At 46.4% G+C, this 52,951-nt stretch overlaps 1 long non-coding RNA gene across 1 annotated transcript; it reads left to right on the forward strand.

Moving 5' to 3' along the window:
• The first annotated feature begins 23,335 nt into the window (after positions 1-23,335).
• Positions 23,336-31,602, forward strand: LOC147717701 (uncharacterized). Its single transcript, XR_015295816.1, has 4 exons — positions 23,336-23,363; positions 28,369-28,389; positions 28,486-28,512; positions 31,261-31,602. It is a non-coding gene; the product is annotated as an uncharacterized LOC147717701 (long non-coding RNA).
• The last annotated feature ends 21,349 nt before the right edge of the window (positions 31,603-52,951 follow it).

Genomic DNA, 52,951 nt, shown 5'->3' on the forward strand with positions numbered 1-52,951 from the left:
GGCTTCTTCTTTTATACAGATTTTTAAGCTTCAGGCAAGCATTCTTAGATTTACAGTGCAAACATCTTAGTTTGGGCTGGTCAGGCGACCTAGCTCGGCGCCACACCCCCCGTGCTGACTCCCACAAGCCTGACTTACTGTTCTTAACCGAAACCTGGTTCTGTGAGTCCTCTCTGCCTTCCCTCCTAGCTGCTCTCCCCCCTTCTTACGTGGCCCTCCGTGCAGACCGCCCGCTGGGCAAGACAGGGGGTGGCGTGGCCCTTATTGCCCGGTCTGAGTACAATTTCCAACTCCTTCCTTCTCCTCCTATTATTCCCACTGAGCATCTTGTGGTGCGCTCTCTTACTTTTTCTCCCCCGCTCACTTGTCTATTAATGTATCGCCCGCCCCAGACTTCCCACTTGCTTATGCCAGCCTCTCAGGACTTATTGGCCACTTTGGCGGTTAATTACGCCTCAGTCCTAGTGTTAGGCGACTTCAATTATTGGCCTACGGACCCCCTTGAGTGTTCTTCCTCCAAACAATTCACAGAATCACTACAATCCCTGAACTTTGTTTCCCACATACAAGTCCCGACTCACATACACGGACAAGTGTTAGAACAGGTTTGGTCTCTTAACCTCTTCGCCGCTAATGACAAGGGTAACTCGTCATGGAGTTTCCATTGATTTCAATGGAAATTACATGGAAGAGCCAGAGGAGCCATAGCATCCAAGTGGTTAATACTTCCGTCTCGTCCATGTCTGTGTCTCCATGCCCCTGGTCAGACCATGCCCTAATTTCTTTTTCCCTCCATCTCAGCCCTGTAGCTAAGGTTCCACTTGCCAAAAACACCTGGGCACGGAACTGGAACCGTGTCGACCTCCCTTCGCTATCTTCTTCTCTCCTAAACTCCTCACCTAACCTGGCGGGCTTATCCTCATCATCTCAAGCCACCGTCATTAACACCTGGCTCGCTGGAGGCTGCGATTCAGTAGCCCCCCTACGTCGGATTTCAACAAGACGACCGAAGGAGTCAAATCAGTGGTTTAGTGAAGATGTGAAGGAAAAAAAGCTGACCCTCCGGCGGGCCGAGAGGCAATGGAGAAGGGACTATTGTCCTTTATTGAAAACCCATTATTCCACACTATTAAGCGACTACAAAAAAGCTATACTAGGAGCCAAAACTGCCTATTTTTCAGCAAAAATTTTGGTGGCAGAGAATAAATCTAGGGAGATCTTCACAATTGTCCACGATCTAGCTTTCTCTGATAGGGCTACACTTAAACCTCCTCCTACCCAGTCCTTATGTGATTCATTGAACTCTTATTTTTTGGAAAAAATTACTAATATTAAAACCAATATCCCTCCCCCCTCTCTTACTTTTGTTGAACCCTTTTCTCCTATTGTCCAGTGCGTTCTCTCTTCGATTCCCCCTCTTACCGAAGAAGTATTCCTGGAAATACTACCCAAGGTCAAGTCAGGTTCCCCGGCAGACATCTGCCCGGCTCGTATTCTTCAACAGATTTATTCTGTTTGCACCCAGCCCCCGATCACTTTTCTTAACTGTTCCCTTGCACAGGGGGTTGTAATTCCAGCCCTCAAATCTGCTACAATAGTGCCTATCTTGAAGAAGCCTGGTGCAGATCCGTCCGCCCCAGTCAACTATCGCCCTATCTCGCTGTTGCCCTACTTGGGCAAGGTGCTTGAGCGCCGTGTAACATCGGTACTCAGCGCCCATGTAGAAGCAACTGGGGGCCTGGCGCCTCGTCAGGCGGGTTTCCGGCCCAGGCACTCTACTGAGTCTGTCGTGGTGTCGGTCCTGGACAACCTCAGGGAGGGCATGGACCGAAACAAACACCAGGCCCTGGTGCTCCTCGATCTCTCCGCCGCTTTTGATACGGTGGATCATTCCATCTTGCTTTCACATATCAGAGCGGCAGGAATCGGGGGCTCAGCCCTGGTTTGGCTATCGTCCTTCCTGAGGGACCGCACCCAGGCGGTCCGGCTGGGGGATTTCTCGGCTAATTCACTTAAGGTCACTTGTGGTGTTTCCCAGGGTTCCGCTCTCTCCCCTCTTTTGTTCAATCTTTATATCTATCCCTTAATCTTTGCACTCCAGCAGCTGGAGGTCACCGTATATAACTATGCGGACGACCTCCAGCTCATCTTTAACCTCTCTTCTTCTTCCTATTCTATTTCCAATTTCCAGACTATTATGATTTTTATCAGGGACTGGATGAGCCACAACCATCTGAAGTTGAACCCGGATAAAACCGAGTTGGTTCTCACCGGTGGCTCTTCCAGTCCCTGGAACTCTTTATTTTGGCCCTCTTCCTTAGGTCCCCCTGCCACTCCCTCTCCCACAGTCAAGACCTTAGGCATCAAAATGAATAATCATCTTACCCTACACTCACAAATTAGCTCCGTTGTCTCTTCTTTCTTTCTTACTCTTCGCACTCTTAGCACTGTTTCTCGTTTCTTTTCTCCCCTGGCACTAAAACTGATTATGTCCGCCCTAGTGATCTCCCGGCTGGACTACGCCAATGCCCTGTACAACAGCATTCCAGCTTACAGCTTACGAAAGCTCGAACTGGTTCAAAACCAGGCGGCCCGACTAGTGTACGGCCTTTCCCGCTCCCACCACTCTACCCCGCTATTGAAGGCGCTTCACTGGCTACCTGTCAAGGAGCGATCCCATTTTAAAACTGGCTGCATGGTTTTCCAGGCTCGCCAGGGCTCAGCCCCCGCCTTCATCACCTCCTTGATAAGGGAGTATGTCCCTACCAGAGAGCTTCGTTCATCCACGCAATCTCTTTTGCAGATACCCCGCTACAAGCGCAAAAAGTGGGGAGGGGCCAACTTCGCATTTTGGCACCCACTTTTTGGAACTCCCTTCCCGACCACCTTCGGTCGGCCAAGCACTATTCTCTCTTCCGTAAAGGCCTTAAAACCTTCTTATTCAAGCAGTCCTTCCCGCTGTAAATCGTCCTTATTGGTTCCCGCTCACTGTACCAGTTTCTCTTGCATCTCCTCTGCTAATTTTGCCTCCACAGCGCCAACAAACCGTATGGTAAACGCAGCGCTCTATAAATATTTTAAATTCAAATTCAAACATTCTTGGATTTACAGTGAGCCATTCACATATTTTCATTACAAAAGAAAAAGCAGAGTCATGATGACAAGTATACATTTAGTGTGTCCAGTTTGTGATCAATTACCCGGCAAGGCCCAACATTTTCATCAGATATCGGTGTACCCTCAATAAAACCGGGCTCCTCCTCACCATAAAGCAAAAGAAGAGAAAAGAGCAGGGACAGGTGTGAGCAAGATTTGGGCGGGGGTGTGTGCGATGGGAACAGTTTATGGCCTCTTGTGCTTTGATGCTATCTCGTTCGGCCACTGGGAGAGGAACTGACCAAACAGGTTTGGCTTGGGGCAATGGTTCCAGCTTGCCCAGGTCACAGAAAAGTCAATTAAGGTGTATGTGTCCTTTGATATTGAATTCAGCTGTAGTTACAAGCCTATGTGAAGGGCAACTCACAAAATGGCTGCCAAGCGTAAAATTGAAGTCAAGGGTTCAGGACGAGAATGACGATTTAGTGTCCCCTCGTCCCCGCTACATGGGACAATGGGAGGAGCTCCTGGGACGGGATATCTCGGACAAGGAATGGTCGGCACTGTGGGGCGATATTGCTACATATAATCACTTGTTAGACCTGAGGGAGGCCCACTTTAAGACGCTCATGGACTGGTACTTGTACCCGGCCAGACTCCATCGCATACTCCCGGCCGCCTCTGACAGGTACTGGAGGGGCTGTGGTCTGCTTGGGGATTTCCGCCATATTTGGTGGGATTGCCCGATTATCCTACCGTACTAGGAGGAGATGCTCCCACACATCAAGGATATACTTGGTTATCCGGTGGCGGACTCTATGGCCTATGTTTTGTTGGGTCTTCGAAACCCAGCCCTCGAGTATCAGACACGCGCGGACAAACAGATTTTGTGGCTCTGTCTTGAAGCTGCCAAACTTATTCTGGCCGCCGCCTGGAAGAAACCGGAGGCACCGGCGATCTCCTTATGGCACGCAAAGCTATGGAAACTGCTTAGCATGGAAAGAGTGGTGCACATCTTCCTGGGTAACTTCAAAAACTTCCAATTCCGCTGGGGTCTCTTGGTTCGCTTTCTTTCCAAAGGCCTGCCTTCTGCGGTCCGCCCATCCTCCATTCGATCACTCCACCTCTTTCAGGTTTAATAAAGGACCCTCATGTATGATTGGAATTGCTGAGGTCACCATCACTGGGGGGGGGGTGGTAGTGTTTTTTTATTTATTTGTTTGCGGCACCCACATGGAGGGCCGAAGCCTCTCAATCTGGACAAGGTAACTTCTTGGGCACCAACAGCTACCCACCTATGGCTGCACTCCGCGCAGATGGACTTTTAGCACTATGCTCCTGCCGCATCTGCTCTATTGCCCTATGGCATCGACCTGTTGCCTGACCGTTTGCAATTTTGCTATTACAGGTCGACGTTCCTAATTGCTTTTGATTATGCCCCCAGCTGAATAGCTGTCAAGAGGGACTGCCACTTTGCGGTGTTGCTTTGCTGTGTTGGCCTGCTGCTTCTGTTTTGTACAGTGAAAGGGTGGGGCGTTGGCTGAACTCCTGCTTTTCAGGTTTCTCCAAGGGCTTGTGTGTGCTTGCTCTCTGTTGGAAGTACAGTACCTGGACTCCATTGCTGTAAGTCCTGATCTGCCGAATGGTGCCAATTCCAGTTCTGGGCCATATGATGTGTTTGCTGGGCTGTAAACTCAAGAAAAGCATTCCCGGCAGAGTTGCCGCTGCCTGCACTGCCTCCTTGGTCACCATTCGACACATTGACCTCAACGACACCGCAGACCTGGTCTCACCGACAATGACTCATGCTGTCATCGACGCTGCTACCTACACCGAAGCTACGGTCACTGCCTCGTGAGGAACTGAAAGCACTTACCGCGACAACACTGGAGCCCATAGTTTGCAGAGGACAGCGCCATTGGCTCCGACATCGTCAACCGGTGCCGCTGCCTGCACTGAAACCAGTCATCCCCTCGTGAAGAGCACGACCCACCACCCGCAACGACACCGTAGTCCTGGGTCTACCGACGACAATGACGTCATTAACGCCACGTCGCTGCCTGCACCGAAGCAATGGACATCGCATTGAGTTGTGGCGAGCGCGACGCACCGCCTGCAACAACACCACAACCCCGCTGACGCCAGCATTTCAGACTTGGTCCAACGAAGTTCAACTTGTAACTCGTGTGACTTCAATGACTCACTGACTTCTGGACCGACTTCGCCATGGACACCTCGCGACACCTCACTACTGTACTTCACAACAAGGTCCTCAAGGCCTCTTCAGTTTCCAGGGTAGTGTTTGCAGGTCTTCTCTGACTCTGTAGCCAACCCTCGACTACATAGAGGTCGGACTGAACTGTGGATTTGGTCGGTTACAGAGCCACGTTGGACCCTGTTGGCGCTATCGACTTCAAGGAACCGTATTTTTAAGATATTCTAGCAAAATTCATATCTTTGCTTGTGTATGTTGGATTTTTATTGTTTGGGTCTTGTTTTTATCAGATTAATATTCAATATTTTTTCTATACTGGTGTGGAGTCCTTTTGTGGTGTTTTCACTATGTGACTGAATGTTTACACAAATGCTATACACATTGCCTCTGTAGTTTAGCCTGACTGCTCTGTGCCCAGCTACCAGAGGGTGAGCACAGGTAAACTTAGACATGTACTTTACTCATCCTGACTAGAGTGAGGGCTTCTGCTTGTACACAGTGCATACTGACTGACAACCAGAGACTCCATTTCTAACAGACGGGCACTTTGCACGTTTGATCCTGCAGGACATTTTGTTATTCAATTGTTTTGCAGACCCACCTCCGGGAGATATTGCTTGGGTATGTATCCTAGGTTAAGTCATCTGCGGCTAGACGTCTCTATATGAACAAGTTACTTTCCTTCTGGACTGCCTTATCTGGGAGAGACTTTATCTAGCCACAGATCCTTACCAACTCATCCTTCTTGAGATGCAAAGAAGGGGGGTTGCTGCACTGTTCCTATTGAGAGATAAGGTAGGAGGGAAAGTTTTATCTGGCGTGACCAAGGGTGTTCCAATGATACCCTGGGGCATCCATTATGTTGGATGTAATTGCCTCACACACCCAGAAGGGTGTCATGCTTCATCATTGGCGGTTGCTCCTCGTCGGGGAGGCGGTGCAACCCCCGACGGGCTCACCTCAAAGAGGGGCTCTTTAGCGGAGATCTTTTTTCCAACAGCCTTATGGTGAGGTGGGGGTATCTACTCGAGCTCGGCGGTAATGGGTAGGTCACAACACACGGACACAGAGGACTGGAGCCATTAACCTATGGGCTCAGCTCTGATGTACTGTCCCGCCGAACCCTCATGTGGCCATTAGTTTATGACCATTAGGCATAGGAGAATCCACTGAGGTAACAAACACAACACATATGATACTAGCATGTCGTTGTTTTCCTTTCTTTTCACTTTTTGTAAATAGGTCCTGATGAATCGCGGGTAATCAACCCTCAGCGAGAAACATGTCGACCACATTCACTTCTAGCCTCCTCTAGGGTCACATAACCTTAACTAGTTGACACCTAGCGAGCTAGCCCCACCTTTTAATTGCAGCCAAGGGACCCCCAGAATAAAGTCAATTCCGGTACCCTTTGCTACATTTTAATTATCCCATCACAGGAGAATACCATCTTGCCCACATACCCCCACCTCACCATAAGGCTGTTGGAAAAAAGATCTCCGCTAAAGAGCCCCTCTTTGAGGTGAGCCCGTCGGGGGTTGCACCGCCTCCCCGACGAGGAGCAACCGCCAATGATGAAGCATGAAATCCCTTCTGGGTGTGTGAGGCAATTACATCCAACATAATGGATGCCCCAATAGGAACAGTGCAGCAACCCCCCTTCTTTGCATCTCCAGTACTTTGTACGGACACTCAGCTGCTACTGGACCTTCCACCATCCTGAGTGGTAAATAGTGTCCGCTTGCCTCCCTTCTTTTGAAATCAACTCATCCTTCTTCCCTGCTCTGCGAATAGAATTTCTAGGGACAGGGCAGTTCCCTTTTGAAAGCCTGAGTTTTCCACACCAGTGGCCCGTGTTCTCCGCGCATCCGTCATGGAAAGTCGCAAATAAACTGAAATCAGTGCACTGGGGTGGAGCTTATATATGCACCGCACACATCTGATGACACCATGAGGAGCTGATCAGCGCCACTTACTGGTGTGCAGTGGTCCTGCTCATAAAAACATTTCCAGATCCTGATGATGCCTAGGGATAATTCTAAGGTAAGGAACCTGCCAGATAAGGAATTACTGAAAGTACATAATTTGTTCTTTAAAGTTCTTTTTTTGGTGGAAACATGAGTAGAATTAAAATGTATTGTGAAATTGTAGAACTTAATCAGGGGACTACATTAACTGTAGACCGATGTGGAAATGTATTTGCCTGATCACTCAAGATGAGAGTGAATGTAGATATCTGCTAAACTGAGTCAAATTATATAATACATACTACTACCAGAATAGATAGCTGCACAGTGAGGTCTTGTTCTGGTCAATATCACAATTAAAAAAATAAAATCATACTTTTGTGGATCTGGGAAGGTGTTAATGTGTGATCAGTCTAGTTTCAATGAGCCATCCTGTTTCATTGAACATTTTATTTTCCTCTAAGAAGGGATAGGGACTTGGTAAAGAGGACAAGTAGAGATTGGTTCTAGTAATAATAATAATAATAATAATAATAATAATAAAGACATTTATAGAGCGCATGGAAGGTACGCCATCTCGGCGTGTCTCCGCGCTAAGAGAGAGGATAAACTCATTAGGGGAGAGGACAGTGCGAGGCAAAGGGCATTAAAGTAAGCTATAAGGAGAACAGATGAGTTTTAAGTTGGCATCGGAAAATGGTTTCTGAAGGCTCCAGGCGGAGATTGATGGGAAGTTTGTTCCATGCAATGGCAGCCGCCACTCTGAAGGACCGACCTCCCATTATTTCTCTCCTATAGCGGTGGGTCACAAGCGTGCCCATACCGCCCGATCTAAGCGATCTGCGTGGTTCATACCAGGTAACCAGACCTGTCAGATAGCCGGGAGCTTTATGCCAGAGGATCCGATGACATATAAGGAGGGCTTTGTACATTATTCTTTTTTAGGTCTCGCCTGTCGATGCGCATGCGCATCGAGCTTGCGAGACTATGGGGGCTTATCCACTCTTGAACGAACTTGCAAGGAATCGTGGCGATTCCTTGCAGTGCCCGTGACTTTTATGCTCAATGCGCATGCGCATTGAGCTTAAAAGCGCGTGCACATCAGTTCCCTCCCTCCCCTTATCTCTCTTCACTCCGTCTTGTTGTACCCGCTCCGCCCCCTCCCCTGCCCGCCGTGTCGCATTTCTCCTCCCCCCTCCCCTTCTCTCTCTTCCCTCCGTCTTGTTTGTTTATTTTTTTACCCGCTCCGCCCCCTCCCCTGCCCGCCGTGTTGCATTTCTCCTCCCCCCTCCCCTTATCTGCCTTCCCTCCGTCTTTTTTTTTTTTTACCCGCTCCGCCCCATCCCCCAGCTCACATCTCCACACAGTGATTCCTCTCAGCGGGAACTCTCTTGCCAGAGCGTTCGGCGGCCTCCCGCCTAGTGTGCGCTCAGCTGTTGGGCCTCAGCGAACGTTCTACCCGCTGTCTTCCTTCTGGGACTGAGTTTTTACCCGTGCAGAGCGGTGTTCTGCACACAGCGGGAGCTCTGTTTTTCAGATTTCTTCAAAGGCAGTCACGAGTTCTTAGGCCACATAATCTTATCTATTTCTCCTCGCAGCTGGAGCATATTTCTTCAAGTGGCAGTCACGAGTCCCTGAGCCACAGAATCATTATCGATTTCTTCGACCTGCAGCACGGTCAAGTTACATTACTCATGTAATTGCCTGCCAGTTCTACATCGCTGACAGGCACAGCTCATTCTAGAGTGGATAGTTCTTACTTGGCTGGCTATTCTGACACTTGTTTTCATTCTTAGAGGCTCTCTTTAGGTCTCGTGACCTATCAATGCGCACCGCTCTTCCGCAGTACTGCAACCTACACCCTCCCTCACCCTCACTCACCCTCAACCCCTCACCCTCACTCACCCTCAACCCCTCACCCTCACTCACCCTCACCCTCACTCACCCTCACTCACCCTCACCCTCAACCCCTGACCCTCACTCACTCACCCTCAACCCCTCACCCTCACTCAACCCCTCACCCTCACTCACCCTCAACCCCTCACCCTCAACCCCTCACTCACCCTCACTCTCACTCATCCTCACTCACCCTCAACCCCTCACCCTCACCCTCACTCACCCTCACCCACCCTCAACCCCTCACCCTAACTCACCCTCACTCACCCTCAACCCCTCACCCTCACTCACCCTCAACCCCTCACCCTCAACCCCTCACCCTCACTCACCCTCAACCCCTCACCCTCACCCACCTTCACTCACACTCACCCTCACTCACCCTCACCCTCACTCACCCTCACCCTCACTCACCCTCACCCTCACTCACCCTCACCCACCTCAACCCCTCACCCTAACTCACCCTCAACCCCTCACCCTCACTCACCCTCAACCCCTCACCCACCCTCAACCCCTCACCCTCACTCACCCTCAACCCCTCACCCTCACCCACCTTCACTCACACTCACCCTCACTCACCCTCACTCACCCTCACTCACCCTCACCCTCACTCACCCTCACCCACCCTCAACCCCTCCCCTAACTCACCCTCACTCACCCTCAACCCCTCACTCACCCTCAACCCCTCACCCTCACTCACCCTCAACCTCACCCACCTTCACTCACACTCACCCTCACTCACCCTCACTCACCCTCACTCACCCTCACCCACCCTCAACCCCTCATCCTCACTCACCCTCACTCACCCTCAACCCCTCACCCTCACTCACCCTCAACCCCTCACCCTCACTCACCCCCACTCACCCTCAACCCCTCACCCTCACCCTCACTCACCCTCAAGCCCTCACCCTCACTCACCCTCAACCCCTCACTCACCCTCACCCACCCTCACTCGCCCACACTCGCCCTCACTCGCCCTCACTCGCCCTCACCCTCAACCTCACTCACCCTCCCTCACCCTCAACCCCTCACCCTCACTCACCCTCAACCCCTCACCCTCACCCTCACTCACCCTCAACCCCTCACCCTCACTCACCCTCAACCCCTCACCCTCAACCCCTCACTCACCCTCACCCTCACTCACCCTCACCCTCACTCAACCCCTCACCCTCACTCACCCTCAACCCCTCACCCTCACTCACCCTCACTCACCCTCAACCCCTCAGCCTCACCCTCAACCCCTCAGCCTCACCCTCACTCACCCTCAACCCCTCACCCTCACTCACCCTCACCCTCACTCATCCTCAACCCCTCACCCTCGACCCCTCACCCTCAACCCCTCACCCTCACTCACCCTCAACCCCTCATCCTCACTCACCCTCAACCCCTCACCCTCACTCACCCTCAACCCCTCACCCCCTCACCCTCACCCTCACAACACATATTGTGTTACAATAGGTGTCACATTTGCGAAAGATAAAACTATTGGCATTGTAAATAACAAAGCTATTAATTCGCTATTTTCAAAACAAGCACATAAATAAAAAATGTGTCCTTTACAATACCAATAGCTCAAACTTTCCTAATGCGAGACCTATTGCATTGCTGTGCTTCTCTCCCCTGCTGCACTCTCCTGCTCTCTAGAGATGTGGCCTAACGACCAGAGCTGCCGTCTAAGTCACGTAAATACAAAACATGTTGCATTCCAAATGCTATAGGTGTCACATTCGCGAAAGTTATAACTATTGGCATTGTAAATGACAAAGCCATCAATTTAGCAATTTTAAAAACCAACAAATAAATACAATATGTCATTTACAAGACCAATAACTCCAACTTTTCTAATGCGAGACCTATTGCATTTCCAATGCTTGTTTCACTGGGAGCCAGTGGAGGGCGTCCAGGGTGGTTCTAGAGTTGGCTCTTCGTGGGAGTCTAAGCACTAGGTGGGCTGCAGCATTTTGCAATATCTGGAGTCGTCCTATGCTTTTACTAGAAGCTCCCAGGAAAAGGACATTCCCATAGTCGAGGCGTGACGTAATCAGTGCCTGGGTCATAGTGCGCCGAGCCTCCAAAGGAAGGAGATCCAGGGTTTTATTGAGAGTCTTTAGGACTCCAAAGCACTTGCCTACTAAACGGTTGATGTGTGTCTCATAAGAGTGTGGGATCCATCCATGTCCCTAAGTTTTTAGCTTCAGGACATGGTGTAGGCATATCGCCTAAACAGCTTGGCCACCAGTCACATGTCCAAAGCCGTTGATCACCACCAACCACCAAGACTTCTGTCTTGGATCCGTTCAATTTTAGGCAGTGCGTATCCATCCAAGTGGCCAATGCTTGCATACAAGCTCTGAAGTTATTGGCACCAGCAGCCGGTGTTTGGGTGAGGGTGAGTAAGAGCTGTGTATCGTCGGCGTAGGAGACAATCTCTACACCGAACGATTGAACTAACTCAGCCAGGGGGGCCATATATAAGCTAAAAAGGGTAGGACTTAAAGCAGAGCCCTGTGGCACCCCCTGGGTCAATACCCTCTCCTCAGACTGAAATGAGCCCCGTTGAACCTGAAAGCTTCTGCCTGTCAGAAACGATTTAAGCCAACCAAGTGCTTTTTCAGTCACACCTCCTCTGTTCAGACACTGTAGTCTCTTCTGTTCTAGAGATTTCATGTAGTGTTTGTACCAGTTATGCAAATTTCTTATTTAAACTTATTGAAGACTCTGCTCCATCATCGTTCTTTAGCTTTAAGGTTTTGTTGTTTTCCCAGAGTCGTTTAGCTGGAGGTCAACAATGTCCCCTTGTTGCCAACAGTACTGTTTTAGTAGTCTTTGAACACAACACTTTCCCTCTTAGTGAAATCTAAATTTGGATATTGTTTGTGTTGCCAGTCACTTTTTATTACTTTTTCAATAACCCCAATAGTGTTAACAATGTTATCTGGCAGAGAAGTTTTACTCAAACCCACAATTTTTGTCAAATGAACCAGTTTGTTTATTGAATCAACATGCTTGAGGTGGCCATTATACCGGGGGTTAATAAGGTAGTCAGAACACAGAAATAGCTATAAATAGTAGCTTGATGTAAGAGAAAAAAAAACAGAAATGCGCAGTAATAATGTGCTTTTGTGTGGTACAGCTAGCCAAACTGGTGCGGCCTGCACTTTAAAGTGGACAGCAGCCCACAAACAATAGACGAAGTAAACACCTTGTTCACCTCCTGCACCGCCACATGTTAATGACTCCGCAGTAGCATGGGGCTAATAAAAGAAATGGTGGTTTCCTTTTTTAAAACCAATTTGGTGGGCTTTGAAAATATCAAATGATTTTGACAGAAGTACCATCTGGAGATTTTTTACAAAATAGCTGTACCGAGAGGGGCATCCTTGATTGACTTAATGGGATCACCTACTGCCTAAACAATTAACAGTTCTCACTTTAGTGAGACTGGTAGATTGAACATTTAAAAGACTAAATTATAACAACTTTACCTCGAAAGGTATAAGATATATTGAAAAAGCTATACGATAATTTGGGATCTAATCTACCATTTTGTTTTATTCAAACAGAAACATTTCCAGCAGAGCTGGGTAAGTTTGATAAAGGATATGAAGTATTTTCATGTATTCTGTTTTCTTCATCTAATTTCATATACCTGAGGTTCCGTGACGATTTGAACCTGTGTTTTCAACATTGTCGTAAATACATAATTTTGGTATCAGTGAACCGCAAATGATCCATTTAGCATATCCTGGTGTTTTCGCTATGCTACGAGCAAGAGTACTCCTGTTACAAACACACTTCTGATCTACCCATGGCATCCATCTTAGATCATGGCAGCCATTTTGCGTTTCTTGCCCTCACATAGACAATGGACACGCAATGACCTCTGATTACTTCATTTCGATTAAGGACACGTAGGCTTAGCCGTAGATCCACCTCTCTAGTGACACGTGCACCTTAGAACAGAACACGCTGTGGCTGCATGACTCGACAAAGGCTGCCTCCTCTGCCTGAGGCCAGTCCTGCTATACTGGTTCTCGTGTTCGTCGGCCTGATCATGATTAGGCGGCCAAAGCTGGTAGCCTTGCCCATTTACGACCCACAAACATCTCTTATCCTGCTTTTCGATCATCTGCACCTGGCTCTGCTCCTTTCCTTCTGGGCCTTTATTAGGGGGAGGTAACGAAATTTACGATGAGGCGGTCCGGCTCTTGAATGAAATGTTGACATGGGATTGTGATGGAATAGTGGGAACCCCTCTTCGTAATGTTTGACATCAGATATTATCGACGATTCCTGTGCAACGCCAAATATTTATTGTTTAGGACACAAAGGTTTTGGGAATGTACTAACATGTGAAGAATTTGCCTGAAGGCCAATATTTAGTATATAAGGAGCAACCCTTCTTGTACAAATCGAACAGGCTCCTAGATACTGCCCGTGTGTAGTTTCTGTGACTTCTGTGTCCCTGCAGTAATAAACCTTTGGTCTTTGACGCCACCATCGAGAAGCCCGTGTTTCTGTTTATTTGTGCACCGAGACAGGTAGAACTCCGGGGTCTTCGGGTGTTATCCCTGACACCTCTGGACGGAACCAAAAAGTCCAGAACTCCAATTGGCGCCCAACGTGGGGCGACGTCATTCGGTACCGGTCCAAAAGCCTGAAGATTTCAAGAAGCTTCGTGTGAAGATTCCTCAGGGAGGCGCCCCACTTCATCGATCCCGGCATATCGCAAAAGTGGCCCGAAGTTCTCTTCCACGAGGGTTCCCGTTCAAGACGGCTGCAGTGGTCCGTTGCCTTGACCGTCGCCCTGTCTTGGACCCGAGGTGCAGTCCTTAGTACGGCGAGACGAGACGGGTTTCTCCTTGGTGACGTCTTCAGTGCCTCAGTTAAGTATTTAGTGGTTGCTAGTTGGTTGCATCGTAAGGGTTGTTAAAATCCTTTTAGTTCTTGGTTTGGTTTGGTTTCGTAAGATTATCGCTGGTTGTTCTGGTTACGATAATCTATTGGTTTAGTTTGGGTATCGATACATTGGTTCGCTTTGGTAGGCCTAAGTTCTTGGTTCGAGTGCACATTTCTGTTTGTGTTTTGTTCGTTCTGTGTTCCGGATTGCAAAATGGTAAGTCGGAAAAATTGTATGTTGTCGTGTTTTGGTTGCAACAGTGATTCCCGGTTGGAGGACTCATGTCTGGTTCCTCCGATTGGGACTCCTCTATATGATCTTTATTGTAAGTTTGGTGTGGGTCCTATATCTTATAATGAGGTGTGGGTCCGATATACGGAAAAAGACGGTGTCCTTAGTTGGCCACTGCATGGTAGTTTTGAACCCGAAATCCTTGACAATTTAGAAGCAAAATTGTTTAAGAAGAAAGCCCGGCCGGCAATGTTTGATTCTTTCCGTTACTGGCGAAAAGAATCTAAACAGAGAGAAATTAAAAGGTTAAAGAAAGAACAGAAAGAGCAAGAGTTGACTTTAGAACAGGCTGCTAAGCAGCTGCAAGTCAACGAGTCTGAGAAGGCAATAGAAGTGGCTACTAGAGAGCGTAATTTAGCGATCGACAAGTGCTATCCTGCTTTGCCATCGAGTACGGCTAAGATAGTAGAGGACCCCGAAAGTGATCCTCTCTTATCTTACTTGTTACAGTCACCTCCACCGTATGCACAGGGTGTTATGGTTCCTCCATTACCGAATGTTCAAATGCCGGTTGCTGGACTACCTGGTATTCCTGCTCCCCTGAATCAAGCTCCTGTACCTCCTGTGGTCAATGTGAATGTTCCTTCGGCACCCCCTCTTCCTGGGTTGCCGGCTTCTTTGCCTATACCTGTATCACTTATACCTACTGTTTCACAAGCTACCTTACCTGATACTCCTACTGTTCCTGGTCTATCTGTTCCTACTGCTACTGTGTTTTCTACATCTGCTAGTATTATGACTCCGCTTTCTGTTCGTCGAAGAATCACTGATTCTGTCTCTAATATTCTGTCTCCCTTCTATAAAACTTTGATTAAGACTCCTGCCTCTGAGTCTGTACAGAGACGAAGTCAGCTTCCAAGTACTGAGGAACGGGGAATATTAGATTCCACGGCTCTCAGATGGATTTCGAAGAGTAGGAGATATAGTACGAGAGATGTACTAGATACATTTATGCAGTGGAATGAACCAACGCAACGATATGCGTTCGACGAGATGTGCTCTCTTTTACGTGAGGTACTAGAAGAAGATGACTCTGAATCGAATTTAGAAGACTTAATTAAGGTTCAGAAAGAGTTTGCTGCAGGTATGATAGTAGGTCAAAATATAAAAGAAGCGATGGAACTGATTTTAAGTTATAGGAATGATCCATCTCTTCGTTCACCGAGAGATTTAGAAAGACAGAGTACGACGCAGAATCGCCAATATCAAATGAGGGAGGTTCCACCAATTTGGCGTGAAGCTGTGCCAGCTGATGTGAACCGTGGTATTGCAGCCGCTCCGGCGCAATTCCAGAGAGTGTGGATACACATTCCGTGGAAGCGAGCCGAAGTGTTAGCAGTGAAGCAGGCCTTGCCAGATCCGCGTAAGAATCCTGCTGGATACTATAAGGAATTAGCACAGACAGTTGAGGCTTGTGTGGTGAATCTAGCGGACATTGACATGTTATTTGGGAATGTAGTTCCGCAACCAATTTGGGCTAAGATACGTAAAGAGAATCATCCAGTTGCCCTAGGTGGTGATTGGGCAGCTATCATAGCGGCGGATGGTCAGCAAATAGGTGGTTCCAAACCCGAACCTCTAATTGCTAATCTTCCAGGTAGGATAATTGAATTAATGAAGACTCTGATGCCAGCATTGCGTGTTAACTGGGACAAGTTGTCCGCATGCAGGCAGAAGAAAGACGAAAGTGTCTCCGACTTTTTCACGAGGTTCGAAGAGACTTTTGTAGATCACAGTGGTCAGGATATGAGCACAGAAGGAGGACAGAGATTGTTTGTCGATAAGTTTGTACACAATTTGCTACCAGAGCTCTGCAATAAATTGAAAGATTCCGAGAGTGCGTGGGCTGTCTCTACAACTGTGCAAATACTTGCAACTGCACAGTATTATGAAAATAGGGATAAAGAGGAGAAAGAGAAATCAGATAAGAAAACGAAAGATTTAAAGACTAAAGTTCTTTTGCAACAGGCATATCCGCCTCGCATGAATCAGACTAATACACAGCAAGGGTCATATCAAAGAACAGATTATAATTCACCGAGGCCTCAATATCAGTGGAACCAGTGTGCGTACTGTAAGAAAGAGGGTCACTATAAAAATGACTGTCCGATCTTAGCGCAAAATAATGCTGCAGCAGCTCAAAGAGGTCGTGGTGGTTCTATGCAAAATTCTAGAGGTCGAGGACGAGGTGCTATGCCTCCACAAACGAATGATCGCCCTTCTAATCACTTTGATCAACGAAATGGACAGTCTGCCCAACAAAATAGATCTCAACAGTATCATGTTGAAGACTATTGTGAAGTTGATGAGGGATTTCAACAGAGTGGGTACTAGGACAGCCATGGACAGAGAGAGGGAGTAGTATCAGTTCCAGTGGATCAGAGTGGGCCTTATGTCGCAGTAGCAACATCAGGTGTAGTCGAACCGTTTCTGTTGGATACTGGTGCCGCAAAAAGTTCTATCATTCATGCGAAACTCCCTGGCGCACCTTTGTCCGGCTTAACAAATGTTTCTGTAGGTTTTTCAGGCGCCCCTGTTTACAACCCCGTATCTGGTCCTTTGTCTATTTCTGTTGGACCGTGTCAATTGAAGGCACCCCTGATTTTGACGACAGGTTGTAATGAAAATCTGCTTGGTTTAGACTTGTTAAAACGCCTATATGCGACATTGTACTGTTCTCCGTCAGGAGTACAGCTTACATTGGGTAAAAGAATCACCTCTCCGATGTACTTGTCAATGGATGCACTCCCGCCAGAGCTGCGTTCACTCCCTAATACTCTTTGGGCGACTGGTCCTAATGATGTAGGCCTTTTGGAAATTCCACCATATGTAGTCACTTTGAAAGCAAATGTCAAATTTCCACGAATTCCTCAATACAAGATTTCTAGTGAAGGTGAACGTGCACTTTTACTGATTGTGCAAGATTTGATTAAGAAAGGTGTGGTTGAAGAAACTAGAGGAAATGTCTGTAACAGTCCTGTATTACCGATTTTGAAACGTACTGATCCTTCAAAGCCTCCAGTTTATAGGTTTGTTATCGATCTCCGAGAGGTTAATAAGATTGTGGTTCCGCAGTTTCCTGTGGTTCCAGACATTACTGCATTGTTAACGTTGATTCCTGCTACAGCCACATGGTTTTCAGTTATCGACTTGAAGAATGCCTTTTTCAGCATTCCGATAGCCGAAGAAAGCAGAGATATTTTCGGCTTCTCTCTAGGAGGTCGAAGCTTCAGGTTTAAACGTGCTCCACAAGGCTATTGTGAGAGTCCGTCCATTTACAGTCAGGCATTAAAAAGTCAGTTAGATTCCTTTGTACTTCCTCCTGGTTCTGCCCTAGTGCAGTATGTAGATGATCTTCTGGTGGCTGCCTATGACAAGGAAACTTGCAAAGCAGCTACAATTTCGTTATTGCATCATTTGTCTAATTTGAATCATAAGGTGTCACCTTCAAAAATGCAATACTGCTGCCAAGAAGTGACCTACCTAGGTCATCTCTTGTCAAAGGAGGGAAGGAAGTTGACCCCAGAGAGAATAAAAGCAATTACGCAGATGAGTGTTCCCCGCACACAGAGAGAAGTACGTGCCTTTTTAGGTATTACCTCGTACTGTAGGCAGTGGATCCCAAATTTTTCTCTTTTAGCAAAACCATTGGTAGCTTTGACTGGGAAAGGTGTTCCGAGTCCGGTGCCATGGTCTGCTGAATGTCAGGAGAGTTTTTCTGAATTACGAAAAACATTATGTTCAGCTCCTGTATTGGGTACACCCGATTACAGTAAGCCATTCACGCTCTATGTTCACGAGAGAGAAGGTTGCGCGTTGAGTATTCTGACACAGAGATTTGGTGATAAACAACGCCCTTGCGCGTATTTTTCATCAACATTAGACCCGGTAGCTAGAGCATTGCCTAGTTGTTTGAGAGCTACAGCGGCAGCTGCGGCTTCCATTCGACAATCTGCTGGTTTGGTGATGAACAACATGCTAGTGGTCATGGTTCCTCATGCTGTGGATACACTCATGAACCGAACTAAGACGCAACATCTTACCAGCGCTAGATTATCAGGCTATGAGCTGACATTGCTAGCTAGTCATATTCAAATCAAAAGATGCAATGTATTGAATCCAGCAACATTGTTGCCGACTAATCAAGAGTCGAGTGATTCCGAACCCCATGATTGCTGTTTCAGAACCGAGGAGGAGACAAAAGGACGAATTGATCTAAAAGACACTCCTTTGTCAGATCCAGATGGCACGTTGTATGTTGATGGGTCATGTTTTAAATTGGAGAATGGTGATGTGACTGCTGCTTACGCAGTAACGACTTTGAGGACGATTGTGGAGACTGCAAGAGTGAGTCAGAATTCTGCCCAAGCTGCAGAATTAATCGCTCTAACAAGAGTGTGTGTTTTAGCAAAGGGAAAGAGAGTGAATGTGTTCACAGATAGTCAGTACGCGTTTGGCGTGGCCCATAGTTTTGGCCGTTTGTGGAAAGAAAGAGGTTTCATTACGTCCCATGGGACTAAGATTCAACATGGTCAGCTAGTTAACGACTTGTTGGAATCTCTAACCTTGCCGACTGAAGTTGCGATTGTGAAATGCAGTGCTCATAAAGCAATCACGGATGATGTTGGTCGGGGGAATGCTTTTGCTGATGAGACCGCTAAACAGACAGCTAGAAATATGATGAGTAGAATGTATGTTGCAACGTCTGCAAGATGGATTTCCGAGTCTGGAATGTGTGAGGACACAGTGGAAAGTGTGAAAGAAATTCAGAAAGAAGCGACTGAGGAGGAAAAGCTTGCATGGAAAGAGAGTACGGGTAAATTGGACTCGAGTGGATGTTGGATTGATTTGTCGGAACAGCAGCGTTGGATGTTGCCTGATGCGTACTTGCTTGCAGTGGTGACGATGGCACATGGAACAGCACACATTAGTTCTAAAGGGATTTGTAAGATGTTAGCTCCAGTCTGGAAGAATGATGGGATTAGTAAGTGTGCAGAGAGAGTGGTGAAAAATTGTATGGTATGCCTGATGCATAATCCTGGCAAGGGAGTCCCAACACCTGCTGGTCACTTCGCTCCTCCTTCCTGCCCCTTTGAAGTGATTCAGCTAGATTTTATTCACATGGATCGTTGCAATAACCTAAAATACGTCCTGGTGGTAGTTTGTGCTTTCTCCAGATGGATCGAAGCATATCCACTAAAGGACAACACTGCCCTATCAACTGCCAAAATCCTTCTCAAAGAATACTTCCCTAGGTATGGAATGCCACGGATTGTATGGTCAGATAACGGAAGTGAGTTTGTAGGGAAAGTTATGCAGAGTGTGTGTGCCGGTTTAGGAATTAAGCAAAAATTTCACAGTGCAAACCATCCCCAGTCTGCTGGTTTAGTTGAGGGTTACAATGGCACCCTCAAACTAAAACTCGCTAAAATACAGGCATCCACGGGTTTATCCTGGCCAGATGCACTACCCTTGGCTTTGTTATCTACTAGAGCGACTGTACATTCTCGAGTGGGGCTTAGCCCTTATGAGATTGTATTTGGTCGTCCTGCCAATATTTGGGGGGTGCCTAGGCCAAAAGAGTTCAGACAGCTGGAATATCCAATGTTGATTGACTACCTTTACGACTTGACTGCTAAATTGAGTCTTATTCACCAACAGGTTTTCGATGCATTGCCAAAGCCACCGGAGAGTCCAGGTCATCAGCTGAAACCAGGAGACCACGTTGTGGTGCGCAACTTTGCCAGGACGAAAAACCTTCAGCCCAGATTTGTCGGCCCCTATCAAGTGCTGCTAGCAACGAGAACTGCTATTCATGTGGCCGGACGCAAGAACTGGATACACACGACGCACGTCAAACGTGTGCCCCTGCCGCTTCCTTATGATACCTGGGTGAAGAAGGGAATTGGTGCCTCTGAGTTTGAACGGACACCCAAGTTTATCCCTTTCAGCGATGCCGAATTGGTAACTGACACATCGAACACTGGCTCTCCTCCTGAAACTACTTCTCTGACTCCTGAACACTTACCCTCTGCATCAGAAGAAACTTTGCCATCTGCGAACTTGAACATTGCAACCTCTGCTGAAAATACATTGTTTCCAGATCAAACAGCTCCTGCAAAACTGAGATACAATTTACGGTCTCGTAATATGGACAAATAAAGCAGGAAACTGCCTATTGTGATATTTGAATTTTGACACTTTTGCCCTCAGCCAGGAAGTTTGCTATTGTTTTATTGTTTTAAATTGCCTTGCCGTCTGGGTAGCCGTAGGGTCGTGGCTGTGTGCCTAGTTGAATCTGCGGGGGTCAGACACAAGGTCGATCTTTCTGTTAGTTCTGGGAACTCCCAGGGCTGATAGAGGCATTTTCATCTACGCACACATCATCAGTGGTCGCAAGCGGATTGTAAAAGATGGAGCTTCCTGCGCTGCAACGAGAAAATGTGATTTATGTTCGCAGAAACAGACTTTACAGAATTCTTCACAGCAAATGTTTTCTGACGCAATGTGCTATTACATTTTTAATTGTTTTGATAACGTTGGTGGGTGGAATCGTCTTTGGTGTGAATTTGATTTTTATGCCGGTAACTACAGTACCTCCCCTTGATCCTGCTACTTCTACTGTTTCTTCTATGCACTCTTTTCACTTGTTTCCTGAACATGAGCAAGCTCGACGCTCAGAATTCATCAATAACACTTTCGTACAGCTCTTGCACCAACACCAACTGGTAGTTAACACTACAGACTGCTGGGTGTGTGGCTTGATACCCCACACTATGGATAAAGGCATTCCCTATCTGGTGTTGCCTTTTAGCTATAATGGATCATTTCAGGCCCTTCAGACCATTTTTGCTTATGCCCTTGAAACCTATCCTCCGCGTCCACCACGTTCCACTAAATATAACTCTGCCAACAAAGCTTTAGTCCAGGGAATTATTGACATGATCAAGGATGTCAATAATACTCCATCCTACCCTAGAGATGAATTACGGGTATATTTGAGTTGGAACTCTTCAGAGTATCGCCTTAGTTTGGGAGAAAGCAAGCGTAAAAGCTCAACTCCAATCTGGGTCGTGCCTCACCGAGGTCAAGTCTGTTTGCAAGGAAATGGGAGAAATCCGAGAGCTCAGCTAGGGAGGAGTGAGTGCGTTGAGACTTATGTGTTTCCGTCTAACTCTTCCCCTGCCTTTCTTACTGCTAGGGGTACCTATTTCATCTGTCAAGACAGAGCGTATACATGGTTGCCTGCTGACTTTTCAGGTTCATGTTATATTGCTCGATTGTTGCCTTCGACATACACTGCTTCATCTGATTATCACAAGACCAGAGTAGCAAGAGGTGTCTTCAGCAAGGAAGATACCGCTGGTCAGGAAGCTGGAGACTTCTTCAAAGGTTTCCTTCCATTTTGGGGGCCTATGGCCAATAGTAGAAACATACGTCAGCTAACACGGGTAGTTGAATCTACTATTACCGAAACTGCTGGTGCCCTTAGCAACTTGACGGCTGAGCTTCAGGCGGATAGACTCATGACGTTGCAGAACCGTATGGTTCTAGACGTGATACTTGCAGATCGAGGTGGGGTATGCAGAATGATCCAATCGAGCTGCTGTGTTTTTATTCCCAATAATGCTCCAACTGTCTATGAGGCGATCTCTAAGCTACACAAGATTTCCGACTCTATACACGTAGACAAGGGAAACTGGTCCTTCATGGAGTGGTTTTGGACTCTGATATCAGCGTGGGGATGGAAGGTTCTGATGGTCATTGGTGTCATCTTAGTATTCCTGTTCTCGTGTTGCCTGATTATCCAGTGTGGTCCAGCTCTGTGTAGTCTTTGTGCTGCAACCTGTTTTAGAAAACCACCTGCGTTTGGAGAAAAGGCGCGAGAGAGGATGATGATACAACAGCATGTCACTGACCTGATGAGCATAGAACTAGATTCTGACATAGACTGAGTAATTGCCTATGTAAGGGCAAAAGGAGGGTCTGAGGTTCCGTGACGATTTGAACCCGTGTTTTCAACATTGTCGTAAATACATAATTTTGGTATCAGTGAACCGCAAATGATCCATTTAGCATATCCTGGTGTTTTCGCTATGCTACGAGCAAGAGTACTCCTGTTACAAACACATTTCTGATCTACCCATGGCATCCATCTTAGATCATGGCAGCCATTTTGTGTTTCTTGCCCTCACATAGACAATGGACACGCAATGACCTCTGATTACTTCATTTCGATTAAGGACACGTAGGCTTAGCCGGAGATTCACCTCTCTAGTGACACGTGCACCTTAGAACAGAACACGCTGTGGCTGCATGACTCGACAAAGGCTGCCTCCTCTGCCTGAGGCCAGTCCTGCTATACTGGTTCTCGTGTTCGTCGGCCTGATCATGATTAGGCGGCCGAAGCTGGTAGCCTTGCCCATTTACGACCCACAAACATCTCTTATCCTGCTTTTCTATCATCTGCACCTGGCTCTGCTCCTTTCCTTCTGGGCCTTTATTAGGGGGAGGTAACGAAATTTACGATGAGGCGGTCCGGCTCTTGAATGAAATGTTGACATGGGATTGTGATGGAATAGTGGGAACCCCTCTTCGTAATGTTTGACATCAGATATTATCGACGATTCCTGTGCAACGCCAAATATTTATTGTTTAGGACACAAAGGTTTTGGGAATGTACTAACATGTGAAGAATTTGCCTGAAGGCCAATATTTAGTATATAAGGAGCAACCCTTCTTGTACAAATCGAACAGGCTCCTAGATACTGCCCGTGTGTAGTTTCTGTGACTTCTGTGTCCCTGCAGTAATAAACCTTTGGTCTTTGACGCCACCATCGAGAAGCCCGTGTTTCTGTTTATTTGTGCACCGAGACAGGTAGAACTCCGGGGTCTTCGGGTGTTATCCCTGACACCTCTGGACGGAACCAAAAAGTCCAGAACTCCATACCCTCCATTCTTTTCTTACATTTAGAGAGCAGCTACATCAAGCCTGGTGAATGTGAGTAATCTCAATGTACTGGGTAATGCTGCAGCATTTATGAAGCCAGGGGTTAGAGGGTTGTAGAGGTGCAGTGTGGGGGTTTCAAATGAGTTATGTGCTGGTATTACCTAAACTCCCTGGTCACTTGTGGCCTTGTGCTCTGTTTTCTCATAGTTTTTCAGCCAGGAGTTAACTAAGTCACATAATTGCTTTCAGAATTGCTCAATTATCTGGATTAACGTTTGATGCCTCTTCAATAGTATCTGAATTTTGATCTGTGTCTATGCGGTACCAACTGCAATGCTGCCGCTTTTGTTTTCAAATCTGACTTTTGATGTTACCTGTCAGGGAATTCACAAAATTATAATGATGTAAAAAATGTAATCCCAGTATAAGTGGATAACTGTGTGTGTTATCATTAAATCTTGGGTAAATCAGACGTTAGATTAAAACAACTGTAAATTGATATTAACAAAGGAACAAATAATAGAGATTGATTACCGGAACTCACATAATAGAGATGTCCTGTGGATCCACATGACAGAGATGTCCTGTGGATCACTTAACCATACGAATATGGTTTGGGATCTTATGATTGGCAGCCCAGTCAGCAGTCTCCAGCTCTGGGTTATTGTTCATTCTGCAGCTCGGACACTAGTATGCTGGAAATACAACTTATAAGTAATATTGGTTTATGAATGACCACAGCCAAACTTATGAGCGAGCGCTTTGAGTCTCTTGGTGAGTATAATCCTCCACCGTTTGGTTACAGCACACCATACCTGCACACTCCATGGCTGGACTAAGCTCACACAGCCTTCACCAGGCAGGTGTGTCTGCAGAGGCCATATGAGTCCATGACAAAGACTGAAGATATGGCAGTGATGGGTACAAGACACATCCTAAGAGAAGGTATAGGAAACCTTTCTAATGTTTTATTAAAAGATTTAAAAAATCAAGAAAAATATCTCAAGGCTATTTGATTACTAACAGCCTTGTTTAGACGTGGGGGCAGCTCTGCCAATGGCTCCATTGTTGGGAATAATCCTAATACCGGTTCAAGAAGCAGTTTGCTTAAGAATACACTATCTACACATAAATGCAGATCACACACAGATCAATAAAGTACCAATATATCGAAAAGAAATAAAACAGGAAAAGTGAGAGAAAAAACATATGCAGAAAAGGAGTGGTCGAAACGCCGTCCACGCTTATGTGGCCCAAAATTAACGAAGGACACATTAATTCTGTATATGTTGTTCCTTTAGTGTAGCGTGTATTTTTTTCGTTTGGTTTGTGATATGTATTGTTTGTATACCAGCAATTTTGTCTTGAGCGTTATTGTCCTAATTGTTTTATAATATGTAATAAATTTGTGATAATTTTTCAAGAAATTGCTTTTCTGCATATGGGTTTTCTTTCGTTTTTCCTGTTTTATTTCTTTTCTTTTTGATATGCTGATACTTTATTGATCTTTGTGTGATCTGAATTTATGTGTAGATAGTGTATTCTTAAGCAAACTGCTTCTTGAACCGTTGTTAGGATTATACACTGACTGCCCCTGGTTCAGGTTGGTTGGGCTGCCCCTGTGGTTGTTAATGATCCATTGTTGGGAAAGCTTCCTCATCGGCACATGCTAGTGGGCAGGCATCCGATAAATCACTGGGTTTAAAAAGCCATATCCGCTCTCTGGTTCACCCAGGTGCATCATGATGGCCCCAGAAAAGAATAATGCCTTCCAGTTCTTCAGGGACATTAGTGTTTTTTTTCTGAATAAGGACCCCTCTTAGGGATTATTCTGTGTAGGTGAAGAGTGTCCACTTGCGACAGCCGCGGCATGACTGACATTTCACCACACGCTTCCTAGTGTTGAAAAAACCTACAACAATTTAAGAAACCTTCAGTAATGTGACTGATTTAGTGGAGGTTGTGTTGCCACCAACTTAATCGCACGGTGGGCGCTCTTATGTATGCTCCCCCAAAACCCTTGGAAACTCCCTACTTTCCTTATATAAACATGCTAAGAACAAATGAATATATTACCCTGTTATTGGTAAACATAGAAAAGATGGAGCTGGTACTTTCATTACTAAGACATTTTCATTCATAAAATCTTTATTTCGGCAGTTTGCCAGAAAAGAGTACAGAAACAAATAAAAAGCAGTATTCAGGGATGATAATTCAATTCTTGCACAGAGGTACGAGCCAATACTTCCGGGAGTTACAGTAAACTGGACAAAAGAAGAGAACGTGCAGTTCATTTTCTATGTCACAAATACACCCTGGACAATTTCTCGCTGAAAAAGGCAGACCATTTACTAGTAAAGGCTATTCGTGGTAGAGTACAGTATCTCCATTGTACAAAAAAATTGGTAAAATAGGGTAGATATCATCCATGAAGTGCTCATAATCGTAAGAGACTTTAGTCATTAAAAAAGAATCGGTTAGAGTCCCGACATGAGGGTTAGACAAAGCAGCAGTAAGTTTGTTATCAGCAAATATCCTGGTGAGGGACTTGCGCGAAAACATTTTGCAACTCCCCTCAGGGTCATGCCATAAGGCGGGTAATCCCAACCTTGCACATTCATTCTTTATGAACACGCATGAAGGATTCCCTGAGCACAAAATTACACGTATTTGTGAGTAATACTCACAGATACTTGTACTTTTGTGCTCAGGGAATCCTTCATGTTTGTTCTATTGTGACAACAATTACTTTGCAATTGTTGTCTTCTGACAGTGGTGGGTGGTAGCTGTCTTTGGTTCCCTTGACGCCACTTCAAAATAATTTTTCTAATATTGTATGCTACTTGGGCTATGCGCTGGGAATACCTCACCACCTTCTTTTTCAGATTGTTCTTTATGAACATGAGCCAAGGGATTTTAACTGCACAATGATGGGTTAATATAGCCTTATAGCCCGCCGTAGCGGGCTATACCGGCTATTAAAGGCCCGCTGATTCGTTAAAGGCCCGAGCCGAAGGCTATCCAGAGCCTGGGCCAAAACCGAAGGGGTTTAAGCGCTAATTCATCATCAATAGATCTCAGCCCTAGGTCAAGCCTCAGAGGGAGGGCGGGCCAGTAATTGTCTAGTTGTTCCTAAGCTGGGATTTGGGCGAGTAGTCGCGGGTGGGTTGAAGATCATGAATTTGGTTTTGTCGGCATTTATCTCCAAACCCCAGCCTCTGCAAAATTCCTCGAAGCCATACAATATGCGCTGCATTCCCATGGGAGACTTAGACAGCAGGAGGATGTCGTCTGCGAACATGATCGCTGGCACCCTACTGCCTGCCAACTTCGGGGCGTCATTGTGGTGTACTTCATCTAGATGGCCGATTACCCTGTTGACATAGAGTCAGAACAGGGTAGGAGCCAATACACACCCCTGCCTTACCCCCTGTCAATGGGGAATCTAGATGACAGCGCCTCATTCTTCCCACATCTGACCTGCGCAAAATTTGCCTCGTGAAACCTCATCAGAATACTTAGAAGTTGTGCCGGTATACCCAGTTCGAGCAGCACGGACCATAGTTTCCCCCGGGGAACTAAGTCAAAAGCGTCCACAAACCCCATATAGAGGCTTCCACCCTCTATCCTCACCGTTTTCCAGAATAGTAAAGCTAGGCGGAAAATTTGGTCAATGGTGGAGGTGTTCTTCCTGAACCCTGCTTGGTACGGGCTAAGGATTACGTGCTCCTCGATCCAGTCCTGGAGACGATTTAAAAAAATTACTGTCACTTCAGTACTTTTTCATACATTACCTTTTGGTGTATGTGCAGTGTTTGGATACCTTCAAGTATGTGCTATAGAGAAATAGAATTCAGCAAAAATCACAATTTGGGTTTAGTAAACCCTCAAAAAATGTTATGTTGCGTTCTGTATGACCATTTCACAAAGTGCTAAACCCTTTTGTTTTCAAACATAAATGTTCCTTTTCTTTTACAAGTGTGGTAACATTGTGCTCGAAACATCCTTTTTTTTACAGGGGAAATACATAAGTGGGAGTTCATCAAATAAAAAAAATAGCTTTGAATGAATACAGAAGGAATGTAAAAAAATACGTATCTTAAAACTGGGTGCTTTATTTATTAAAAAGGTTCATTTATTAGAAATATATGCTAGAATTAATACCACATCAAAGAACAAAAAAGGAGCTGAGGCAATAATAACAACCTCAAATTGAAAGTTTCAAAGCTACCACCACTTCGATAGTTATTGCCAGATAAATAAACAGATGCATCTGTTTAGCTGAAGATGTTCTGCTTTCGGTTGAGTTCTTTTTTTCACTTGTCACAACTCAATTCGGTGATATGGAAAATATGTGGAGGAATCCATGTCGGAGAAAAGGACAAAAAGGAGCTTGAGTTCTAAATGAATAGGGGGATAATGTATCTGGAGATCTGGGCAGCAAACTGGCCCGAAAAGAGACTCCAGTGGGACAGAGGGCCTTGATGTTAGCCATTGTGTCTCTTCTAGTGTAGCCATAGATCTGACCTATTCATGGGGCACACGTCTAGCATGTTATCTGATTAGTGACAAGAGGGGTGAAACTGATAGCCTAGCATCGAAAATCCACTCATAAGCAACAAGAGACAGTATGAATAGTCACCACCAAGAGAAAATACAGAAATTACCTCATTTACAATTGAATATCGTGATTGAATCGTGTCCCTTTCTCCTCCCCAGGATGCAGTGTTGAGTTCCAGAATACAGTATCTGATACCCGTGGTACCTACTCCTCACCCTGGACTGTGAGGTTTGAAGTGTCCATAATTTCCAGAATTTATCTTCTCCTTGGAAATCTGGTACATCTCCCCTTGATGCTCAGTGATCAGCTAGGGGGTGAGGGGTGGAAAGGAGGGAGGAATGAGGGGGAGAAAGATTAATAAGAGGGGTACCGGGTGGAGCGAAGGGTGGGATTAGGAGGCGGTAATGGGATGATTTCAATCAATAGAAAGACAAATATGAATGGAGTGATATGATTTGGAATGTAATGTATCAATCCTTTTTTGTTTTAATACAGCCACTTTTCCTACAGAACGGGGTAAGTTTAATATTTGGCAATGAATGGTTTTGTGTAATCTAATTATCATTTTAGAATTTGATTTTACAGTTTCTTCTACTTTCTCCTTACTTTCAGAGTGGACGTACATTAGATCCTGGGCAAGTGAGTAAAAGACTTCATGATGACAGTCGCAAACACTTAACCCTGGATGGAGGCTTCCAGAAGTTGAGTTACAGGGAGAGCAATTATAATGCAGATTTAGGAGAGTATATAAATCATCTGGAGTCAAAGAAAGTCTTAAATAAGTGTTCAGTCTCATTTGAATCCATACTGTCATGGAGCGGTGGCTTAAATAATGTGGGGCGTTCTACGTTAAGTGCCCCAGGGATGCAACAGGTGTGTGTGTATGTGTGTGGGTTTGTGGGTCTGCTTTCTGTGCACCCAGTGTAGTTTGGGATTCCAGAGGTGACCATATAGGCGTGTGCTGTAACTTCTGTATTACAAATAGCATTAGTACACATATAGAATCATCGAGATAATAGGAGGCATGCACTCATTTGCAAAGGAGTGTGGTGACTTGCAGATGAGGGAAACAGTTTGTCTCTACATCCGCCAGATTATGGATGCTTGAATAGAGGCATGGATGCAGTCAGAAGGTGTACTCACTCTACCACAATGAGGTGTCGCACTAAAGATTGCCCCCCGCCCCCCTCCCGACCCCTACCCTGCACAGGGTAAAGGCGTTCCATGGAACCCCCAGACATCCCCCTTTAGGCGTGGTCAGTTCTTCAGTGCAACTGCCTGAAGGTAGATCTCTGTCCTGCCTTTGAAATGTAGACCAGGTGCCTCCTGCAAGTGAATAAAGGAGTGGCTGCTTCAAATAGTCCGTACGAGTTTCACAGATGTGCTACGCCTAAGTCAGCCACTAGCTTGTGTGCCCTGGGGCAGTGCATTATATGTAATGGGGCACACAGTCCCTGTTTGCGCTCAGTGCCCCTTGTTTAAATATGTGGCCAGGCGCAAGCAGGGACACTGTGCTCCTTTATGTAGTGCTGCCCTAGTGGTCTCTACAAAGCTCCAGAGGAGGAGAGGAAATACAGGATCTTTTCACATACGCCCAGCCATAAGCATTCTCGGTCTTGGATTAGTGACCCTTGGGGGTGTTGCTGGTCCTGCTGCTTTTACTGGACATTATGAAGGAGGGAGCACCTGTGTCCCTTGTGGCGAGATCTTGGCAGACAGATGACAGGCACACACATCCCACTTTGTTTCTCAAAACCAGAGGTAGCTCACTTGTGTTACATGCCAGACTCCGTTAACCCAGGAGAAATGTGCATGCGCGGCCGCCCGCGCTTGCGCATTAGTACCCAAGACGGCAAAGATGAAGAGAGGGAGCCCCGGGGACGCGGCAGGCAGTGGCAGGCAAGGTAAGTGCCTTTTAGTTCTTTCTAACATTTAAATTAAGGTATTTAGGGAGGGCGGAAGGGAGGCGGGTGGCGGCCAGCTACGCACCGTCTGCGGAGCGTGCGTAGTGCCGAATTCTACGCCTGCTACGCAAAATGCGTAGAAGCCGGCACTATGCACACTCCGTGCACGGAGCGGATCTGCCCGCCCACCCTTATCTACCCACCCATTCCCCAGTTTGGAAAGCCCTACAATGTCCCATTTCTTGAAATTGCAGGCCCTGCTCAGGAACCCCCCCAACCAGTCTCCCACCCAAAGTGGCGTCTCCTGTTTGGATGTTATATACCACCTAATTAGTTGCAGCATGTCTCGCTACGCCCTGAGCATCACTTCGAGTAGAGCCGGTATTGCCCTAGCAGTGTATAGGTCAGTGATACTCAAAGTACGGCCCAGGGGCCACATGAGGCCTACTAACCTTTACATGTGGCCCCCTGATCAACTGCAGCACTAGGCTGCTATTCACTGAAAACAGCAGTTATATTAAAAAGATGTTAATATACAGGCAAACCTATATTTAAAGGTTAATTGAAGTTTTAAAAAAGTAAGTTACTAGGTTGTCCTGCTCCACTTAACTTTAGAAACGTCTTCATTTTCAAAGCTAACTTGCAGCAAAAGTGTAAAAATACGATAACGTCTCTTCAAAATTCAAAATGTGTATTTTGTAACACACAATTTGGTAAAGTAGGGAAGCTGGGATTAATCTAAGGCTTTCTGGTTTCCCATGGCGCAATTCAACCACTAAATGTGTATGCTTCGCTTCCCCTATACCCACCTTACTGCACCTCCTCCTTCCGAATTTGCCACACACCTGGTATTGATGGGGCTCTCGTCACATCACAGACCAAACTTTGTGGCCCTTGAGAAAATGTTTGTGAGTACCGAAGGTATAGGTAGTGGTGTACCCTCTTCTCCCTGAATTCCTCGAAGTCCAGCCGATGCGCTGGGAAAAGTCAGCCGTTAATCAGGAGATGAGCTGCCCAGTAATATAACACAGGAAAAAAATGTTTGTTAAAATGAGCACTACTGAGCCCTGCAGGGATCCCAACAGCAGAATATTATCTGTCAGATGGTTTTCTGCTTCAGAATGTTAAACATTTGGTGAAAGCTAGTAACTCAGTGCTCCTGTTCCCAAACTCCTCAGTTCAGAGGACTTCCACCTCCACTCCACTCTTGATTCAGTTGTGAGTAATTACATAGTAACCTGTTACTCACAGACTACAATACTGCACCATGAATTGCGTTTTGGGAAAAAAACTGTGACCATGGATATACACGGTTATGATTACTGTGTTTAAAGGGGGTGCTGCTGACATGGGGATGACGTCAGTCGAGAGTTATGCATCAGGATTGAATGAAGCTCTCTTGCTGCTGCAGCGACCGGCTGAGTATGAGTGATGGGTTTGTTGCGGATGGCGGATTTCTGAGCTCTCTTTCTGTGTCTTTCAGCTGCGGTGACCCTGGATCCGGACACTGCTTATCGGGAGCTCATCCTGTCCGAGGACGGAAGGAGCGTGAGACACGGAGACATAAATCAGGATCTGCCCGACACACCCCAGAGATTTACTACATTTCCTGATGTCATGGGGACACAGAGGATGACCTCAGGAAGGCATTACTGGGAGGTGGAATGGGGGTACAAAACTATCCTGACCCTAGGGGTGTGTGACGAGGCTGTGCGCAGGAAGGGGCAGAGCACACCATCACCTGAGAATGGATACTGGACAGTGTCTCTCAGGGATGGTAAATATGAAGCTAACACCTCCCTTCTCACCCCCTTGTTCCCCAGTGTACCCCCCAAGGGTACCCCCCAAGGCTGTCGCTCTCTTCCTGGACTATGAGGCGGGCAGGCTCTCGGTGTACAATGTGAATGACCGGTCTCTGCTCTTCACCTTCTCCGGAGCATCCTTCCCCCCCACTCTGCGGCCCTTCTTCAGTCCAGAGACTAACGATGAAGGGAAGAATGTGGGGACGCTGCGGATCCTGCCGGTGACACAAGACTGAGAGCAGCTGTCAGCAGGGCCGGGTAAAAATGTATTCTGGTGCTCACTACCATTCATAGTGTGCAGTCAGCACACTTTTATCCAGTGCCACCCACCAAATACAGCCGTTTCTATGCATTGTTTAAGATGGTAGAAATTCACATTAGAACAGCAGTATAGTTTCTATATCGACCTCGGTTTGCATCTCAATTCTCCACTATACTGAAGAGGAGTGATGGAATTTGTTTCAGATGCATTGCTGTGCAGGGACAAGCATATCATCTTTGTTCTTGAGTGTGGCTGAGCACTGGCCAGTTAGTACAGTGGAATGTGCATCTCTCCCCAACCAGGGACAAAGCTGTGAGCGAGGATACTGCCCACACATGTCAGGAGCCTTGGTCATTGAATCCCTCCCTAAGATCCTGTCCAGTATCAAGGAGAGCTAAAAAATGACATGTTTACCTCTATTGTTTTTGTTCTTTTGATTAGGAAATTATCTGGATATTGCCTACATCATCTCAGTAGAATGGACGCCAGTAATACATTTGTTTCCTTTTAATATTATTCTAACAAAAAATATAATTGTCATTAACATTTTCATTTGTACAAATTGCTGGGTGATCAACTTTTCAATTGTGATTTTACACCCACCTTTTGCCAAAGTTAGGCTTGTAGTCAGATGTATATTTTTGGGGGGCATGACCCCCCTAGAAATGACGAATAAAGAACGAGGCCCCCTGGTACAAAATGCAGGGCAGACAGCAGGGGAAAACAAAAGCAACCAAACTAGAAACGATCTGCCCTGAATGATACAAATTAGCGGCTCGCAAGGAGTCCAAAGGTTTTAAATTAACAACATTGAGCTCACCACAAGACACGGTCAGGCCACACGATTAATCAGACCACATGTAGAAAAAATAGAAATTGTTATTCTCTTTTTAGTGTATAGTTCCGTAGTGTATCGATAGTTAAAAAAACAATGAAATTGATAACAAATCACAATTAACAAGGTTTCATATAGGCCCCACCTCACCCTCTCAGCAATCATCCAACATCATCCTTTCTCTTCACTTATGCCTGCTCACACATTCAAACAGCTAAACACACACAACACAGTTCATACACCATCCTCATCATTAATTCACAGAGTGATACATTGAAGGGACCCTGAAGAGTCTTCTCAGCAGAAAGCTGGAGACCCAAGATAGAACTAGCAGGATCCAAAATGACAACGCCGACGCGCGTTTCGGTGCTTGGCCCGATCTTATGGCGACACCTTCATCAGGGCTTTCACGTCGGTGGAGTGGGGCAGAACACAACAATCAAACCTGTGGCACCTAAAAAACATCTTTTTACAATTTCATTCATGGAAACACTGTATTGCAGCAACGTTTCTCAATTATTGTAGTTCCATAATTTGCAATGGATTCAAAATTGATAAATAGAAACATGCAAGCATTTGGAATTTATACTTTAAGAAAGGTCTGAGTACCTTCATTAGAGCCGTGAATGCAATGAGCTCAAGTGTTGTTCATCAATAATCGATAGAAATACATGCAGAGAGAGTTCACACATTGGGCGAACAAAGGAAAAAAACCCGAACCGCACAACACTCAGTCATTCAACCGGATACCACAAATCTCCCATTCTAGACAATTCATACTTCTCACTAATATCGGTAACGGTCCTTTCAAGGATTTACATAAATCCCTACGGAGAACGTGGCTGCATTTTCTAGAAAAGACACAAGGTTTCCCTATCTAGTCCGAAAACAATTTCAAAGGTTTTACCTAAGGGTTAGGCCTGTTTAGTAGCCTTCGGGAGAATATCTCACATCAAACGATCCCAAATTCCAGAGTTCATGGAGGGGGGGGACACAAATACCTAAGATGTAATTCTAGGGAAGAAGGATAAAACATCATAAGTAGTCAGGCAAAGCTGATGGGGGAATGCCGGAACTCGCATTATCTGTTTGCGAAAGCAGAACATAGTGTCAACCACACACTCACCTAGTTAAACGTTCCTTTTTCAGATTAGGCACAGATAAAAAATCCTCATTCCCGGCATAAGGACATCCGCGAAATTTCAGAATCCCGTCTCCAAGCAACAACCGGAAACTGCTGGATGGAAGAAAAGAATCAATTAAGGCCAGGTTATACACGCTACCAGGGAATTTACACAAATTCGAAAAAGAGCAAGATTCAAGGACATATTCCTTAGCATAGGATTATTCGTAAGGTGATTCTCAAGGGCGGAAACCCAGCTAACAAGTTTGTTTCAACATTCCCTAAATGGAAAAACCGGAAAGAAGGAGGGGGAACAGCTGATAATTACCGTATACGCGGCAAACACGATGTCAAGCGGTCAAAGAGGCTAGACGGACAGCATCAGAGGCATAGTCCGCAGGAACCCGGGTATCCAGTTTCGGTCTTAAGGATCTTTAGAGATACTGAAAGGGACGAAACAAAACATCAGCAACTAGTTTGGGTTCTGAACAAGGGTGGTCTTCAGACATTTAGTCAAATGTGCAATGTCAGGTCAACGGGTGGTTTCTGTAAGAGACGGGCTGCTGGTGAAGATTAAACGCAAACCCCCTTGGGACAGATGGTAAACAAGATCTACTAAATGGATCGGGACAGGGGAAAGCACAGGATAAGACCCTGCCGCACAGGCGAACTATTAAATTAGGCTGGCAAGCCGAAAATATCGGGTATAAAAAAAAACAGTGAGACACTGGAGATACAAAGGCATAAGTATTTCAAAGGCGGGCCCGCATACCAGAAATAATCGATCCACGGCCGAAGTAACACCGCTTCCCGGGCCTCCGTCACGTCAGGAGGGCTTCAGGAAAAGTTTGAAACTGCGTCTTCCGGGGTTTAAATAGCAAGCCACACCCGAGGTGGCCGTTAAGTCCCGGCTCCTGAATCAGGACTTTCACGGACTGCAGGGCCAGATCTAAAAAGCGGACCGGACCGCAGGTTTTATTCCCCTTTCTTTCAGATTCTTGAAGTCGGCATAGCAAAAGGCTAGCGCTGTGCATTGTAGGTCAAAAAAAGCGGCGAGCTCGAGGGAGGCTCCGATCGATAAAGATAGAATCAAAAAGGCGTAGAGGGAAGAACCACTTGCGGAGAAGATGTCGGACTGCTACCTACCAGTTCAAGCCGTAGTTTCAATCTACAAAAAAGACCCTTGCAGAAGGAAAAATCCGATCTTTGTAAGGAGCTCAAAGAGGCCTCAGGCATTTAGATCTTGTGCAGTATCAGTCGGGGGCACCCACACGCACGGAGGGAGCACCTGGTAAGAAGTCAGTTTCTAGACCAGACGTGATAAGTCAAACATACATGTACAGATACCTTAGAATAAAGGCCGACCCAGAAATAGTAAGTCAGATGAATATAGGTGGACAGTTGGACTCGAGAGTTGTATAAGGGAGGCATACAATTCACACACCAAGTCTGCCTTAGCGTCTCGACAATTTACAGAATAGCATTTTCCCACGGGCCCAAATCGTTGAGCCCTGATTTCGCAGCATCCAAGAGGAAATTCCAGAACACCTCTCTTTTCTTCCTTATAGAGGTAACATCCTTGCCTGGTACGGTTCGCACTTTTTCAAGAATAGACCATTTGAGGTCAGTTTCAGAGTGCTCTGCCAAGGCCCAATGAGATACCAAAGGGGCCCCACTTCTTTGATTGCGAATATTTGATTTGTGCTCACCAATCCTGATGCAACACTCTCGACCCGTCTCTCCCACATATGGGAGCCCACATGGGCATAAGATGACATACACTCATGCTTTTCAGTTCAATATGGCGATTGCCAATCATCAAAGTGCTGCCAATCAAGGCTTGAGCACACGCTTGGCAATTCCCACAGCGGTGGTTTCCCACCACCGGGGGAGACCAAATACACCAAGTTGTCTGGGTTCACCGGCTTTCACCAAAGACCCTCTCACCAGATGGTTGCGGAAGTTTTTGTTGCGGCGAAAGGCAAAGATCGGTTTAGATAGTTGACTGTCTGATTCATTGATGTTCAAAATGTGCCATATAGAGTTGACTACTTGGTGGATCTTGTTGTTGGCCCCCGAGTGCTTAGTGATACACACTAATCGCTCTTGGTTAGTGTGGTCGCGCTCCAGGAACATGCTGTCCCTGTTGAAATACCTAGCACGCTTGAAGGAGTCCCTAATGAGACGGTGTGGATATCCCCGTAAGGATAGCTTATCTTTTAGAATGTCAGACTGTTGAAGGAAGTCTCATCTGAGAACAATTTCTCCTGAGACTGAGGAATTGGCTAAAGGGAATCGAATCACGTTGGCACCGCGGATGGAAGCTTCCATACTCTAGCAGTGTGCTCCTGGCGGTAGGTTTCGTGTATAGTGACACAAATAGTTGTCCTTCCTCGTGTCTCACCCATACGTCCAGAAACTCAACCTGCACATCACTCATCTTAGCAGTAAACCGAAGATTTGGGTCAGCGGCGTTCAACCAAGAGATGAATTCGTTCAAGGATGCCTGGTCGCCGCTCCAGATGAAGAAAATATCATCAATGAAGCACGATCAGGCTCGGACGTTCTTGTAAAATGGCGCCATTTCGTTATAGATGTTAGTCTCTTTGAAGTGGCCCATATAAAGGTACGCTACACTGGGGGCACAAGAGGCCCCCATGCTGGCCCCCATCACTTGGTGGAAATATTGCTGGTTGAACTCAAATAGTTCTCATCAAGTACAATCTTCAAGAAGTTCAAGATAACCGGAACATTGGGAAGGTTAGCCTGTCTCATCAGTATTTCTTCCAGGACCAAAAGGGCCCCTTCCTGGGGAATATTAGAATATAGGGACTCTAAGTCCATCGTGACCCGAAGATCAACATTGGAATCAATGGGCATATTTTCAGTCTTGGAAATAAAGTGGCCCGTGTCTCTAATAAAAGGACCTGAGTTCACTCACCAAGAGTTTCAGAAATGTATCGATATATTTCGATAAGGGTTCCGTTGCAGCTCCAATTGTAGAGACAATCGGGCGCATAGGGGTGTCATTCTGATCCTTGTGGACTTTTGGAAGACCATAAATAATGGGCATCCTAGTGAACTTCGTGTCAAAAATTCAGCTTCTTTGGTACAGATAAAGCCACCATCAGCAACTGTCGTCACTTGGTTCAGGATGCGTTGCTTTAGGCCTTCTTCTGGGCACCTCAGTATGCGTTGGTAATGGGTATCAGAGGCTAGGAGGGAATTCATCTTATCGATATAGGTAGGAGTATTGAAAACAACAATACCCCCACCTTTATCGCAAGGCTTGATGGTAAGTTTGGGTTTGTTACACAATTCTTTCAGGGCCCTGCTTTCTTCGTCAGGGAGATTGTTGTCAGGGAAAGGGGAAAGGAACAACTTTTAACAATCTGTCCAGTTTGTTAATGACAGCCTTCTCAAACACACCCACCTCGGGCCCTAGAACATCGAGGCCGGGGGTGAAATTGGACGGGGGCTTCAAACCAGAATCATTTTCAGATTCATCGGGACCTGGTCGCAGCAAGAAACATTTCTTTAAACACATTTTTCTAAAGAACGCATGAACGTCCTTCATGAGTTCAAAGCGGTCCAATTTGGTACCCGGGACAAACAAGAGGCCATGGGATAAAAGGGCCAGAGACTCGTCAGAGATAAGAGTGTCCGATAAATTGAACACTGGGATATTGTTCACCTTCTCCAGTATTGTGTGTTCCTGGTCTGTATGTATCTCTGAGGACGGGCCTGGCCTTGATGAAATTGGGGCATTTGAGGTGTCCGATTCCTGGATCTTGGAGTGCCCCTGCGGTTGGATAAAAAATGGTCCTGGCCATTGGATCTTTCAAATGAATCCGGGCGTTGTTGAAAGCCCGTGCTATAGTTGGAATCATGATTAGGCACACTTTCACCGTCCGAATCGGTAGTATCCAGGAAGGTTTGCACTCTTCTGTTCCCTCCTCTGGCGTTTCCCTGATATCGATCCCCGTTATCCGAATTCGAATAGAACTGAGGGTTCAGGAAAGAATAAGCCTTTTCCTGGGAGAATAATCTAACATCCTTTCTGAATTTCTCCATCTTCCTTTTCAGGATATATTCAGCAAAGGAGTCAATCTCCAAACTGATCTCTTCTAGTTTTTTCTTTCCGATGTCTACTGAATCGTCTTTTTTGAGCTTCTCTTCCAATTCTTAAATCTCTTTGGCTAAGGCAGCCAGGACCTCATGTGTCATTTCTACAATATGCATCATATAATCCCTAGAGCATCTGTTAGAGATAAGGGCCCATTTCTCAAGGAAATGGCGCAGTTCGACGAATAACCCCGGGATATTTCTAACTCTACGGCCAATGGGGATAGTTCCAGCTTTTAAATAATCTAACATGAATTTGGCATGTGCTTCAGTACGGAGAGATTTCTTTCTAAGGTTAAGCAATTTATCCCACTCTCCATCTTTTCCTTTAGACAGGGTAAAATGGCTATCAGCACCCTCAGTTGCGCCAATCATCCGCGTGAAATCCTCATCCGTAAAGCCAAATGTTTTGATGCTCTCCATCTTAATTATGCTCCCTGCACACAAACTGGGTTCTCTGAAGGGACAGTTTCACTGGTCAGTCTGTCACATCAACCGTTTACCTTTCAACACAGGACTGCACGAACATTCAACACTGCAGATTCTCATAGCAGTTCAGGGGTTTTAAGCAAGCACACATACACCCCACAGCACAGGGCTGGGAAACAATGACCAATAAAGAACGGGCCCCCTGGTATAAAATGCAGGGCAGACAGCAGGGGAAAACAAGAGCAACCAAACTAGAAACGATCTGCCCTAAATGATACAAATTAGCGGCTCGCAAGGAGTCCAAAGGTTTTATTTTGGATCTGGTATGCACAAATTTCGACATCAACATGGCCCATCCTGAGCCAGTATCTTGGTCTGACCATGAACTTATCAGATTCACTTGGCCTCTGCTGCTCTCTACGGCGATCCAGCCTCAAATTGCCCACACACCGAAGATCAATTTAAATACTCTTTCAGCTGGTCTTGCTGCTTCTCGTCCTTTGCTTCCTCCTGACATTGATGCTGCAGCCAGCGCATTTAACCTATGGGTGGAGAGTGCGACTGCCGCAACAATTAAGAGCAGCCGGGTTTGTAGGCTTCGCTCTACCCCTTCTAAACCTTGGTTCTGTCCCGCTCTCCGAGAACTTAAATCAGGCTGTAAAAAGCTGGAAAGGCTATGGAGACTAGCCTACCTGCCTGAGGCGAAAAAGGATTTGCGGACTGCACAGAAAAAGTACTATGCAGCCATCAGATCTGCTAAAAGTAGCTACTACGCAGGGCGCATCAGCAAAGCTAACAACAATAGCAAGGAAATATTTGCGATTGTCAATAGCTTTGTATCCCCCTGTGCTTCAAAACCTCTGCTGTCCGCATCAGAAGAATGGTGCGAAGAATTATCCGAGTTCTTCGTAGAAAAAATTGCAAAAATTCAGGTGGACTTGCAAAATGTTTGTAATGGCCCTTCTTCTCTTTTAACAATTCCGCTTCCTTTAATGCCAAGCCGTACCGCCCAATTGGCCACTTTTACCCCTCAATTAGATTCGGATATCACTGCCATTGTTGCTGCCTTAAAATCCGGATCTCCCTCGGACCCATGCCCGGCCAGAGTACTTGCGGATGTAGCGGAATCGGTGGGAAATGAGGTCACCCAAATTATCAACCTCTCGCTCCACTCAGCTACCGTCCCTGACTGTTGGAAACAAGCAAAATTGCTCCCACTATTAAAAAAAAATGGACTTGATCCGGCCACCCCGTCCAATTTTCGCCCAATATCTTTGCTGCCAGCGCTTGCAAAAGTATGCGAAAAGATTGTTTTTAGTCAACTAGAGAAATTTGTGGAATCCACGGAGGCCCTACACCCAGCTCAATCTGGCTTTAGAGCAGCCTATAGTACAGAGACGGCTCTAGTCGAAATATCGGAGGCTATTCGGGAGTGCCTTGACGGGGGTGGCAGAGCGGCTCTGATTTTATTGGACCTCTCTGCTGCCTTCGATACGGTGCCTCACTCCCTTCTACTCTCCAGACTAGCCGATATAGGTATTACTGGCTCCGCATTTGACTGGCTGACCTCATTTTTAAATAATCGCACGCAACAAGTTTGGTTGCCCCCTTTTGCTTCCACTCCTAAATTGCTTTCGACTGGTGTTCCTCAGGGGTCTATGTTAAGCCCTTTGCTTTTCAATATTTATCTTACCCCTCTGATCTACCTGGCTGAACAGTTAGGGGCAAAAATTATGGCGTACGCCGACGATACGCAATTGCTGTTTACCTGGCCCAAAGATAATTTAGATACGTCGGCGGCCCAATTATGCCTATCTTCAGTCTTCAAATGGTTAGCTAATGCTCAGTTAAAATGTAATGAAAGCAAATCCGAGATCCTGTTATATGGTTCTTTCCCTGAGGATTTTAATGACTGTCTCTGGCCTACCGACCTACCCCCTCCAAAAGCTGCTTCGGGCCCAGTGAAGAATTTGGGGGTTTGGTTCGGTAAGAACCTTAAGTTTGAAGACCATATAAATAAAATCACTGGAGTCTGTTTTTTCACTTTAAAAACTGTGCGCAGGTTTTTCCCTCTATTACCGAAAGAAGCTAAAGAGACTGTCATACGGGCATTAGTACTCTCCCGGTTAGACTACGCTAATGGACTGTTTTCTGGCCTACCGGCTTATCTGATTCACCGCCTTCAGGTTATTCAGAACGACGCCGCCAGACTTCTGTTCAATGTCCCAAGGCGTTCCAGTGCTCGACTTCTTCTTCGTGCTTTGCACTGGCTTCCTGTTGCCCACAGGATTTTGTTTAAAATCCTAGTGTTGGCGTATCGAGCCATACATCACACTGGGCCTGTCTACCTGAGAAATAGGTTCTCCCTGTATGTCCCTAATCGCCCTTTACGCTCGGCCAACTTGTGCCAAATGGCGGTCCCCAAATTTAAATATTGCAGACTTGGCGGTCAATCGATCTCAGTGAGAGCAGCGAAATCCTGGAATACTTTACCCCTTCATTTAAAAACTGCACCGACTCTCTGTTCCTTTAAGAAGAGTCTAAAAACCCATCTTTTTAATATTATAGCCTAAACTCCCCCACTCCTGGTATTCCTTGATATTTACGCTCACCTAGTCTGCTCTGCCTTCAACGCGCCAGGATACTATTTTCTTAGTAATAGAGCGCGATATAAAAGCCTTAATAATAATAATAATAATAATAAATAATAATAAATTAACAACATTGAGCTCACCACAAGACACGGTCAGGCCACACAATTAATCAGGCAAATGTAGAAAAAATAGAAATTTTTATTCTCTTTTTAGTGTTTAGTTCCGTAGTGTATCGATAGTTAAAAAAAACAATGAAATTGATAACAAATCACAATTAACAAGGTTTCATATAGGCCGCACCTCACCCTCTCAGCAATCATCCAACATCATCCTTTCTCTTCACTTATGCCTCCTCACACATTCAAACAGCTAAACACACACAACACAGTTCATACACCATCCTCATCATTAATTCACAGAGTGATACATTGAAGGGACCCTGAAGAGTCTTCTCAGCAGAAAGCTGGTTTTTTTCTTCTATTCATTTGCTTATTCATCGGATATTACACTGCAGAAAGACTGTTACTTATGAGTGACCACAATGCTATGATCTTGATTGTAACTCTTGGCCTCCCCTAGCAGAAATATGATCTAAATGTTGTACTCTCCTCGACTACACCTGTAACCTTCGTCAACCGAACATACTGAATTTTTATTGCATTACACTGCTTATGTAGATGAATATGGAACTTCTGCAATGTATATGCAAAATTTAATAAAAACAGATTTAAAAAAATTAAAGGTTACATTTTGTGTCTTATTGACTCGGTCTCTCCTCCTGTACATCTCGCTTTCATTTATCTTCCTTTACTTTCTTATATTATGTTCCTTTCTTCTCTCACCTGTGTTTGCCATTACTCCAGCTTTCTCCTCCCATTTCACCCAGTAGCACACCTTTGTTCTGCACTACTTCTCTTCCTCTTCTCCTGGCCTAGGGTATTCTCTCACCACTTCCTCTCTTCTGTCCCTCACCCCCCTACCTTATTGTACTAGTCTTGACTCTTATAAAACACTCACATTTCTTTACAACTAGGCTCCCATTATAACGTGTTGTTTGTTAAGTATCAAAGTCACGAATGTCAGTCCGCCTGCGTGTATATAGACTTCACAATACCCAAAGTATTGTCAAGAGAGGCCTCAAAAAGGAAGTGTGGGTTTACTACGCCTAACTCCACACATGCTGCCTTGACGATATAGTCTAGTCTAGTCTGGATATTTGTATTGCGCAAACATATCACATCCCCAGAGGGAGTCGCATGGCGATATGTTGGTACTTCATAAAGTGGAGTTGACAGAAGTGCTGTTTGATATTAAATCTTCAGTATTATGTTAGACCACACTATATAAGGCAGATACATGATTAGATGCATACTGCTGATTACCATGTTACCTCACTACCAAGCAGGTAGGTTGTTAAACTGCTGAATTAAACTCTGGTCTTTGACCTTAGATGTCCAACAATTGATGTGCTTCCCAACAGTAAACAGCCATTACAACGCAGCTTTAACACAGCATACCATTACATCCCATGTGTTACAATGCAATGTTTTGGCAGAAAAATCCATTTGAAATGTGCAATGCAGTTTTATATTTTTACACACTATATTGTTCATTAGTGCTGCGCCATGCACATTTTGTACAGCAAATGTGCATGTAGCAGTGTTAAAGTGTATGTAATCTAACACTAAGCGATATGAATAGTCTAGTTTTATGATAGAAAAGAAGGGTGTTAGACCTGGCACCTTTTGGCGTGATTTCTGTTGTCTTTTTGCTTCTGTTTTTAGACTGTGTGCCAGATTTCGGGTTTGCTAGTTTTAGAACTCTGGGCACTTTCCCACTGCTAAACAATACTAAAGTGCTAGTGCTTTCTGTCTTAAATGTTCTGAAAATTGGTTCCTCCATAAATGGCATACTTAATTTACCTGTACGTCCCTAGTACAGTGCACTATATGTGCCCAGGACATGTCATTTAAATGCTACTAGTTGGCCTGCAGCACTGATTGTGCCACTTACTCAGTAGCCTCTTAAACATGAGTAAGGTATGCCATTGCAGAGTCTGTCAGTGAAATTTTAAACTGCCATTTCGACCTTGCAAGTTCAACCACTTGCCAGGCCCAAACCATCCTATTTATTATATTTACAGCACCCCTAAGGTATGCCGTAGGTAGCCCCAAGTGCAGGGTGCAATGTACTTAAAAGGATGAGCATGTACATATATGTTTTACATGTTTTTGTAGTGAAATACTCTTATATTCGTATTTCACTGCTACAAGGTATATCTCTCTCACAGGATAACCTGTGGTGTGCCTTGAAACATCTTTCAAATGTAAAATCCCTTTGGGAGCTGATAGAAAATTGGAGTTTGGTTTCTCTGAACTCAGAATGTTAAAAACATCCTCTTTTAGTGAAGTAGTTTTTTTAATTGGAAGCCTGAAAATGCCACTTTTCAAAAGTTGCTCATTACAACACTGGATTGAAGCTAGCCTGGCTGATGGAAGGGTGATGCCCTGAAACCGATCCCAGGATGCTTGTTTCCGGTCCAGGGAGGACCTGGCTTGGCAGTTCGGGCTGGACTGTTCCCACAAGGAAAAGGGTCAAGGCTGATTTGCATAATGCTGGGTCCAAACTGGGGTGGTGTGGTGAGCAAAAGAAGGATGGATTTAACCCAGATCCTTGTGACTGCGGTGAATGTTTGCATTGTCCAGCATTCCGTCCATCAATTGTTTCTTTTGTATATGTCGCCCTAAGTGGTGAGGGTATGCCTAGACGTGGGTCCCGTGCTCACCTCACCACTGGATTGAAGCTAGCCTGACTGATGAAGGGTGATGCCCTGAAACCGGTCATAGGATGCTTGTTTCTGGTTCAGGAAGGACCTGCCTTGGCAGTTTGGGCTGGACTGTACCCATAAGGAACAGGGTCAAGACTGTTTTGCATATGGCTGGGTCCAAACTAGGATAGTGTGGTGAGCAAAATAATGATGGATTTATCCCAGATCCTTGTTGTGAGAAGTTGGCCTGGTATGTGATGCTCACTAATTCTAGTGATCACCTTGTACCATGCCAAGCATCCCTTATGATGATTGGTTGTAAGTCAACCTTATAGACCAGCTATCCTAGTGGTAGCGTGGACAAAGCAGGCTTAGGCTAAACTATGAAAGGCATGTGAAGCAAGCTGTTTTACCATATACAACCCCCTTGAATACCAAATGAAAGGACACCACACAGATATATATTGAAAATATATATATATATATTTATTAACTACAAATATCCCCTGGACTCTTTATGAGCACAGAAGCACAAGCGTTAAAACAAAACACAGTTGAAATACACAAAAGTTGTACAATATGCATGAGCCCTAGGGGCCACCTAAACCATATACTAAGAAAGTGGTATAAGAGATACCAATCGAAAAGGAAACAGGCCTAGGGCCTTGGGAATCGCTGGAGCTGATCGGGACTAGCAGTGACTAAGTCGGGAAAGACCCGCGGGACTCGGGTGCAGTGTTTAAAGTGCACGCACTCACCAATGGAATGTCTATGGTGCGTAAAAGTTACAAAGTTAGTTAGGAACCTTCCGAGTGACCTAGGAAGCTGAAACTTAAGACACAGGCCCTAGAGGCGTGTACCAGTGTGGGAACACTGGCGTTGCTGAGTTACCTCACCCACAGGAAGCGGGTGCATAGGGTCGAAGTAGTGTCTGGTTTCGTCACGCAGGTCGTTGGTGCTTGGAGCTGAAGATGCTGCAGGCGGCTCGATGTGAAGAGTTCTGGTGGATCCAAGGGTGGATCTGAAGTTGTGAAGACCTGAAAGCAGAGGGGACAATGTTCAAAGTCACTAGCCAGTGACTACCGTGGAACCAGTTTGGAACCAGGCGATGTTGGGTGCAAACAGGCATTGAGGTGTAGCTTCTCTCTGCAGCCACGTGGACACGAAGAGGTCCAGGACGTCCAGGCGTCGGTCACGAGCTGTCCCACGAAGGCTCTAGCTGATGGCGGTGTCGGCAACTTGATCGGAGCAAACAGGCCTTGGCTAATGCAAGCCACGCAGGAATCGAAAAAGGCTTATCACTCGGACCAGCAAGGTCAGAGCGGGTGCTCCCTTTCACAGGAGCGAGGGCAAGTCTGGAGCAACCAGACCCGCAGTGTAAGTTGAAGGTTTCGTCGCTAAAATGGCCGCGGACCACGTGGCAAGTGGCCGGGATGGCGCGTCTAGTGGCACAATGCAAAAGGGCCCCACGCAGATCGTGGAGTTGCTGGGGGCTGATCTTCGGTGCAAGGGCTTCTCGGTGGTGGGGCTTCTAAGTCCCCAAAGCACAACGTCGAGGGTGCCTCGGATGCTGCACAGTCAGCTTCTCTGGGGTCTTTCAAGAGGTCCGGTCCCACGTCTCTTGATGCCTCCACGGGTCCCTTCTTTGCAGGGACTGTTGATCGGGCTGTGAGAAGTCTGGGAGTCTGGGTCTTGTCAGGCTCTGGGCTCGGGCTCCGGCGGGAGGCGGCGGCAAAGCAGACGTCGAGTTGCTGGATGGTGCCTGTGTTCACAGGGTGGCCACTCCTAGGCCACAAGGGAGATGCTCTTCAGTCTTCTGTGCAGCAGAATGTCGAAGTCCAGTCGTCTTCTTAGTTTCAAGTTGATTTCAGGATGATCTGAGGTGCTATGGCACTGCTCCCACTCTTATTCCCAATCTGAGGGGTGGATCACCTGCTACGTCCCTCTTCTGGGTGGGACCAGGAAGGGGGGCGGTTACACCCCCTTTCCTTTGTCCAGCTCCTCGCCAGGCCTGGGTCTGGAAAGTCCCAGGACCGGTTTGGACTGGCTTATGCACGAGGACACCTTGTGTGCCCCGGGCATGTCTCAATCTATTCAGCCCTGTCCTACCCAATACACAAAATCCTGTCTGGGGTGGTGCTCGCACCTCCCAAGGCAGGAAAAACATTGTCCAAGCCTCCCTCGCTGGAAGGACTCCCAGCAGCAGGAGGTCAGACTTGTGTCTGTGGTGGCAGCATCCATTTTGTGATGCTGAGGCTCGGGTTAACTTTAACTGGGGTTAAGGCTATGTACATGTCGTGTCCCTCTAGAAGGGTGGAATGCTATCCCCGTCGACAGAACTGTTGAGGGGATAGTATTCCAAATCGTACGACACCTTACTCGACATGTTTTGATAAAGCCAAACCAAAGTTAGCATATAACCGCAAGGATTATAATGCACTTAAGAGTATATGGTATGGCAATATTCCGGAACAGCTAAGGGAGTTGTTCCAGACAGCTGCAGACAGGCTCAGCTCATGCTAGAGCACCATCTCACATGTAACCACGCACTCTGCCCCCAGGATTGCAGGGGCCTTCCATAGGAATGGCTTATAGGTTAACATGTGTCCAGTTAAGGTTAGATTTCGGGATACTATATCTAAGCAAGAGGTGATTACACCAACTTACCCCAGCTGAGTGATCAGCCAGTTGTGTCAAATATGGAGGCCAGGCCAGGGGTGGCACAATTAATGCTGCAGCCCCTGGTAGGCCTTGGAAACACCTATGCCCTGGGTACCTAGGGTACACTGTTACAGGGGCCAATAAGGTGAACCAGTTCCAATTCGTAATGCACCTAGAGTGCATCTGCAGTAATTTAGAGAGAGAACAGCAGGCTGTGGGTCTGATTAGCAGGCCCACAGCCGCATTAAGTCATAAACCAGTGAAGCAAAAAGCAAAAATTTTGGATGACCATAGGATAGCAGACCCTACTCTCCTACACTTGTGACTGGGGGTGAATGTTTGCTTTGTTCAGCATTCCGTCCATCAATTGTTTCGTTTGCACTTTTAGAAAGTTGGCATTTTCTTGCTTAACCTATCTGTGCCTCTACCTGTCTCTGCAATACTTGTCTAGGTTGGATGACAGTTGTTCTTTGTGAATTCACTCTAGACTGTCGCACACAAAGGGAGCTGAGGTGTGCCCTACATATCCTGAATAGCCTTCCTGAGTGGTTGGAAGAGCTGATATCTGCACTTAAACAGGGATTTGCCTGTCCTCACACAAAAGATTTCCTGACCCCATGTAGTGAGTCTTGAGCCAGGGCAAAGAAGGGCAGGGTCTTGTTCACTGCAACAACTTTCCTTTGAAGTTTGTCTACTTGAAAGGGCAACATTGGCAGTGGAACTCTGACACCATAGCTTAGGAATACTTCTGGACTGAGGACATTCTGCCAAGAAGAAGAGCTGGGTTGCTGTCAGGAGGAACTGCCACTTTGCTGCGTTGCTGTCTTGGTCAGTGAAAGAACTTGACTTTGCCTTCTACATCCTGCTTTCCAAGTTTCTCCAAGGACTTGAGTTGAGTGTGCCTCCTCTTGGAAGTCTACGGTATATCAAAGACTTCATCCACATCTTATTGCAGCACTTGGACTCTTATTGCTGTAAGTCCGGAGTTGTAAAGAAGCGCCAACACCAGTCCTGGGCCCTTGCGAATGGGTGTTTGCACTGAAACTCCAAGAAAAGCAATCCCGACAACATCATCGACTCTGCTGCCTGCATCGAAGCCGTGGTTTTGTAATTCCAAAGGTTTTTTTAGTCAGGAAACGAAAGGGCGCACTGCTAAATGTGGACTCAAATAGGTCTGAAAATCTTGGGTAGGAGTGTGGTGCAAAAAGAGTGAGGGGATAAGCCCTGTAACCCCCCCCAATTGTATATTGGCCAAGGCCAGCACACTAGAAATTCGCAACGGGATACCCTTGCACACAACAATTACATATAACACGGTGTGTCCGTGTAGACACTTGTACATTTAAAAACAAAGCCTGTGGATAAACCAGAAATTCATCATATGGTTCGTGAGTAATACAGTGTTTTAATGTTCTTTAAAGCAATCCAGCCGACACGTGTTTCGTCACATATGGGATTGTTTTCCCGCGACCCCTCAGAGCTGGGGAAGATACAAAGGACATTGGGGGAACACATGACAGTATACATAAATAAAAAAGTTTCCTTGTGACAAGTCTCATACAGAGACTGTCAATGATTGAGAACCCAAACCAAAGGAAAAAAAACATATAACAAGTGAAACTCGCTGTGTACGGGGTCCTACCATGTGAAGGTTGTGTGACAAAGGAGTATGTCTATGAAGGAAGGGTATAGTTGACGGGTGGAGGGTCCACTGACTCACAACATGTCAAGATTCAGATAGAACAGTATGAACATAGCGCGCGATTCCAAGGACTGGTGGAGGAAGTGTTCAAATATTAAACCATGCAGGTACTTTGTGTGACAAAATGTCAAATGGTCGATCATACCTATCATGGAATGAACAGTCTCTTGGGAAGTCTAAAAAGACAGAGGAAAATATGGAGGAGGGACGAAGTCAGAAGGAGAAGCCTAAACTGGCAGGGATTGGAGAAGAGACGAAAAGGCATGAAGCTCACCCCTCCGCCGGTGATAATTCCGACCCAACAGGGCCAAGGACTCGAATGGCGATGTAACCGTACTGTTGGAGAGGGATCTAGAGAAGTGAAATAATTGACAGAAAGGGGAGAATAAAAAAACGAATGATTCCCAAATCTAAGTATAAGGAATAGGCAGATGTCACTAGCCATACACGGAGGCTACCTTGTAACGAGTAAACTGTATTTTTCTCACCAGATCAGTACTGAACCAAAGATTACTATTGTTTTGTATGATCTCTTCTGCATTGTATACCGATTCTTATCTCTCACTTTTTGATTGCTTACTATTTGCAAACGTTATACCTACCATGTAAGATATCTGGATTGAATCAAAGATTACTATGGTTTTCATCATGTCCTCTGCATTGTAGACCAATTCTTATCTCTCACTTTTTATACACCACGTCTTCATGACTAATTGTGTCATGAGCGGTACCTCGCCGCAATCACTGCACAAACACCCTTTCAAATGCATGCTCACGTTACTGTAGAACTCGTTAGTACGATCATGTTCACTTTACACTTTTAGCTTACATTGAGGGTTTTTTCGATTCCGGATATGTGAAACAGGCAGGTGTGGTCCGTTTCCTCCAGCTTTCTTTTGTTGTGATTAAGTGCTTCCTCTTTTCTTAAAGAATTATACCAATGCGCCGACTTTTACCTTCCGGTCCTTGTTACTTGATTTGTGCTTTTTGACCATTCCCTATTTCTTATTTGCTATGGCACTTACGTAACCTAGTATGTAAATAGAGGTTTACGTTTCAGCCCTTTTGAATCCGGGCATTGACACAACAAACAGAAAGTGGTTATTTCACCACTTCCTGGTTCACGTGTCTGCATCCGAAACACGGAACGATTTCAGATTGGAATACGTACACGTCCCCTTTATTGAAGTAAGTCTGCTGGCCTCTTAGTGATTCTTGTTCACCATCCGCTTTATTTAATGGACTTCGAACACTGGAGCTTATTCTAGCCCCCGTTTGTGTACTTTCAGATAGCGCCTTAAACACGAGGAGTTATTCGCTCCCGTAAACGCCACCCTTACAGATGCTTTGGAACCACCCATGAAATTCGAGTTAACAGAGTTCGGTAAATACCTTATTCTTGCCGCCTGTTGTGTCGTGGGGGACACACTCGACAGGAGTGGGGACACTGTGGGGGCAATGGGGGTGACACTTGGGCCCTATGCAAATAGCCACTCGGACACAGAGGTATGCTGGAACTCGTCTCTCACGCCGTCGCCTCTCTGGCGTACGTGCGTGCGTAGACGCTTTTTATTCTAACCAAGTCACGTGTGTGTGTGACGTGTTCCGTTGGTTGCGTCACCAACTAGAACACTACATTCCTCCCCACCAAACAAAAAACATCATGGAAGATAGAGCCACAGTCTTTTCACAATGTTGATCACCGTCCATCATGAGCAGGGGCTGCTGGGGAATAGAATCATAATGACAATAATAATCAAAACAGGAACCAAGTAAAACAAAGAACAGTCTTACAACATGTAGTCTTTCAAACGGCAGGAGGGGGCCGGATTTCTCCGAAGCTGGTACTGAGACAGTCCTCGGCCCTGCCTTTCACCATCTCCAGACTCACCATCACCTCCGGTTGCCGCAGCCGCGGAGTCCGAATCCTCAGCACTGACAGGACTACTGGCCACTTCCGGTCCACCCCCCCCTGCGGGGCTTTTCATCACGTGTGTGGAGATAGTCAGTGGGAAGGGCCATGTCCATCAAGGTCCCTGGGCTATGGGGATCATCACTCGGGGACTGTGGTCTGGCCGGAGACGGCATCCTTTCCTGCTCTGCTGGGGGTGCCATGCAAACTCCACTCTGTTGATATTTCTTGAAATGGTACACATTGCGGGTCACTCTTTCATGACCTTTGGTCGCAGTGACTCTGGTGCCTTTCACGCTGACTATTGTCCATGGGTCAGGTTCATAGGGGAGCCTGAACTTGCCACTGGTTACTCTGTTCTTCAGTAACACCAAATCCCCTGGGTCAATCTGGGGCCTCTGGGCCCTTCGCCGGTGGCTGACTTGCGCATGTGTTCGCTGCCGCCGGGATTCAACCTGACACTCATCTGGAGTTGCCGGCTGCCACTCTGGGTGATGGGGTATCGAGTCCGTGACCACCCTTCCCATGAGCAGGTGTCCCGCCGCGACACCGGTTGTGGTGTAGGGTGTCTGCCTGTAGTTTCGTAGAAATGTGAAAATGGCCAATTCGATGGAGTGACCTTTGTCGTGGGCAATTCGGATTACTTTATTAAGAGTCCTCATAAACCTTTCGGCTTCTCCATTGGCCTGTGGCCACCTTGGAGTGATCCGTCGGTGTCTGATGCCTAGAGCACTCAAATAGTTCGCTAGTTCCTGCCCTTGAAATGGAGGACCATTGTCCGTTTTGAGCTCTCGTATGAATCCGTGGGATGCCATGATTTTCTCAAACTTCGGAATCATTTCAGCCGCGCTGGTGGTGGAGACAATCTCCACCTCTGGATACTTGTAGTAATCATCAATTACTACCACTGTATGACGTCCATCTGGAAGGCTGCCGAAGTCTAGGCTGACACAACTCCACGGAGCCTTGGGTCGGGGTTCCACCAAGATCGGGGCAGGCCTTGGGAGATCTCCGGTTGTTTGACATGCGGAACAGGCCCGAACTGTGGCCTCAACTAAGTCATCCATCAGCGGAAACCATACCTTGGTCCGAAGTCGGGATTTTGTCTTGACCATGCCTTGGTGGCCTACATGAGCTAGCTGAACAACCTGGACTGTTAAGGAAGACGGTATTACCAACCGATGTCCTCGCAATAAACATCCGGTGTGTTCCTCATTTAGCTCTTCCCTCACATGGTACAAGCTGTCCAGGATTCTTTGGGCTTCAGGGGTCAGGATCTTCCACTCTTCTCTTGCCTTGTGCCAGTTTCCACTGTGGACGGCCCCAATAGCTCTTTGAAGGCATTCATCCTTCCTGGTGGCTTCCGCGATGTGTTCAATAGATATCGGCAGTGGACATGACCGGGCGGTGATGCACCTTACATATTCTTCGGTGTCCGCGGCATCTTCCATCTCTTCTGGGGTGGCTGCTCGCGGGTGTCGTGATAAGTAGTCCGCAGGGTTGCGAGATCCAGGCTGGTACTCCCCCCTGCAGTTGTAGTTTTGGAGCTGTGACATCCATTTTTCGATTCGCGGAGGGGGTTTTGTTGATGTACCTGAAAACAACGCCACCAATGGTTTGTGATCCTTGGCCACAACAAACGGTTTCCCATATACATAGAGATAAAAATGTCGACACCCCCAATGTATTGCTATTGCCTCCTTTTCAATTTGAGAGTATCTCTGTTCCGTTGCTGTAAGGGATCGACTAGCAAAAGCCACTGGAGACCAATCTTCCTCAGCTTGCTGGCGCTGCATCAGTACTGCTCCCAGCCCAACTGGGCCTGCATCTACCGCCACCAGGGTCAATTTCCGGGGGTCAAAGAATGCCAGGGTGGTGGCTTCTGACAATGCCTCCTTAATGTCTCGGAATGCTTTATCTTGTTCCGGGCCCCACTTCCAGGGGGTGGCTTCTTTGGTCCGTTCCCGTAGAGGAAATGTTAGATTGGCCAGGTCTCTCATGAACCTTCCGCAGTAATTAACCATTCCAAGGAAACTTCTGACTTCTGTGACAGTCGTGGGTGGTGCAGCCTCCTCGATGTCTTTGACTTTATCAGGGTCAGGGTTCACTCCTTCAGTCGAAAACGTGTAGCCAAAGAATTGTATTTTCCTCTTCAGGAACTCACATTTTTCCCTGTGCAGCATCAGCCCCATTTTGCGTAGTCTCCGCAGGACTTGGGTGAGGCGACTGTTGTGCTCCTGTATTGTTCTCGCGTGTATCATGATGTCATCACTGACATTTATCACCCCTGGAATGTCAGCTATGAGTTCCTGGATCACATTTTGTAAAACCTCCGCCGCACTCGAGATCCCAAAACTCAGTCGGGTGTATCTCCTGAGTCCCAGATGCGTCGAGAACGTGGTGATGTTGCGGGAGGACTCGTCCAATACTAGCTGATGGTATCCTGATCGTAGGTCTAGTTTGGAGAACCAGCACGCGCCTGCCATTTCGCCTATAAGGTCATCAATAGTGGGAGTTATGTGGCGTTCTCGTTTGATGGCGGCGTTAGGGAGCCGCATATCTACGCAAATCCTGTCCGCCCCAGGTTGCTTGGGCTTCCTCGTGACCACGAAGGGCGACACCCAGGGGGTTGGGCCAGTTACTTTCTCTATTATTCCAGCCTGCTCAAGCTTCTTGAGTTCATCTTCGACTAATGGCCGCAGGTGGAACGCTATCCGGCGGTGCCTCAGGGCTACGGGTTGCACGGTCTGGTCAATGTGGAGGTGGACCTCCTTCCCTCTGAACCTTCCAATGCCTTTGAACACCTTGGCGAATTCCGCCAGTAGTTGCTGAATAGATTCTTGATGTACTCCGAACGCGAAGGATACCACCCCTAGGTCTTCAGCCGCTCGACATCCCATTAGCATGCCCTGTCCGTCTTCTGATACGAACACGTTAGCGGTAACAGACTTGTCCCCGTGTG

The sequence above is a fragment of the Lissotriton vulgaris genome, chromosome 5 (assembly GCF_964263255.1).
Source record: "Lissotriton vulgaris chromosome 5, aLisVul1.2, whole genome shotgun sequence".
Lineage (NCBI taxonomy): Eukaryota > Metazoa > Chordata > Amphibia > Caudata > Salamandridae > Lissotriton > Lissotriton vulgaris.